The sequence below is a fragment of the Oryza sativa genome, chromosome 8, assembly GCF_034140825.1.
Source record: "Oryza sativa Japonica Group chromosome 8, ASM3414082v1".
In the NCBI taxonomy this organism is placed as follows: Eukaryota; Viridiplantae; Streptophyta; class Magnoliopsida; order Poales; family Poaceae; genus Oryza; species Oryza sativa.
In genome coordinates this window covers 23016413-23088501 of record NC_089042.1, presented here as the reverse complement: position 1 = coordinate 23088501, position 72089 = coordinate 23016413, and the positions used below count along the sequence as shown (strand labels likewise).

At 42.8% G+C, this 72089-nt stretch overlaps 4 protein-coding genes and 1 pseudogene across 5 annotated transcripts in view; 2 read left to right on the top strand and 3 right to left on the bottom strand.

Moving 5' to 3' along the window:
• Window positions 1-17680: 17680 nt before the first annotated feature.
• Window positions 17681-21603, top strand: LOC107275660 (uncharacterized). The gene is made up of 5 exons (XM_015793826.3): window positions 17681-18165; window positions 18307-18401; window positions 18514-18607; window positions 18953-19156; window positions 21092-21603. The coding sequence occupies exons 1-5, from the start codon at window positions 17877-17879 to the stop codon at window positions 21412-21414; spliced, it is 1005 nt and encodes a 334-aa protein (XP_015649312.2). The 5' UTR covers window positions 17681-17876; the 3' UTR covers window positions 21415-21603.
• Window positions 21604-40725: 19122 nt separating this feature from the next.
• Window positions 40726-44262, bottom strand: LOC4345789 (probable potassium transporter 4). The gene is made up of 5 exons (NM_001422593.1): window positions 44163-44262; window positions 43264-43486; window positions 42885-43178; window positions 42521-42781; window positions 40726-42431 (listed from the first exon to the last, which is right to left on the bottom strand). Exons 1-5 carry the CDS (start codon window positions 44223-44225, stop codon window positions 41179-41181), a joined length of 2094 nt encoding a protein of 697 aa, NP_001409522.1. The 5' UTR covers window positions 44226-44262; the 3' UTR covers window positions 40726-41178.
• Window positions 44263-56071: 11809 nt separating this feature from the next.
• On the bottom strand, window positions 56072-61618 carry LOC9272695 (DNA polymerase epsilon subunit B-like; annotated as a pseudogene).
• Window positions 61619-66115: 4497 nt separating this feature from the next.
• LOC4345787 (glutamate decarboxylase 1) lies at window positions 66116-70349 on the top strand. 2 transcript variants are annotated; one of them, XM_015794637.3, is made up of 7 exons: window positions 66116-66396; window positions 66803-67007; window positions 68216-68416; window positions 68509-68723; window positions 69019-69272; window positions 69357-69409; window positions 69651-70349. In XM_015794637.3, exons 1-7 carry the CDS (start codon window positions 66299-66301, stop codon window positions 70128-70130), a joined length of 1506 nt encoding a protein of 501 aa, XP_015650123.1. In that variant the 5' UTR covers window positions 66116-66298; the 3' UTR covers window positions 70131-70349. The 2 variants fall into 2 exon arrangements, with proteins under 2 accessions (XP_015650123.1, XP_015650124.1); XM_015794638.3 differs by having other exon boundaries at window positions 66381-66701.
• Window positions 70350-71328: 979 nt separating this feature from the next.
• LOC4345786 (cytochrome P450 76M5-like) overlaps window positions 71329-72089 on the bottom strand; it is a 1693-nt gene continuing 932 nt past the window's right edge. The window contains exon 1 of the mRNA XM_015794639.3: window positions 71329-72089. This exon is cut by the window's right edge and continues 932 nt beyond it. Within this exon, the coding sequence (XP_015650125.1) occupies window positions 71496-72089 (594 nt within the window). The 3' untranslated portion in view covers window positions 71329-71495.

The window sequence follows — 72089 nt, the reverse complement described above, 5'->3', positions numbered from 1 at the left end:
GAAGGGAGAGAGACTAGATCATGATAAGGTGATTACTTGATGGAAAGTGAGACCGACAAGAATGATCTCCTCCAGCAGCCGAGTTTTCTTCACGATGTGCGCGTACTAAGTCAAGGACCACAAGAATTATACAAAAGTTTTAGCTGGGCTAGATCACTCCAGCCTTTTCTCCCTTTGACAGCTCACAAGAACAAAGGATAATGCAGAAACACAATAGAGACACATGGATCATCAGGGTTCAAGTTTGTGTCGATGAGTTGGCCTGGAAAGTTGGGAGATCTCCCTCATGAAAAAGGAACTTCTAGGGGCCTGTAAGGACATTATTACAAGCCACGAGGATTTGAATCCTAACACCCTGAAATTGGCCGTTTGCTCCCACGCTAGGATGTCTGCGAACTAATTGATTAATACATAATTAAATTAAAAGTTTTTCATTTTCCACCGCTGTCTTTAACTCCCTCGTCTTTACCTCCCTCTAATCTCTGGCAATACTCTCCCCCTCAAATTAACCCCCTCATAAAGTCCCTCCCCAACCAGTGGTGGGACTTGACTGAAAATTAATTAGAGTGGGTGAAAAACAATTGCTAGTATATACTCCCTCTATTCTAAATTGATCTACATATAGTTTTTTTGAGGTTATTCCTAAATGATCTTCATATTTGTGTTCATTTATTGAGTCTATTCGTTATTTGTGCATTGGAGTAAATGGACATTGATGCATGCATCCATGTACACAAGTATTTATAACCCACATGCAATATCTTGATTTGCTATTGGTTAGAAAATATTGGGGATGGTGCATGCATTGAGTTTGTTGCTAGAGTAAATATAGTATGAAAGAGTTATTAGCTTTCTTGGTCTTGGTGTACCTATGAAATATGTAGATCAATTTAGAATTGATGGAGTACTACACATGACCAACACATATAAGGTGCATGTCTAATAGCTTAATCACTAAAATAACCAACAATCACTGTAGCTATGTAACAGGATTGCTTAATTGCTAGGGGAAACCATGACCCACATCCATATATCCTATTTAGTTGTAACCGAAACCTTGACATATGGATTATATATACCACATCATCTTAAAAAATAGTAACTTTGGATCTTTCTTATACTTGATCTCAACTATATTTGTTTTATATATTTATAATTCACTTGCTGTAGTTATTGCTATAAATATCAATGTTCATTGAATCATGTCATCAAGAAAAATAATAGCCATTAGATCCTTCACATTCTTAATACATAACCATTCATGTGAGATGTACAATTGCAATTCTATATTAACTACTATACAGCTCAAAATATACATTGTCCTTTTAGGCATTATAAGTATAAAGTTTACAAATTATTTTCTTTCAATTTTCTTTGAAGTATTTCTAAATTTCCGCTGCAACATACGGAGTATCCACTAGTCCCCCTGACCGCCCCAGTTCTCTTCCAATGTAAATCAGTGTCCCCTTTATAATCTCCAGATTACAATGTAGATCCCCTCTATTAATGTCGATGCAGTAGTAACCATTGACATGTGGCACCAGCAATACTGCAGATAATCCACGTATTGCAAGCGAGTGTGAGAGTTATCATGTTACCATAGTGGTAGAGCCAAACACAATTAAGCTCAGACAACAAAGAGTATTTCTTAATTAGTCGTTAGCAACATCATAAACTGATCCCTCGTAATAAATAGAAAATCTTATTAAGAAATTGTGTGTGTTGTATCGTGTCGTGTGGCAGCAGCGGACCTATAGTGGTTCATATGGGTACAGTTGTACCCCAAAATGCATGTTTTAAAAACAACATGTGAATGAATAGGGCATTAAAAATTTCTATTAGTTGGATCAAAACAAACACTATCTTAAGCCCAAAATCATATTCTCTAAGGACATCAGCAATGTATCCTTCCCAAGTAGTAAATAAGGTGGGACCAACCAAAAGCAGGTAATTGTTATTCAAGATCTCACAATGTATAGGAGGTAATAAGATAGGTCCCACATGTATATAAAAATCTAAAAGTATACGGTAGTATGGATAGAGAAGAAAGATTCAATACATAGCTGAGAGAATCAATGATTTTTTATTCCTTACTAGCAGGTCATAGCGCTATTGCTTGGTATTTGTTGCTTACTACCTCCACAATGTTTACTACCTGGTATTAAGGCTGTATTTATTGCTTACTACCTAGTTTTTGAGCACATTATGGATGCCCTAAGGGCATTAAAATTTTCTTAGCTATTTTGATTTTTTTTTACAGATGACTTTTGTTTTTACTCCTAAAAAAAATATCGCTTAGTTTTGCTAGTAAGAAGCCTTTTTTCTATTGTACGATGCTCTAGTAACTTCTAATAACTCTTGTACCCCATCAGCGAAAATGTCGTGTCGTGCAGATGAAGTGAAAGTGGAGAGATTGCTCAGGATCAGCCCAGAAGTTCGTTAGAGGCCATTGCTGAAGTTGCATTGTACTGCTAAGGTGCAAATTTTAACGGGAAATGATTGCATATACATGCCGTGAGATCATTGCGTACGTCTGGTTGTGTTTAGTTTAGCGCAAAGTTTGAATTTTAGTTGAAATTGGAGATGATGTGACTGAAAAGTTGTGTGTATGACAGGTTGATGTGATGAAAAAGTACTGAAGTTTGGATCCAAACTTTGGATCTAAACACAGCCTCTGTCTCATTCCGAGAAAGAGCTAGGCAAAATATCAAAATCTCCATGTGTCGGTCGCATGTGAAACGGAGTAAAAACAGAGCAGGTCAGCAGGAGAACGATATATGGAGACATCAATGCATATGTAGTACGAAATGCCTACAGTTACCTGCATGTGGTTCAGTATAAGATTAGTTATTGGTCAATGATACACCGGGCATGAAAAGATAGGAAAGGATAACATAGTTTTGATCAAAAGGAGCTGCGCAGAGTGTTGTTACTCATGATTTAACTTAATTTCTCAGTTGCGAGATGACATTTATTTTTCAAACCAAGTTAGTACATCCTAGTATACCATCACAAAAGGAATGCTACTTAAACGAAAAAAATATGATATGCAAAATACATTTTTTTTGATTTATTATGTATGTACGAGATATGAATAAATCATAAAAAAATTATAAAATCAAACAAGTATTGATAAGAGGTGATCAAGGGATCAAACTTAATTATTTAACGCTCTAACTTGAGAATGACAAAGGAGCTATAAATAAACTCTTACTAGAATAAATTTGGAACGTTAAAAATCATTATTTTTTTACTCACTAAAGACGTACACTTATCACTTTAAACCCACACAATACATCATATCTTCATCATGAGCACCTTTAAAATTTAAAGATCGGGATATAACAAAATTTACGAAGTCACCACGCATAGCTGTTGACGAATACCTCACCCATTGCTAAAAGACATTTCATATATATATATATATATATATATATATATATATATATATATATATATATATATATATATATATATATATATATATATATATATATATATATATATAATCATTTTTAGAATGGAATAAGTACTTTCAAATAAGCTTCGATGCATAGCTCTATACAAGATGGATCGTGGAGGAAATTCAGCTGGTAAAGCTGAGATCGATCGGCGTATACTGGGCTGCTGAATCGAGCCGCTTTATTCCGGTATCGACAAACCCCTGCCTGCTTTCAATTCCTCGTATACACCGTAAACACTGTAGCGCACGTATGCATGTGCCATGTGGCTGTGCACAGTGCGCGACACATCCCCACTAGTGGCTCGTGAAATCGCCTCTGCGCGTACGCGCCCGACGTCCCGACCCAAGTCTGACCCCCGCACCGTATCACCCCCGTCGTACGTGGTCCGTGCGCACAGAACCAAGCAAAACGACCAAGCAAAACGTAGCAGCAGCGCGACGCTCTTGCTACGGCCTACGGCTACGGACTGCAGCATCGCGCACAGGCTGACACCTGAATACTTACAGAGCCGTGCCCGCTAACACCAACACCCACGGACCACGATGGCCGTCTCGAGCCGGCAGGCACGCCGGTCGAACCAATTACCAACGCGAAAATCTGCTGCCGCGCGCCGCCTGCTGTGCACGGCAAAGCACATCAGCCACGTACGCCAAGGCAAGCAAAGCCGTGCGTGCGTACAAACCCGGCAGGGGACAAGTAAGCAAGCAGGGCAGCGGCTTCTGCACACGCTATAGCGCGACGACACGGCCAGATTTTGGCCGAATTCCTCGTCACAGGCCGCGCATATAGCGTACGACGACACATCGGCACCCCCGCGCGCGCGTCGTCGTCCGCCACTGCCGCGCGCCCTGTGCACCGCTGACTCTTCCGTCTTCGCGGCGCTGTACTGTGTGCCGGTCGACCGATCGCATGCACGCGCCACGGGCGGGCCGCGGCGTCGATCGATCGGGCGCCGATAGAGTCCCCTCACAATCACCGCGTCGCGTCGCGCCGCGCCGCTGGCTGGCGTGGTGTATAGTACGGGGGGTGGCGTGCCGTGTTTGCAGATCGAGACGGGTTGGTTGATAGGGCCAATTCGGTCGTACACGGCCGGTACACGGTACACTACTAAATTACTAATCGGTCGATCACCTGAAGAGTCGGACGGCCTCGTGACCGCACGGTTTGGATCCCAAACGTTGTTCGGATGCTTGCTAGTACTACAGTACGTGAGAGGCAGACTGTTTGAGGGACGACAGTACGAACGAGCGATTTAAATTGCTGGCTCCCACCAGTGCTGTCCACATATATACTAACTGACCAATCGGTATAATTTTGCGAGAGTGAATACGTAGTACAACAAACAAGAAAATATCGCACCTTGTCAGGAATTATTGTTTTCCTTTTTTGGGTTACTGACGTATGCTATCCCACTCAGTCCAGGTGCATAGCTAAAATAATTATGTTTTGAAACGGATGCAGTATCAGATACTCTCTTACCGTGTAGTAAAGATTAAAATTTAGAAGAAGAAAAAAATTTGGTCGTCTTATCGATCAAATTTTGTATATTAAATTGCTTGAATTTTCCTCCCTAGTATATAATTGGTCGAAAATGCTTCCACTCTCGTGCATTAGAATCAATATCCCAGAAATAATTATGTTGTGTAGAAAATTTGAATTCTAAAAATAATTATATTTAGGAACAGAGAGAATAGAACATAAATATTCTTTCTAGTAATCACTGTTCGGATAATTCGGATAATAAAGTTGTGTAGGTTAGGATCAATTAATTAATTGGTGTTCTTTTTCTAAAAAAATAATAATCAATTAGTGACTTTCCTAGTTTCCTTTTTTGGAGAGTCTTTTTTAAAGGAAGATACTTTTTTAGGAAAATTGGTAGTGTTGGTCATTGCTAACTGCTAAGGAGGATCCGAGAAATTTTGATTTGAAATAATTAAATATGACTATTGAATACTACCTCCATTTTAAAAAATAAGAAACTTTTTAGACTTGGATATAGTATAAGAAAGTAAATTGAATTAAATGGAGAACAAAGAAGTTTTGATTGATCGAGAGGATGAAATATGTGGAGAAATTAAATGAGCTAGGAAAGTATTTTATTGGTTTAGAAGAGATGTAGGTAGAAAAGTTGCTATACTTGGACATATTTTGAAGAAAAAAGTTAATTTTGTTCCCAGACTATTTTGTTGGATCATTTAACCCCTCCTAAACTATTCTTTCGCTTCTCATTTGTGATGAGCCAGGCGCTTGGACACAGTCACACAGTTGGACCACACAACAAAGCCGTTCGTACGCGTCAGACATGCGTGCATGATGATGTGTGCTAAAATTGTTTGGTTACCCGTTCTCAATACACTGTAGTGCATCCCGTCGTAAGTGTCAGTTTGTCATCATGTTCCAAAATCCAATTGCTTCCGGTTTCAAATAGATAGAGACAGCAGAGGGTGCTGGATCTCGTGGCCCAGGTGCCATATCCATCTTCCATTTGGTATTGTATCGACTAGCCTTTCTGAGAGGAAGAATCAACAGGTCACTTACATAGGAAAATGCTGTGTCTGTGTGTGTGTATACATATATATATATATATATATGTATATATATGTATATATATATATATACACATATATATATATATATGTATATATATATACATATATATATATATATATATGTATATATATGCATATATATGCATGGGCCTCTTCTAAATAAGAACGAAACAAAGTAAAGCACAATTATGTATATTAATTATTAGTCCATTATTGCAAAATTAAAGAGTGTAGCTTTTGGAAATGGACATGAACAATCTGATATCTGCTCTATCCAACTTTCAAGATGCAGAAAGATGTGACGTCGTACAAATGTGCATTGCATTTAACATGGTTAAAGTAACCAGCTCCTGTTCGATGCACCCTTTTTGACATATATATTTTAGGTTCAACTTCAGCCAAAAAAAAATCCCATCTCTTATCTGTAGTACAAGGAACCTTTGCTCAACAAGAATACAGATGGTCCTCCAAAACATGCTTTCAGTTTGCCTTCACATTCACAATAACAAATTAAGAGATAGTTAGAGTTTATTTTTAGTATCCCACATATATCTTACAATAAGATGTATATATTAGTAATAAATTGTGAGATAATAAGTTGGAATAACAATAACCATATAACTATCTTTTAATTATCTGGATATATTTAATTCTGACGCATATACTGGATTAAATTCTATTATCTAAAAAGCTACTCCATCCAATTTATAAAAACTTGCCATTTTGGATAAAAATGGTATCTTTACAACTTTGATTATGAATAACTAACTTATAAAATATTTACTTTAGAAACATGAAGACCATATAATATAGATTTATGTTAAAACGTACTTACATAATATCATATATTTTGTGGATATTTATTATATACTAAAAGTTCATTAAACTTTCTATGGATGCTCTAAAGTTGCCACGTACATGGCACTCCTATAAATGCTCCTAGATCATCACGTGGTACTGTCTAATCTCATCGTCGATTTTCAGTTAAATTGGTTAACCCAATATTTTAGACCAATGTATACTGTGGGCCGGAAAAAAATAACATAAGTACTCCATATGTACTCCCTCCATACTCGTAAAGGAAGTCGTTTAGGATAATGTTTAAGTCAAACTTTAGGAATATAAATCATGAATAACTCTGAAGTTGTTGAGTTTGAAAATGTAAAAATTATATAAATAGATTTGTCTTGAAAAATATTTTTAAAAAAGTATACATATATCACTTTTCAATAAATATTTTTATAGAAATAAGAAGTCAAAGTTGTGTTTTGGAGACCGTGTCACTATCCAAAACGACTTCCTTTATAAGTACAGAGGGAGTACGTACCTACAACCGAAGAAAAAACAATGAAGCTTACCTACTGTTCACCGGGGAAAAAAAAGAAAAATCTACGTACGATCTTACGATAAAAGTGATAAAGTAAAAAAACACATATGTATGTGGTGCCATTGAAAAAACGATGGTATATTGTGTGTACTATTTAAAAATAAATTATATTACTCTAGAAATTTACGTAAATACACTCAATTAAACTAGATCTTCTACATGATAAATTTAAAATATGCAATCAGTATCTTTAAACATTCTATATTTAAATTATTTCTAAAATTATATATGATCCAGTTATATTATTTTAATTAGATGAACTATTGATGTCAAGCTTCCTAAATGCATCAAACATATTAGGTCGACATAATTATTGTTATCACAATATTTTAAATAAATTTACATCATATTTATGGTGTCAAATATCACTGGATGACTATACAATGCTAATTTAAATATACATATATAAAATAAATGAAAACATCGATCACAATTTAGTTATGTTTTTAAGTAGATCTAATTTAATTTAATATGTTTGAGATTTTGTTTTTTTTAATTTTTAGAACTATTTCATTGGTATTTGAGAAGTGGGCAACATAAATACTTCGTAGATGTGAAAAAAAAATATGAAAAATATTTCAAACCAACGATCTTGCTATAATACAACCCCTAAATCAATCACGAGATTTATGGCCATATATGTATGTTTTCTCTTTGCCAAATAGTTATGGCAACAAATGAACAATGAAGAAACATACGCAATAGATATATTTTCTTATTGTTGAGAAATTCCATCATCCCATGCATAATTTGATGGATGCATGTCATACACCCTATTGACGTGACTATTAGTATACTTCAACAAATTAGTTATTGTAAATAAGTTTGGAAAAATATATGTATTCTCCAAATTAATTAGTAAAGGTGTCTAATGTGGTTATGAACAATAGGTGTTGAAAAAAAGCAGACTAAATTATAGATATTTGTCAAAATGTAACCAATAATATGGTACTCCGGAGATTATCATGATAGTATTTTAAAAAATTATTTTATCCGGGTTAAAAAAATCGCATATATTGGAAATATATTTGAACCAACTCCATTATTCCATTATTGTTTCTTTATCGTGACACATTTTTCTCATAAATTTAAGGTTGTACGGTTTCAAGTAATACATATCCCAAACCAGATATTGACAAAAACATATTTAAAATAGAGTGAAAGATCTGTTTTAATCATCCACATGTAAACATTCGTAAAAAAATTTCTAGCAAAATTAAATAAGATACACATACATATGTGCGGGTTACCTTTCTAGTTCTTATACATATTGTGACAAAAAAATTAGTCGTTAAAGTTGTCCTCGAGAAATCATGCCCTTGTTAAAATGACAAATATTTATTAACTGGAGAAAGCGGGTCTCTTAATGAGTAGTTTGGTGATTCCTTTGTGTGTTTCACGTTATTAGATGGGTTTTCTTCCCATAAAAGTGAGACCGAAACTAGTGTAGGAGGTTTCTTGGATCCTACCATTAGGTTGGCTAATCACTTCCAGCTTCTAGGTTAGATGCATGCAGATTAGATTATAATGTTGGGGGGCAGCACTACACTTTACTAAAGGGCATTAATTAAGTGAGAGCAGTTGAGCACCAATTAGTTAGCTTGTTAAGTAGTACTACATGCCATGTGATCGAGCAACACATAGCCATAGGATGGCAAGTATCTCTCCTCACAAGATAAATTAGCGGACATTACGTTTATAAACTAATAGTACTGTTTTGGACTTTCTTTTTCACTGAAGAACTTGAAATGGCACACACCGTGTAGTCATGAATCAAAGCTAAAAAAAATCAAACCGATGCGTCAAAGGACGGGGGTTTACACATGAGGGTTTTGTTTTTGAATTTCTCCAAACACTAAAAGATGGTTTAGCTGCTGATGTTTATAGTTCCTACCTGATCATCTCGATCAATTCTATAATCTTTCTTAATAGAGAAATTTTACAATTATTGAGAATGTACCAGTATATATGAACTTTTACAATAAAAATTTTAAGGTACCAAAATTTATACTAGAAGATATCATAACTTTCGATACAAAAGATTGTACAAATACCCATTACCTAATTGAATAAACATCGCAAAGTGGTCAGTTACACAATTATTAAGTTGGGCCATCTAGTAATGAAAATGTTAGCAGATAAATAAAAGAGTACTCGAGTCAAAAGGGTATGGATGCCATGGTGTTGGGGGAGGCTAATGGGCGATCGATCGCCAGGCGATCGGTTTACCCCCCCTCCCCCTATACTCCTCCCTCTTCTCCCCCTTCCTCCTCCCCTTCTCTTTCTACTACAGTACACCACACAATTTTTTTTTAAAAAATAAAAGTTACAAAAATTTATGTATAAAAATACTATATAAAAAAATTTGAATTCAAATTCAAATTTGAATCGGGTATGTAAACTTTTGGCTTATAAACTTTGGTTTGAATTCAAATTCAAATTTGAATCGGGTATGTAAACTTTTGGCTTATAAACTTTGGTCTATAAACTTGTAACGTCCCGCCTCTCCCAGGCCGGGCCCGTTTACATCTGATAGCTTTTATAGGTCATAGACTGCCCTCACAGACCAACACAAGTCTTTTCTGCACACTTTGTCCTCACTCGTCGGCTTCCGGAAAAGAAGTTGCAACTTATTGATATGAGTATTCTAGTAATCCTATTAAGCCCTAGGCCGGGATGTCACAAAACTTTAGGTGTATAAACTTTAGATGTATAGAAATACTATATATAGAAAATATTTGAATTCAAATTCAAATTTGAATCAGATATAATTCAAATTCAAATTTGAATCGGGTATGTATACTTTTGACTTATAAACTTTGGATCTATAAACTTTAGGTGCATAAACTTTAGATGTATAGAAATACTATATATAGAAAATATTTGAATTCAAATTCAAATTTGAAACAGGTATATAAACTTTTGACTTATAAACTTTAGGTCTATAAACTTTAGATGTATAGAAATACTATATATAAAAAAATATTTGAATTCAAATTCAAATTTGAATCGGATATATAAACTTTTGGTCTCTAAACTTTAGATCTGTAAACTTGAGGTGTATAAACTTTAGGTGTATAAATTTACTAAAATAGGAAAGTAATATGGTGCCAAAAAAGGAAACCAGGTGGAGGAGTGGAGGGAGGGGGGGGCCTAATGGGCGATCGATCGCCTAGCGATTGGTCCCCCCCCCCCCCGCTCCTATAGGCACTCCTCCCACTTCTCCCCTTCCTCATCCCCTTCTTCTCTTCCTATTATAGTACACCAAAAAAAATTTAAAAAATAAAAAGTTAGAAAAAATTATGTATAAAAATTTGAATTCAAATTCAAATTTAAATCGGGTATGTAAACTTTTGACTTATAAACTTTGGATCTATAAACTTTAGGTGTATAAACTTTAGATCTATAGAAATACTATATATAGAAAATATTTGAATTATTTGAATTCAAATTCAAATTTGAATCGGGTATATAAACTTTAGTTCTATAAACTTTAGATGTATAGAAATACTATATATGAAAAATATTTGAATTCAAATTCAAATTTGAATCGGATATATAAACTTTAGGTCTATAAACTTTAGGTGTATAAACTTTAGATGTATAGAAATACTATATATAAAAAAATATTTGAATTCAAATTCAAATTTGAATCGGATATATAAACTTTTGACTTATAAACTTTTGGTCTCTAAACTTTAGATGTGTAAACTTGAGGTGTATAAACTTTGGTGCATAAATTTACTAAAATAAGAAAGTAATATGGTGCCAAAAAAAGAAACCAGGTGGAGGGAGGAGGAGGAGGGGGGGATTGATCGCCTCGCTCGCCCATTAGCATTTCCGGAGATTGAGAGGGGGGAGGGGGGAGGGGGAGGGGATCGACCACTGCCTCATCCTAGGGCGATCCATCGCCGAACAACATTTCGGATGGTATTGTGTTGTCATTCGATGGTAGAAAGTGGAACGTGACACGGAGATTTTTACTGCTGCCTGCATGTTTTCAGCCCATTTCATAAATTGGTCCAGAAAAGCTTTGGTGGGTTGTAGCGGCCTTTTCTTCTTCCAAACGATGCAGGCTTTCCACTGAGTTGTTAAGCGGGCCTGAGACTTTTCCCTATATCTTTTGGGGCGATTCTACTTACACTTTAACTGCGCAGCAAGGCCTGAGACGCTTGACAGGTTTAGATGGGCCTCATTTACGATCATTTACGTGGGTGGGCCAGAAAATGAGGTCCACTTATACAAGGCCTCAGAGCAAGGTCAAAAGCAGCGCCGGCCGTTGGCTCCAATTCTCTCCACGTCACTTGTCATCAAACTAAAAGCCAAAAGGTACAATAACTAGGCTCCAGTACGTTTAATAACTTTTTCACATATATACTATTTTATTCTTCATCTCTCCTATTCTCTCTCTCCCTTTACCTTTCTTCTACTCGTGACCATCTTTCCCATCCCAGCTGAGGATAGGGGTGGACAAAAAAGCTCGAAACTCGTGGCTCGGATCGGCTCGTAGCAAGCTCGGATCGGATCGATTCGAACTCGTAGTCTTAATGAGTCGAGTCGAGCTAGCCTTTTAGCTCGTGAGCTTAACGAGCTAACTCGCGAGCTACTCGTTTAGCTCGTTAATATAAAATATCACCATATCTTCATGAACTTAGTGTTTCTTGACTAGTGCTTAGTCTTTTAATTACATCAAAACTATTCATATTTAGTGACTATTATATTAGTTAGTGTTTATTATTATGTTAATACATAATAAAATGCTAAATTTGAAATTATTAATATGGTATTAATAAGATATAGCTCATTAACGAGCCTAACGAGCTTAACGAGCCAGCTCGCGAGCCGAGCCGAGCTAGCCTTTTAACTTGTTAACATTAACGACCCGAGCCAAGCTGGCTCGTTATCTAGCCCTAGCTGAGGAACTTGGTTTGCTTGCTATGGTTTTTTCAGTGGAGAGAGAAGTGCCAATTCAAGCTGCCAACTGCGGAAGGCCAAGAAAATGGGTGTGGCATGAGGTGGAGTCGCTCAACGAGGCCAAGCTTGGCTCGAACTCGCCTCCATCGATCGATGGTGGGTTGAAGGAGCTTGGCATTCAAACCATCAAACTCTACTTCTTGTTGGGTGAGCTCGCTAGGCTTAGGCGCAGCCATCCCTGAGTGTGACGGCCAACCCCTAGCAGCGAGCTCCACGGGATGTGGCGAAGGAGCACGGTAGCTAGGAGCCGGTGAGCAAGCACTACGACGAATCCATCAGTTTCTGCTTTTCTGGTTCCCTTCCTTCTTCTTGCTGTCGACTGGCCTTCACCATGGCTGCTCTCAATGCCAGCGGGCCCACTTTTCTTGGTGTGCGCGTGTAGCCCGGTGACAATATAGTCGCCCGCTTTTCTTCTCTTTCATCCCTTCTCGCTGCCAGCTCACTATCCGAGCTTATGTGGTCTTCTTGTCGCTGACGTGCAGATACCTATTGTACCTGCTCTCATAGAGAGAAATGGACCAAAAGGGAAATCCTCTAATATGAGTGGACATCATGAGGTGATGTAGAACCATGCCAATGGCTACCACAATGTAGGATAGCTTGAGGGGATCCTCCGACGTTGTCACTAACAATTGTGTCTATTATCGGTAGACCCACATGTTAACTAGTAACACGTTACTCTAATGTTAGAGGTTCCTGATTTAAGAATTGGTTTCATGTACAGCTAGATCCACATCATTAATTAAGATATTATAGTGCTTCGTTTATTACGTGGGTTTTAATTTTGGTTGGTTCTGTTTCACTTATTTTGTCGCTTATTTAAACCCTTTATCACCGTCGCTTTCACCGTCGTCGCCACAGTCAACTTTCAGGCATTCTTTGATATACGCTATAAATTTCCTTAATCTTGTTAGAATAGAGCTAGTTACAATGAAAATGCTATGGAATTTTTTATTCAATTGGAGGATTGAGCCTACTACTGCTCAATAGTTGCCTCTCCCGCTTGGTCAACATCTTCTACGGTACGTCGGCTTCATGCAACACCGTTGCTCTACTTGTTACCTTTGTGCCATCATCAACTTCCAATTTTTTTTCATACATAACAGAAGTGCAAAGGAGGTTTACTAGGGAAGTACCTCATCGAAGGCAGACACTCAAACGAGAAGACAACAGAAGCCCGTAAAACATAATATCACAGATCAGCTGGTACGAAATTTCTTAATCCCTAAACTTTATATTTGGGTAGCTTCTGTTCACATGGCAAATGCATTCCCTTTGAGGCCCTGTTTAGAACACAAAATTTCACAAGCAATATTTCACTTGAATTAATTAAATTTCCATGAGAATCGAGGAAAATTCATTCATTCCAATTTACAAACAGGGCTTGAAGTTTTATGATATAGAATATTAATTAGAACACTAGTTGACCTCTAGCATACTGTTGTTGGGTTTATGCTTCAGCTTTTCATAAAAGCAGCTAGGGGAGAGAATTTAGCGATCTAAATAAATTTTTATTAAGAAAAAACGGTACAAGAAAAAGGTGTAAGGGTGGGGTGGTAAAAGAATCAAATACTAAAACATTGATGAAGTTTTAATTTCTTAACTGTTGCTTGGAATTCATTTTCCCGGCCCATTCCCTCTACCTTTGTGTTTCTCCACATATTCGTTACGTGAGTCATCTCCGCTAATAATCTCCTCATTTCTCGCCACCACATCTCTAAGAGGAAGGTTCAAGTTTGTGAGTTAGGAATACTACCTCCGGTCATTAATATATGACTTTTAAAACAACCTGTTTTTTCCTGAATACACCAATTAAAGGATTAAAGAATTCCCTGCCTTTTTATATCAAAAAATATCATATATGAATGACGTGAGATAAACAATATTATAAACGCCATATATTAATGGCTGGAGGGAGTAATTCAATTTTATATGAAAAGGAACGATTCATAATTGCAAGATTTCTTGGAGCTAGACAATTTGGTCCAAATTTCACTTTGCTTCAGGTTAAGGGCCTATTTGAATCACAAAAATAAAAATACGGAGAAATACGAAAACCATAGGATTCTGACATGAATGCAAGTTTAAAATAGAGAATTACAAAACACATGCAAAACATAGGAATGATTGTTTGATTGGGCCGCAGGAAAAACATTTGAATTTGAGGAGATATAAAGACTCAAAGGATTCTTTTCATGAGGTTGTACCTTATATTAAATTTCCTCCAAAACTTATATGAGAAGAGAGATTCCATAGGAATTTTATAGGATTTCATATCATTCATTACTTTGATTTCAACGACTGTATATAGGAAAAATTCTTATAAGAAAGAAATTCTCTAAAATTTCTGTGAATTTTCTTTGAATCAAGGGGAGTTAGTATGCTATAATAAAATATGTTAGTTATGACTGAATTGGAGGGCAGCTAGCTATCAAGCTATGCACAGCACAAACATAATTTGGCCATACCTTGTCTAATTATCATTTGGGTTTGGGTACATGTTAAACTACAAGCCATAAACAATATCCCTAACGACATGAAACTGTAACTAGAAGTAGAAACATCAAGCTAGTTTGTGCATGTGTGATGGAAGCATGGTTCACAATTCCGACAAAAACCGGTCGAATTCAGCGAAATTTCTATGTTTCAACACGGCTTGGAATTAAGTTTTAATTGAAATTTTGAAGGTTAAACAGTAGATTTGATCGAATTTAATCAAAATTTATCGAAAACCATGATACAGATAGGGCTCAAAATTTAATGATCAACCGGTAATGTAAACCCTGGATGGAAGATATATCTCTACCTGGTTCGAAATTGCGCCATGATGGCGAAGGGCAGACACATGCTACTGCGTGGATTTTCGTGGACCTAAGATTGCATTGACCAAATACAAAGCGATTAAAGTTCACTCGCAGTAAAACACGGCAGCTAGCATGCCGTAGCCTTGTTTTTCAGACACTTCTTTTCACGTTACGAATTCAAGCTATAGCAGTAGCAGGCAGGCATTGCTCAAGGTATTGTGTGGGTCCATTCTGCAATACATGCTGCAATACGAATGCAGAATTGCCTACTGAAAAGAAAGAAAAGAAAAACTAACAGTTTTTTTTTCTGTATCGTTAGTACTGCTCCTTTTGTGTGCCCTGCACTGCAATGGATGCAGCAGGCTTTCAGTAATAATGCAGCAGGGAAACGCCATGATAGTCTCCAAGAATTAATACTGTAGCTAGCTTTAGTTTATACTCCATTTAATTAAGATTATCGGAATGGGTTTTGATGTAGTTCTGGTGAGTGGTATTTATACGAGACAGTTCATTTTGGACGGAAGACAGAGCACGTATTGTCTTGTTGTTTGTCTATATGTCCATTGAAATGATTATTTTTGACCTATCCACGAATATGACTGCATCCATGATGACATGGAAAACTTTGTGTCCCCCCTTGGCCCTTGACAAATGGCTTTTGGAGACTGGTTGGCTTGGCTCTGGGCCAAACACTAGAGTGGTCAAGCTTGAATTTTGTCTTGAAGCTGTTCTCCTTACATTTGTCTCACCTTGCTACATCATCCATCCATGGGATGGATGTCATAACTTGATTTCCCAGCACGAAAAAAATTTGTAGAATAGGTAGAATTCTGTTTTGGGTTGGTCATATCCTAAATCAAACTTATTCAAATTTAACGTAGTAACATCTACAATACCAAAATAATTTTATTAAATCCACCATTAAATATATTTTTATAATGTATTTATTTGATGTTAAAAATATTTTTAATAAATTTAGTCAAATTTAATGAAGATTGGCTTAAGAAAAAAAACAAAACAACTCATATTCTAAAACAAAGGTGATATTAGAAAGTGCTAGTTATTTTGTGATTGTGCACAGTACAGTTACCTCGTACACGTGGCCACCGTAATTGATGCTAGATCATATAAAGAGAGTTTTTGATCTGTCTCCGCACCCATTCAGTTTTAGGTTTCACTGAGTTATAATAAGTTATCTTTCCCGATTTGCGCAAACCTCATCCGAACTTTGTTGCTAGTTACTGTAGTTGCCGTTGCGCTGCAGGCAGGCCTGCAGCCATAGCCAGCTCTACCATGCAGATTAAAAAAAAACAGCTCTACTTTGCAGTGCCATAGACATTGCCAGCAATAACATTTGTGTTGTGGGTGTCCTTATAGGAAATCATGTTTTTTGTTTTTTTAATAAATTCATGTGAAATCTCCCGATATTAGTTGAAGTCTAGTATGATTTTAATTTTATATTATATTTTCTACACAAAGTTATGCATTTTGTTAAGTCAAAATATGAAATTTGGTTCAATTAATAGTGGGTTGTACGCACTTTTTTTACCGGGGGGGGGGGGGGGGGGGGGCTGGCGGAATTGAAATGGGCGGTCGGGTCCAGTCATCCAAAACGGAAGCAATGGGAGGGAGAAGTAGAAGGCGAGAGAATGTGTGTGTGTTGGTGCAAGAGAGGGGCAACACAACCATGGGCTTAATCACCGCCATTCACACCAAGGCACAAAGCTATTCATGTTATGGGTACGTTTGGAGGAGCTAATTGCAGCTGTTGCTTCTCAAAAATAAAAATGAAAAACTACCCCCAAACAACAATCCATATTTTTATTCAAATTCTGAGAAGCTGTAGTTATAGAATCTAGAAAATGAGCTGACTTATCTTATCCAGGCTCTCACCAATCAGATTACCACAAATTGCTTCTTAAAATCTAAAATTCTTCAAAGAGACCCTATATATGCTCTACTCCCTCTCTTTCATATTTTAAACTTCTTTGACTTTTTTAGTTAAACTTCTTTTAAGTTGAGCAAATTTATAGAAAATATTTTACAGGCCTAACCATTTAAAAAAAGGAAATAATTTATTCCAACAAAAAAAATTATCTATATTATTTTATTTTATTAGACCAAATGCTACTATGACCCAGCTTATATTTATTTATTGATTGAAAGCTGGAAAAATTTCCAGATTTTGATTGAAAGTTACTTTAAATCCTGATTAGAAGTCAATCAAGCCCCACATGAGATGTGCTCAATTTTCTTAAGGTTTCTTTTCCTTGGTATGTGTCGAAACAAAACGGAATAACACAGAAAGCACTTCTCTCCTTTCCATCAATTGTACGCAAAATCAAAAGCAAAAAAAAAAAAGGGGCAGACTTAGACTAGCAATGCTGCAATGGATCGAGGGACGATACACAAAAGAAACGAGGGAAAAGGCAGAAATGTCATCAAACAGAACGAACCACGAGAAAGAGCCACACCCTCACACACTCCACTCCACTCCTAGCTTACCCTTTTGCATGCTTTCCCCCTGCCTCGTTGCCTCCTCTGACTTTGCAAAATTTTTTCCAAGCTTTATTTTCCTCGTTCCCTGACGAAAAACTGTTGCACGCAGCAGCTTGACATTGCCGTACTGCATCCTCGCAGAGCACACAACACACTCTACACAACCTTTTTTCTCAAAAGCCCTTCTATTTAAGCACGCATGCCATGCCACCCGCACTCTCTGGAGCTCCACTGCTGCTGGCTGCTGCTGCGTGCCATGGACATGGAGACAGCGCAAGAAAGAGAGACGCGCGCATGGCGGTGGCCTTTGGACACCATGGCCTGTGGCCTGGGCGACACTGGCCGCTTCCTGTTCGAATGGGTTCCACAGCTTAGGTGCTTTGGTCTGGGAGTAGTGGGAGTCGGCGCCGCCGGTGATCCTATTCCTCATGGTCATGGTCACACCCCCCATGGCCGTGAGCTCGAGCTCGAGCTCTTCTTCCCCAAGTGTAGGTTCTTGCACACACTGCATTGCACATGCAGACACAATTCTGCATGCCCTTTTTTCGATTGTTTCTTCTGTTCTCTTTGAAATCAGCCTGTGTTCATGGAGGTAATTCTCGTGGTCGTTAATTGGTTGGCTCATGCAGGTATGGAGTCGCCTGCTTCGGAAGCGGTGGTGACGGGTTTACCGGCGCATCAGGATACCATGGTGATGTACGACGAGTTTGATGAACTGCTCCAGGTGAGTTCAAGCTTCAATTGTGTCAGAATTACATGCAGTTCTTGCTCTGAGAGCTTATGTCTGATGCTTGCTTCCTTTGTTTTTCTCGTTTCACTCTGATAAATCTCTTCAGAGTTTCCGGGACGGGAATGAGGAGCAGCAGCTCGTAGGCTTCGATTCCAGCTGCTTTCTGAACGAGAAGAACAGTGACGTTACCTGTTTCCTAGGTACAGGATCTGTACATTACTCTGAGTTGGTTTAGCTTACTTCACACTCTTTTAGCAATAATTAGTCCTGTATCTTCCATTTATTCCATAGTAGTGGTACGATTCCAAATAACTAAGACAAACTTATAAATGATTGTTAAGTACGGTTCTCGTGAAATTTATGCCTGGGCCTACCCAAGATTAGTGCTACATTGCTGCCCTAACACATCATTTTGTGTATCATGTGTGCAGTGTATGTACTGCTTGTTAAGTAAAGAACATCATTTTCGGAGTACATGTTTAGATGTTACACAGATTTTAACCTGTTAAAAACCAGCATAGTGATTAATCAGTGGGTTTCTGCAGACTATGATGGTGACGATCTTCCTCTGGCTCTGAGCTCTGTCTCACCAATGGAGCCCCTTGATAACACCGTGGGGCAGCCTCAAGCAGAGCTTGAGCACCCTCCCAGCTCTGCCTCCTCCCACGGCAACGTGGGCCCACATGCCAGTGACACTGGCGCCAGCGCCGACAAAGACTGTTCGTCCAAGCGTCCAGCTACACCAGAAGGTATGACCTACAGTACCCTTTTTCATTTCTTGAAATTTTTTATCAAATTTTTGTGACTAAATCATCTATTATATAGTTAAAAGTAATAGAAAAAGTAGTCTCCACGTTCGCTCTCACGGCTTAGAAATTCTCACATTAATCGAAAGAAAATAAGAGAAAAAACAAAACACCAAGTGTATTAGGATTAGGTCATGCAAACGGACAAATAGAAAAAAAAAACAAAGGATGTTATAATGATAGTGTGTAATAATGATTCTTTGGAATCCGTATGAGAGAACCAAACACAATCATATTCTGCATGCCCATATCATGGTAATTGAGTTATCCGTTTTTGAATTGTACACAATACATGTCATCTCAATAAATACATGTCCTAGAAAAACATAAATAACAAAAATAATCACATGATTTTCTCGCCGCAAATTAGCACGCCAGTAATCTTTTTACTACAATCCACTTCATCAGCAGATTAACAAACATAAATCTTTTGTTGCAATCCGCTTCATCAACTAGCAGACCGAAAATTCTTGCTTTGATACACATAGAAATCCAATTTAAAAATAACTAAAATTCAAAATTAAGAAATTATTAGTAACCAGCACTCATATCGGTATATACAACAAAATATTGATATTATATACCAATAAAACTTACAAATAAAAAAATCAGAATTTTAAAAATAAATATTAGAAGAGGTGTCTAGAGTCCTAAAAAATAAAATTTAGAAATAACTGAAATTCGTAATTTAAAAATATGAAATATTGAAACAAGGGTTTATATTCCATATAGGAATAAAATTTATAAATAACGAAAATTCAAAAACTTTTAAAAGTTAATGTTGGTATAGGAGTCGAGAGTCCACATAGAAATCCAATTTTTGAAATAACTAAAATTCAAAATTAATAAATAATCAGTAACCAGCACGCATATCAGTATATACAATAAAATATTGATATTATATACCAATAAAACTTACAAATAACAACAATTCAGAATTTTAAAAATAAATATTAGAAGAGGTGTCTAGAGTCCATATAAAAATAAAATTTAGAAATAACTGAAATTCGTAATTTAAAAATATGAAATATTAAAACAAGGGTTTATATTCCATATAGGAATAAAATTTATAAATAAAGGAAATTAAAAATTTTAAAAAAGTGAATATTGGTTTAGGAGTCGAGAGTCCATATAGAAATCCAATTTTCGAAATAACTAAAATTCAAAATTAAGAAATAATTAGTAACCAACACGTATATCGGTATATACAATGCAATATTGATATCATATAGCAATACAACTTACAAATAACAAATATTCGGACTAAAAAAAGAAATATTAGAAGAGGAGTCTTGAGTCCATATAAAAATGCAATTTAGAAATAACTTAAATTCAAAATTTAAAAATAAGAAATATTGAAAGAAGGGTTTAGATTTCATATTGGAATAAAATTTATAAATAGCGGAATTTCAAAATTAAAAAATAAGAAATTTTGGTAGAGGAGTCGAGTACATATAGAAATACAATTTAAAAATAAAAAAATAATAATTAATAACTAGCACCTATATACAATAAAATAAGAATACCATGCATTGTTTAGTTTGGTCAAGTTAGTAAATAATTTAAAATTATGTTATCATTTTATTACATTTTAATAATAAAATGTAAAAAATATATATAATCTTACGTGAGAAAAATATATCGGTCCTAGGCGCGCAATCTGCGCGGGCCACCATGCTAGTTACTTGCTCTATTCCAAAAAATAAAGTAGTATGATTAGATGAGACACATCTTAGTACTAAATCTAGACAGTTTTTCTCTTCAGATTTATAGTAATATGATATATCACATTCAATTATAATATATTATATTTTGAGACGGATGGAGTATTAAAAATTATGATCACGATGACGACACCATGATGCTGCAATCTCGCAGGGAATGAGACGGCGAGCAGCAAGAGGAGCAGGACGACGGCGGCGCCGCCGCCGCTCTCCGGTGCCGGGACATCGGTGGTGTACCCGTTCGCCGTGGTGAAGCCCAGCGGGCTGGACGGCGGCGCGACGCTCGCCGACATCAACGCGCGGATCCTCACGAGGCCGCCCAGGCCGGTCAGGCACCCGGTGGGGGAGTTCGCGTGCGCCCCGCGCGCGGCGGCCGGCGGCGACCGGCCGGCGCCGTCGGGCAAAACGGTCGCCGGTTTCACGAGGCTGCACACCGCCGGGAGTGGCACGATAACCATCATAAGGACGAAGGGCTAGTGATCGTCTGATCGAGCCGTACGTCAAATACGATTCGATCTCTTGGATGATAATCTTGATGTAAATTGATTAGCAAGTGACTAATTGTACTGGGGAATAAAATGTCGAATGATTGACTGAATGTGCTGAATCTGGATCTGGAAGGAGGAACATGATATTGGATTATCAGAGTCTTCGCATAAGTAAGTAAACAAACAAACAAATGGAAAGATTGAACAAACTGTTGCAGATTTTTCTGTTCAGAAGATTGAATTGATCATACTACAGAGAAATCTTTGGATGCTACTAGCAGTACTAGTATAGTAGCTACAGGATGCAAAGCACTTAATGAGAAGAATAGTGCGAGGTTATAATTGCACGGTAGTACCTGTAGACAGACGGTAGGAGTAGCTGCTGCTGTACTGGCTGAAAATACCTGAAAGTTAAGGCAATCAGCAGATCAGCTTTGCCTTTATCCGGAGTTGGTGGCCCGCCGGATTTTAGCTCCATGGAAAACTGCAAAATTCTCTTTTCGTAGCTGCTTCGTACTTACAGAAATACTACAGATTGGATACACCGTTCTAATGGGATAGATGACTTCAGCATGAAACCTAAATATCAGATCAATATCTATGGGATATCATGTCTATTACCGGAGGTAGCAGACCCGGTACCTATGGTACAATACTGACGTTAGCATAATACTAGATCTGATCTACAGGGTAGCATGTACGGTATCGGAGGTACCATATCCGGTACCATGCTGACGTTAGTGTGCTACTAAGATACCAGATCTGGTACCTACAGGGTATTATATCTAGTATGGGAGATACCAGATTCGAGGTTATCATGACGTTAGCATAATGTCTACGAACTGCGGGTATCATTTTTGATACCGAGGTACTAGATCCAGTACCTATATGGTGCGTACGATATGATTTCGTGCTAACGTCAACATACATTAGCTATTCCGGTACAACGGAATATCATTACGTAGTATCCCTAAAATCTTTACTTACGTGTCCCTAGCAACTTAAAAGTCAATACTGAAAAAAAAACTACGTTAAAAAAGCATCAAAATCAACTTCAAAATCAGGCTTCAAAATCAGGCTGTGTTTAGTTTCACACCAAAATTGAAAGTTTGAAGAAATTGGAGCGATGTGACGGAAAAGCTGAAAATTTATATGTAGGAAGTTTCGATGTAACGGAAAAGTTGTAAGTTTGAAGAAAAAAGTTAGAATATAAACAAGGCCTCAGTTTTAAAATTTAAATTTTTGCAGCAGCTTATAGGCCATTGGACAAGCACCCTTAATCTGATATTTGTTTTAGCATGACCTTTATAGTTTCAAATACTCAGACTGGGTTCGGTTGTTTAGGTTGTAAACTAATCCCTCGCGTATGTGAAATGGAGCAACTCATTAGTACATGATTGATTAAGTATTATTTATTTTGTAAAAGAGTTGATTAATACAATTTTTTAGAACAATTTTACTATAGAAGATTTTTGTAAAAACAAATGCATTGTTTAGCTTTGAAAAACACTAGGTCATAGAGAATCGGAGGAGTGAGAAAAGAAAGCAGCCTTTAACTCATCAGTTGATCAGTTCGCTGATTTTCTCTTCTAAAAATAAAAAAAAGAAAAGTTACTACCGTCAGTAATTACCAAATTCCAGGCCTGCCCGAGCCATAAGGGCATCAGGCCCACGGCCCACGAACTCCCAGAGCCCTTCTCTCGGCTCTCGCCTTCCGGCCTCCATCCTCCAGAGACCGCGGCCGCCGCCGCCGCTCGCCCACCGCTGCACCGCCGCTTCCCTCCAAGAGTCCAAGGCTTCGGCCACCGCCGAATTGAACCACCGCCACCCAGATCCACCGCCCTCCGGTCCTGCACAGCCGCCCGCGACGAGACGAGCCACCGGCGCCATCTTCTCTGTATGTAGGTATTACCAATTCCCCCCTCAAAACATGTACTTCCTCCGTTTCAAAATGTTTGACACCGTTGACTTTTTAAGTACGTGTTTGAACATTCGTCTTATTCAAAAAATTTAAGTAATTATTTATTCTTTTCGTATCATTTGATTCATTGTTAAATATACTTTCATGTACACATATAGTTTTACATATTTCACAAATTTTTTTAATAAGACGAACGGTCAAACACGTACTAAAAAGTCAACGGTGTCAAACATTTTGAAACGGAGGGAGTATTTGCGTGGTGACGCCGTGACGGGTGCTCTGCTCGTGCAAGAATCTCGGTGCGTATGGATATGGTCAATGGCTACGATTAGTACAGGTAGTATATTATATACATGCCATATTCCATCTAGGGATGGCAATTGTGCCCGTTTGCCCGTTTACCCGTGGGTAAAAACTCTATTAGGGCTCCTTTGGCAGCCCGGGATCCCGGTGGGATCCCAACCCATTCCCTGGGAGAAAGGCCCGCGGGGGAAATTGCCACGGGGTTTATTTCATGTCCATTTGGAAGCCCATGAGGCAGGGATTTTTCGGCCCAATCCGCGGGGAAACCCTAGGGAAAGGACCCCGACATCCGGAGGTCGGGAATATTTCCTCTCGCGTGATCCTCCGCCGCTTCTCTCTCGCGCAAGAGCGGGCGACGCCACCGCGGGACTCCTCGTCCGGCGAGAAGGGTAAGCCCTTCTCCTCTCCCCCCCTCCTCCTACTAGGGTTCCCGCTCTCCTCCTCGTCTAGGGTTTCCGCCTCCTCTAGCTCTCCGGTCTCAGCACTCGCATCGCAGGCACCGAAGGGCGGGTGGTGCCACGGCAGCCTGGGCAACGACGACGAGGCGACGCGCCGGCAGCGCGGGCGCACAGCGGGGGACAGGGGGAAGATCCAAGGCGGCGCGACGCACCGGCTTGGTGTATATATGGTTGTTTCTTGATTTGGTTTGTTTCTTAATTTTCTAACCATGTTGAGCCCGATCTGTTCGCGTGCAAAGAATTCTTGCTCCGGTAGTTTCTTCTCCGCTGTAAGCTTGGTTCCGTGTTGTCCCGGTAGATTTATGTTGTTCTTGAGCGTTGAATCGGTGGAGGGATGGATACACGCAGGTGCTAGGGTTCAAGATGATGTTCTTGGTTTTAGTTTTTAGTCATGTGTTCACATGATCTCCACTCCCCAAATCCCAGATCCAGTTTTTAGTCTGTCACTAGTAGTATGTCTAATGGCCCTGCAATTTAATTTGAAAGCTCTGCTTAATGTATACTTGATTGCTTCATGTATACTTGATTGCTTTGGCCCATTGCAATGTAAATACCTAGCTGCAGTGTTGTGTTTTATAACGCTCCTTGAGTTTTTATGAAACTGTAGTAGCATGAGGCTTTAATCTGTCTGATCAGTTTGCACCTAAACAGCAGCTGTGTTCTATGATATCTCCTACTAGGCTGTGTTCTGTATCTCTCCTTGAGTTTTTATGTTGTGGTCTGAAGACTGACCAACCACTGAAAATGTAATTTTTATTATTGCCCAAATGACAGGGTTGATGTCTAGTAACGCATCCTCCTGTTAACTTTTCCATACTTGGCATTTTTATTTGCATATTATGTGAAACTTGCATACTCGTGGATTTACTTTGCACTTGTACAGCTGCAGCAAGAGAGCCTAGGAGAAAGCCAGGAAAAATATATACCATGAAACACATTATGATTTTAAAATAGGATCATGCCTTCATTAGTTTAACTAAGGAAGAGATTTTCAGTTTTCCTCTGCCATGCTAATTAAGATTGTTTGATGTTGCAAAACCGACATGCTATGATTTTGTTGTGTTCAAGAATATGACTCTGTTATGTCTTCTTGCTGACATTAATGTTATAACCTAGAGAAACCATGAGCATCTTTTCATCTTGATGCATTTACTTTGTAGTTTCTTGTGCAGGGCACTCGTCTAGATTGATTTGGACTCTAGAAATTCCTAGCAATAACAATTTTGGTTGTTTAGATGAACTCTGAAGTCTGATCTGTTATGTGCAAATTTCATGTGGTCATTGTTGTACTCATCAAAACCTTTTTTTTTCAAGAAAGAACAAAGGAATGTTCTAAAACATGTTTATTTTGATAATATAGAGTGGGTAGATGTATGCTTAAATTGTTATATTTCTGCAGCTTTCTGCACCAAAGGAAGCAGCAGTTAAGTTTCATGGATCCTGTAAAAGCGTCACCAGTCACAAGGATACAATTTTCTGTTGGGTTGTTTTGGGGGCCAGTCTGATTGTAGTGCAGTTGTGTAATGGAAATAATTTTTTTTCACGATATACCACTTTGCAGATTGAAGAGTTGTAGTTCTAAGAATTCTTGTATTTTCATAAGAAGCATTGTCATTTGAATTATCTATGTGGATTGTATTGGTTGAGATAAACTTGGTCGAATGTTGTCGATGTTTAATACCAATTTGACTTTTGCTGAATTTACTACATTCTTCAATTAAATGTACCATCATGATGCTAGTATATTGGTTTATATTATTTTTAATGATACTTTCCATATTTTTAATGACATTAATATATTTTTTGCAATTTTTATGGACTTCCCGTAGGCCTTTTTCAATTTATCTGTCATTTTTTGTAATTTTATCTTTTTTTCCTGATTTTTTTAGTTTTCTATGATTTTTTTTAGTTTTGTTGTTGAACACTGTTTAGCAGTTTGCCTCTCTAAATCCCCATTCCTCCATCAACCCCCTCCCCCTACTCCCAAATGGTAGCAGGAAAAATTCCCCTAACAGGAGTGATTCCCCTAGAGGTGGAGGGGGATCAGTTGGTGCCGGGGAAAATCCCTGTATGGAACTATTTCCCGGGGGTTTCCTCCCCCTGCATCCAAAGGAGCCTTTAGGGTTGGGTTTGTTCTCTATTTTATACCCATGGGTATCTTATTGGGTCAAAAGCTATACCCGATGGGTAAATGGGTATGGGTATGGGTAATCACTACCCATGCCCGCTTTGCCCGTTTACCCGCGAAGTCTAACTTACATGTAGGCGATGAGCAAAATCCACTAGAATACATAAGCCACGTTCTTTGTTTTCTACGGTTTCCCTTTTATTTTCCTTATTATTTCTCTTCCCCTTACTCTATCGCCGCGAGAGGAGAGACACCACACCGAGGCGGAGAATATTTGATGTTTTAAGTTCGATTCAAACTTAGAAGCTTGTAGACTTTTTGTTCCACTGCTTTTGTTGTGGCGAGTAAACGGGCAAGCCCGCGGGCACAAGGTGCCCGCGGGCAATGGGCATGGGCAACTACCCTTACCCGTCATGTAGTAATGGGTATACCCACGGGCACAAATAATCTCATGGGCACGGGTATGGGTAGGCACTACCCGTGCCCGTCGCGCCTGATTACCATCCCTAAATTTTCCATCACAGGTACATTAAACTTTGTAGGAGTATTAACAGTCGTAACAACCCAAAATACTACATGCCAGAGTGCTTGCTAGGCCCAATTTATCCTATTAAATCTCAAAGGCCCATAATAAGTGTTAAGGATAATAATACCACCTCAGGATTTAAGCGAGGAATATCTCAACCTAAATAGGGAGTTATTGGAGGCTCCCTGTTGACTGGTTGAGGTGGGGGTCAGGAAAGCCACACGCGCGCGCGCGTGCGCGCCGGGCCGGGCCGAGGGCGTGGGCGTGGGCGTGGGCGAGGCGTGGCTGGCGGGCGGGCGTCACGTCACGTCGCTACTCTTTTGCAACCACGAACCCACGTTCCCACGACTGCCTCCGCAACAGCGCATCCACGATCCCACGTTTCCACGACTGCCTCCGCAATAGCGCGTCCACGATCCCACGTTCCCACGACTGCCTCTCTCCTGATAGATAAGGAGGCCGCGAGTCCAGTCTGAACGATCCGCTTGCTTCTTTCCCGGGTGTTAGTTCCTCCTCCTCCGCGCCTGTGCTGCTCTCGCTTCTGATCGCTTGCGCGCACGAGAGATCGGAAGAAGCAGGGCCTCCGGAACCACACCTTCGCCTGAGATCTGCACCGGGTAGGCGGGTGAACAGGTTTTTTGGGAGTGCTTCCCGCACGACTGCTCGTCCTCGCCATGTCTGCGCCTGGAGCCGGAGCTGCCGCCGGTGCCGCTGCTGCTGCTGGAGGAGATGGCGCGCCTGGAGCCGGAGTCGGAGGTGGTGCGCCAGGAGCTGGAGCCAGTGCCGCGAACAACAACACCAACGGAGGCAATTCTGCCTCACAATCCAGCGGAGGGCCATTCTCGGGGTATATCCTTCTCCTGTTCCTGCTGTTAGCGCTCTACTGCTTTGTTCCTGTTCCTGATATTTATGATGCCTTTAGCATGCTACTGTGTTACTGCTATGTTCTTGTTCCTGATATTCATGATGCGCATGATAGTATGCTACTGGTTATGTTACATGTTTTCACTAGATCACCCTACACTGTTCATGCCATGATTATTGTCTTAACATTTTGGATTAAAATATACCAATTTATGACCATATTTCCAACAATCCAAAAACCTGATAGGTCATTTTCGGTAGTTGGCTTTGCTGCTGCACTGAAACCACATGCTTTTGATGGTTCTAACTATAAGAGATAGAAAGCACGTGCACTATTGTGGTTGACAGCGATGCAGTGCTTCTATTTTTCATGGGGCAAACGAAGTGAACCACCTCTTTCTCCTGAGGAAGAGGCTAAGTTCGAGGCTTCGGATTGCTTGTTCCGTGTAGCATTGATCAGTGTACTCGCTGACAACATAGTGGACGTGTACATGCACATGCCTTCCGGGAAGGACATGTGGGATGCACTTGAGGCCAAGTTCGGAGTTTCTGATGCCGGCAATGAGCTGTATGTCATGGAGCAGTTCTATGACTACAAGATGGTCGATGACCGTTCTGTAGTAGAACAAGCTCATGAGATTCAGATGCTGGCTAAGGAACTTGAGAACAACAACTGTGAGTTGCCGGACAAGTTTGTGGCGGGTGGCATTATTGCCAAATTGCCACCTTCTTGGTCGGACTTTGCCACTTCTCTAAAGCATAAGAGACAAGAGTTCAGTGTTTCTGATCTCATTAGCTCTTTGGGTGTTGAGGAGAAGGCGAGGGCGAAGGACGTCCGGGGCAAAAAGGTTGAGGGAGGTTCTAGTGCCAATATGGTACAGAAGAAGAACCCTCATGCATCCCACAACAACAAGAAAGTCAAGCCTGATGTCAAACCTAAGGTTGCAACTAACTTTAAGAAGAAAGGCAAGGGAAAGGCAAAGGGAGACTGCTTTGTGTGTGGCAAGTCTAGGCATTGGGCCAAGGACTATCCTGAGCACAAAGACAGGAAGTCTGCCAACATGGTCATTAGCGAGGGCGGAGGAACATCGGGGTACGGTAAAATATTACCTATAGTTCTCTCTGTTTTTCACTCACCTGATTGGTGGGTGGACACTGGTGCTAATATTCATGTATGTGCTGACATTTCTCTGTTTTCTTCTTATCAGGTCGGGAGAGGTTCCTCCTTGTTGATGGGAAACGGGTCGCTTGCGGCTGTTCATGGTGATGGTACGGTCGATCTGAAGTTTACTTCGGGAAAGACCGTGCAGCTGAAGAACGTGCAGCATGTCCCTTCAATAAAGAAGAATCTAGTTAGTGGCTCTCTATTGTGTAGAGAAGGTTTTAGACTTGTGTTTGAGTCCAATAAATGTGTCGTATCTAAATATGGGACTTTTGTTGGAAAAGGTTATGACAGCGGAGGCTTGTTCCGCTTTTCTTTGAATGACATGTGTAATAATCATAATGTTGTGAACCATATTAGCGAGAATGATGAGTCTAATGTGTGGCATTCACGACTCTGTCATGTGAATTTCGGTTGTATGACGCGCTTAGCTAACATGAGTTTAATTCCAAAATTCACTTTGGTCAAAGGTTCCAAGTGCCATACTTGTGTTCAATCGAAACAACTTCGCAAGCCTCACAAGGCATCTGATGCGAGGAATTTGGCACCTCTAGAACTTGTTCGTTCCGATTTGTGCGAAATTAACGGCGTGTTGACTAAAGGGGGAAAGAAATATTTCATGACACTGATAGATGATTGCACTAGAATTTGCTATGTGTATCTATTGAAAACAAAGGATGAAGCATTGCATTACTTTAAGATCTATAAAGCTGAGGTAGAAAACCAACTTGAAAGGAGAATCAAACGGTTGAGGTCTGATAGAGGTGGGGAGTATTTTTCCAACGAGTTTGCATCCTTTTGCGAAGAGTTTGGAATTATTCATGAGAGGACGCCTCCCTATTCACCCCAATCAAATGGGGTGGCCGAAAGAAAGAACCGTACTCTAACTGAGATGGTGAATGCCATGTTAGACACTGCGGGGCTTTCGAATGAATGGTGGGGTGAGGCAGTTTTAACTGCGTGTCATGTCCTAAATAAAATTCCAATGAAGCATAAGGAAGTAACACCATTCGAGAAATGGGAAAGGAAGAAATTAAATCTCTCATACCTACGAACATGGGGCTGTTTGGCCAAGGTAAATGTACCTATAGCCAAAAAGTGGAAACTTGGAACAAATACTGTTGATTGTGTGTTCCTTGGTTATGCTATTCACAGTGTGGGTTATAGATTCTTAATAGTAAACTCTGGAGTACCAGACATGCATGTTGGTACGATTTTTGAGTCCAGAGATGCTACATTCTTTGAGAATGAATTTCCCATGAAACATATACCTAGCACCTCTAGTCAAGAAACTGTCATGCCCCATGAGCACTTTGCACCGATAGAACACAATGATCAAACGCCTGAGGAAAATCCTGAGGAGGACAACATTGTAGATACTCGTAAGAGTAAGAGACAAATGGTTGCAAAATCCTTTGGAGATGACTACATTGTATACGTCGTGGATGACACCCCAAGAACCATAGAAGAGGCATATTCATCTCCTGACGCTGACTACTGGAAGGAAGCAGTACGCAGTGAAATGGACTCGATTATGTTTAATGGTACTTGGGAAGTCGTTGAGCGTCCATATGGGTGCAAGCCCGTAGGATGCAAATGGGTTTTTAAGAAAAAGCTTAGGCCTGATGGTACAATTGAAAAGTACAAGGCAAGCCTTGTGGCCAAGGGTTATACCCAAAAGGAAGGCGAGGACTTCTTTGACACATACTCACCAGTTGCTCGCTTGACCACGATTCGAGTACTACTTGCTCTGGCAGCCTCTCATGGTCTTCTCGTCCATCAGATGGACGTTAAGACAGCTTTCCTAAATGGAGAGCTGGAGGAGGAGATCTATATGGATCAACCAGACGGGTATGTACTAGAAGGTTAGGAGGGAATGGTGTGTAAACTGTTGAAATCCTTGTATGGCCTCAAGCAAGCACCTAAGCAATGGCATGAGAAGTTTGACACCACGCTTACATCTGCAGGCTTTGTTGTGAACGAAGCTGACAAATGTGTGTACTATCGCTATGGTGGGGGAGAAGGAGTGATCTTGTGCTTATATGTCGATGACATATTGATTTTTGGGACCAACCTTAATGTGATTGAGGAGGTAAAGGACTATCTGTCCAAGAGTTTTGAAATGAAGGATTTGGGAGAGGCTGATGTTATTCTTAACATCAAACTACAAAGAGGAGATGAGGCTGGGATTACACTTGTGCAATCCCACTATGTGGATAAGGTTTTGAGTCGCTTTGGATATAGTGACTGCAAGCCAGCTCCTACTCCTTATGATCCCAGCGTGCTATTAAGGAAAAATCGAAGAATAGCAAGGGATCAACTGAGATACTCTCAAATCATTGGTTCATTGATGTACTTGGCTAGTGCAACGAGGCCTAACATCTCATTTGCTGTAAGCAAGCTGAGCCGGTTTGTCTCAAATCCAGGAGATGATCATTGGCAGGCTCTGGAAAGAGTAATGCGCTATCTAAAGGGCACTATGAGCTATGGAATTCACTATACCGGGTATCCAAAAGACTAGAAGGGGATAGTGACTCAAACTGGATATCTGATGCTGATGAGATAAAAGCCACAAGTGTATATGTGTTCACACTTGGAGGTGGCGCTGTTTCCTAGAAGTCTTGCAAGCAGACCATCTTAACGAGGTCAACAATGGAAGCAGAACTTACAGCACTAGATACTGCGACAGTTGAGGCCGAGTGGCTTTGTGAACTCCTGATGGATTTGCCGGTGGTTGAAAAACCAGTGCCAGCTATCCTAATGAACTGTGATAATCAAACAGTGATTATTAAAGTGAACAGTTTAAAGGACAACATGAAGTCATCTAGGCATATCAAGAGAAGACTGAAATCTGTCAGAAAGCAGAAAAACTTCGGAGTGATAGCATTGGACTATGTCCAAACGGCTAGAAATCTGGTAGATCAGTTTACCAAGGGGCTACCACGTAATGTGATAGACAGTGCATCGAGGGAATTGGGCTTGATACCCACCTAAGGTTGCACAATAGTGGAAACCTGTCCATTGTGATCGGAGATCCCGTGAATTTGGATGGCGAAACAAACTATTGTGTGACTGAGAGAAGAGACCCTTGAAAAGGGCTCATTTTCATGATGTACTTCTCTTCTTTCCTGCATGGTAGGATGGCTCATACCTTAATATGATCTGAGTGGCTTTTCCAAGCAGAGATGTTGACCTGCAGAACATCTCAGAAGGAACACACCTATATGAGTTCGACTACTAGTCACAGTCTATGAGGTTTGGGCGATCTCTAGATACTCATGAAAGGCCTGAAGTTTGACTTATATGCTCCAAACAGATGGGATGCGAACGGCAGCCCAGTACCAGTCAATGTTCTGAGTGAAACCTGATCACACAAAACTGACAATTCAAGGCATAGTCCATTGTTCAGTTGTGGTCTGATGTAGCACATTTCCTAGGAGGAAGTTCAACTTAACAGTCTCCACCAAAACCCTGGTATATCAAACAGGCACAACCTTGAGAACATTTCTTATGAGCCTTGAAATTTGGTGGGGATTGTTAGAATAATTGGGCTAGGCCCAATTTATCCTATTAAATCTCAAAGGCCCATAATAAGTGTTAAGGATAATAATACCACCTCAGGATTTAAGGGAGGAATATCTCAACCTAAATAGGGAGTTATTGGAGGCTCCCTGTTGACTGGTTGAGGTGGGGGTCGGAAAGCCACACGCGCGCGCCGGGCCAGGCCGAGGGCGTGGGCGTGGGCGTGGTGTGGCGGGCGGGCGTCACGTCACGTCGCTACTCTTTTGCAACCACGAACCCACGTTCCCACGACTGCCTCCGCAACAGCGCATCCACGATCCCACGTTTCCACGACTGCCTCCGCAACAGCGCGTCCACGATCCCACGTTCCCACGATTGCCTCTCTCCTGATAGATAAGGAGGCCGCGAGTCCGATCTGAACGATCCGCTTGCTTCTTTCCCGGGTGTTAGTTCCTCCTCCTCCGCGCCTGTGCTGCTCTCGCCTCCTCGCTTCTGATCTCTTGCGTGGACGAGAGATCGGAAGGAGCAGGGCCTCCGGAACCACACCTTCACCTGAGATCTGCACCGGGTAGGCGGGTGAACAGGTTTTTGGGGAGTGCTTCCCGCACGACTGCTCGTCCTCGCCATGTCTGCGCCTGGAGCCGGAGCTGCCGCCGGCGCCGCTGCTGCTACTGGAGGAGATGGCGCACCTGGAGCCGGAGCCGGAGGTGGTGCGCCAGGAGCTGGAGCCGGTGCCGCGAACAACAACACCAACGGAGGCAACTTTGCCTCACAATCCAGCGGAGGGCCATTCTCGGGGTATATCCTTCTCTTGTTCCTGTTGTTAGCGCTCTACTGCTTTGTTCCTGTTCCTGATATTCATGATGCCTTTAGCATGCTACTGTGTTATTGCTATGTTCTTGTTCCTGATATTTATGATGCGCATGATAGTATGCTACTGGTTATGTTACATGTTTTTACTAGATCACCCTACACTGTTTATGCCATGATTATTGTCTTAACATTTTGGATTAAAATATACCGATTTATGATCATATTTCCAACAAGTGCCACACCAAACTAATTGTCGAAACATGATTTCGGCAATAATAAAACGGGGTAGCGCACGAGACCTAAAAGTGGATGGATGTGGAGACAAAGGATTTAGACAGGTTCGGGCCCTCTCAATGAGAGGTAATACCCTACTCCTGTTTGGGGATTTGAATCCGCCGGGTGTATTATAGATCTGACGATCAGGTTGTCTCATGCCCCCTAGAGGGCCTCCTGCCCACCTTATATAGGGTGGGGGGCAGGATTACAAGATAGAAACCTTAACCAATACGGTATCGGTTTCCTAAATCTACTTTACAATATTATCAAACCAGGACTTTAGGCTGTTCCGTAATATATAAGGAAACGTAATACCCGAGTCATGATCTATTACATATTCTATAGATATAAGTTATCCCCTATGACTGGTCGGATAACCATGCCGTATGGGTATGGGGTACCCATAATATCCACAGTAGCCCCTGAGACCTTCGCAGTCGAAAAGATAATCTTCTCTCGAACCAGATTACTCCAAAGCCGAGTGCTTCAATCATCTTTGTCATGGTCTCCCGAGTACTTTTACCAAATCTGAAGACTGTGGAGGGCTGGAAAATAAAGTCAGGTGCACCGACTAGATGCACCTAATAGGTGTAGCCCCCGACAATGTGGTTAATTGAACAAACCAAGCATATAGTCAAGGAATAAATAATCCAACCAACCGAGTGGTTTTGATAATCGTAATCAACCAAGTGACTTGATATCAATATATAGCATATGCGGTGTGAATCCTCCAAATAACATGATCCGAGTGATATACCAACTGCTTTGTAAAATATGATGAGTGATATAGCAAAATAGCTATAAAGAAGCTTGTATATTGTGAATAAAGAAATTTCCAAAGTATTGGGCATACGCCATGCGCACACTGCTTTAACAGATGTGCTTAAGTCCCTAGAAGACACATGGTTTCACCACACCTGGAAATATATGGCATATGTGGTGTAAAATCTGAGTAAATAAACTCATAAAGGATTTACCAACCGCCTAGAAAATGACCACAATATATAATCAGCCTAAGCCATAACATTGGTCAATAAAAATGCACACTTACGTGGCGAAAAGCAATGATATTGTATCTAATCAATTGCTTAAAAACCCAAACAGCACCTTGACTTATATATAAAAAAGTCAGCGGGACAGCTATATAAAGCTTTACTGTTTGACACCTTTTAAGATGCATTGTACCAACTCCTAAAAAGTTAAGTAACTGCGGTATAAAAGGATTTTAAGGTATTGGGCACTTGATCACGCGCACTTTGGCCTAAGCAAAAAGTGCCTAAGTCCCTAAAAGAACGTGACAGGCCACACCTGAAAATATGGGCTGCAGACATATTAGGCCTAGGCCAAAAAATATGCCTTCGACACCCTTTAAAGGATGACGCATGTAACATGCTCCCGAGTAATAAATCTTCTGGGTAATATAGACCAAGTGTAGCTCATATGAATAGCTTCTGATCTGAATGATTATCCCTTATGGGATACTCCAAAATAAATATAATAATTGAATCCCGACTGGCGCAAGTATTCGGTTGATAGCCCTTACGGGGAATAATAATTGGTCCAGTCTTTGAGCATAGAAAATAGACTCATGACTATGAATCCATGTGGAATGTATCCGGAACAAGTCCAAATTGGAGATATAATCCTCACGCTTGAGCTGATGAGCCCCTGAGCATATAGCTTGTCCTTCTGTCATAGTCAAAATTGTCTATTGGCAATAGCTGACGCAGTCGGCATGGAGATGAAATGACCAACATGAAGACGAAATTGCTCATCAGAAGTAACGGAAGATGTCAGTGGTAGTAAAGATGCCACCAATCAAATGTAATGAAGTTGCATAACCATGGAAGCGAAGAAACCAGTCGGCAACAGTCAGGTCAGCTAGCAGTGAAGATGTAGGCGCCCAACAACAACGAAAGATCAGTCGGTGGTGACAAAAGCAAACCGACGATGAAGACGTAGACGCGCATCAACGGTGATGGCGAAATCCACCAATCATGAAGATGAAGAAAATAATCGGCGGCGACAAACGCATCCGACGGTAATGATGATTAGCGGCAACAGAGATAGCCGACTATGATGACGAAGTTTCCCATCAACGGCAGCAGAGTAGGCTATGTTGATGAGGCTTGACAAGATGTTGATGAAGATGACGATGTCGGTGATCCAGTCAATAGCGATGTAGCAGCCGATGATAACGATGAGATCCTCTATCGGCAGTTGCGTAGTAGGCCAACCGTGAAGACAAATAATTGGAGGAGAGTTGATGTTGTTGCCCAACTCGTCTAAACCGAAATATTTGAAGTTGTTGAAGTAGAATGTCTGTTCCGAAGCAAAGATGAAGATAATGACTCCTGGAGTTGACTCATTGGCTGATTAATTGATTTCTTCAGCTTGACATAAAATTTGTCAAATTTTGAGCCTTATATTTGTGTAGCCCCCGACTCTTTGGTTAGTTGGGAAACAACTGAACATAGAGTCGAGAATTATAGCTTCTTGTCGTCGAGTAGTCATTGCTTGATTGAAGATATGTGTTGAAGGTGTCCAAGTAGAAATCCTGAATATTGGAGAGTCACTTGTTGTAGTAAAATATCATGGCATTGCATGCCGAGATGTCGAGGTTCACAAAGACGTCGTGGTTGGTGAAGTAGTAAAACTTGCGAAGTAGCAGCAATAGAGTTTGCCAGTGCCGAAGATAATAAAGATGAAGTCGCTCCACTATGATGACAAAGTTGCATCGCCGTGATGAAGTGAACATGAGTCGGCGGCAACAGAAGCAAACTGGTAGCGAAGACGCGCAGTTGTGAAGATAAAAGCACTAGTCGGCGGCGGCATAACCAGTCGGCAACGGAAGACGATGATGTCCATCAGTAGTGGTAGCTGTATAAACCAGACGTAGAGGTGAGGGCACTAGTCAGCAGCAGACGAGACGACCGGCGGTGAAGAAGATAAGGCCAATCAACACTGGCAGAATCATGCAGCCATGGAAGTGAAGAAACCAGTCGGCAGCCATGGCAAACGTAGGCAGCTTGTGTTGAAGATACTGATGCCTATTAGTAGTGACAGCGATGTAGCCAGCCGTGAAGAAGATAGCATCAGTTGGCGTTATAACAGGCCAGCCGTGCAGGCGGTGACACCAGTCAGCGGCGGATGCGGCGACCGGTCGGTGAAGACGTAGACGCCCAACAACGGCAGCATAATAAGTCAGCCGTGCAGGCGGAAACACCAGTCGGCGGCGGTCGAGGCAGCCGGTCGGTGAAGACGTAGACGCCCAACAACGGCGGCATAATAAGTCAGCCGTGCAGGCGGAAACACCAGTCGGCGGCGGTCGAGGCAGCCGGTCGGTGAAGACGTAGACGCCCAACAACGGCGGCATAATAAGTCAGCCGTGCAGGCGGAAACACCAGTCGGCGGCGGCGAAGGCAAGCCGGTCGGTGAAGACGTAAACGCCCAACAACGGCGGCATAAAGGCCAGCCGTGCAGGCGGAAACACCAGTCGGCGGCGGCGAAGGCAAGCCGGTCGGTGAAGACGTAGACGCCCAACAACGGCAGCATAATAGGCCAGCCGTGCAGGCGGAAACACCAGTCGGCGGCGGACGAGGCGGCCGGTCGGTGAAGACGTAGACGCCCAACAACGGCGGCATAAAGGCCAGCCGTGCAGGCAGAAACACCAGTCGGCGGCGGCAAAGGCAAGCCGGTCGGTGAAGACGTAGACACCCAACAACGGCGGCATAAAGGCCAGCCGTGCAGGCGGAAGCACCAGTCGGCGGCGGCGAAGGCAAGCCGGTCGGTGAAGACGTAGACGCCCAACAACGGCAGCATAATAGGCCAGCCGTGCAGGCGGAAACACCAGTCGGCGGCGGACGAGGCGGCCGGTCGGTGAAGACGTAGACGCCCAACAACGGCGGCATAAAGGCCAGCCGTGCAGGCAGAAACACCAGTCGGCGGCGGCAAAGGCAAGCCGGTCGGTGAAGACGTAGACACCCAACAACGGCGGCATAAAGGCCAGCCGTGCAGGCGGAAACACCAGTCGGCGGCGGCGAAGGCAAGCCGGTCGGTGAAGACGTAGACGCCCAACAACGGCGGCATAAAGGCCAGCCGTGCAGGCGGAAACACCAGTCGGCGGCGGCGAAGGCAAGCCGGTCGGTGAAGACGTAGACGCCCAACAACGGCGGCATAATAAGCCAGCCGTGCAGGCGGAAACACCAGTCGGCGGCGGTCGAGGCGAGCCGGTGGTGGTGTTCTGACTGATCCATTCCTGGAGCGTAAGAGATAAGCTTAAAGCCATGAATCCCTTTTATGCATATCTGGATCTGGATCCTGCAGAACAAACATATAGGATGAGTAGTATCTGATATAAATATAATACTCGAGAAAAAATCAAGTATTTTAAAATATTTATAAATATGTATTTCTCCTCTTGTCAATTTTGATTTCCCCGAGCAGATGACTCTGTACGTTTAAACACTCTGTCCGACTAGTCATAGCCCCCAAGCATCGGGAGTCGGCCTAGGCATTTCCCAAACATGCATATGAGTGACATGAGTTCGTCATTAATGGAACAAAGTTTCACGGATCAGAATTTACTACTCAGGTACTTTTGCAATTATTAAGAGCAGAAAATAAATTATATTATCTCTATGCTTTTGATTTCTTCCGAGTAATACTTAGCACCTTGCGTTACTCGGTCCATCCAACGAGCCCCCGGGTGTTAGGAATCGGCCCAAAGGCAACCATCCATTGGCAAACCAAACGGAAAGCATAGGAAGATAGAACTCCATAACTCGATAGGTACTTTTGTACTCAGATTATGTCGCAAGCAATCAAGATAAATATTATAAAAAATATGATATAACATCTGTAGCCCCCGACTCACTACTCAATGGAAGACCAATTGGTGTAGTGAGGATGTAGACATCCAACAACGGCGGCATAATAGGCCAGCCGTGTAGGCGGAGGCACCAATCGGCGGCGACGGAGGCAGGCCGGCGGTGAAGATGACGATGCCCATCAACGGTGGTGTGACCAACCGACCGTATAGGCGGGGACACCACTCGGCGGCGACGGAGGCAGGCCGGCGGTGAAGTCGTAGACGCCCAACAGCGGCGGCATAATAGGCCAGCCGTGTAGGCGGAGGCACCACTCGGCGGCGACGGAGGCAGGCCGGCGGTGAAGTCGTAGACGCCCAACAGCGGCGGCATAATAGGCCAGCCGTGTAGGCGGAGGCACCACTCGGCGGCGACGGAGGCGGGCCGGCGGTGAAGTCGTAGACGCCCAACAGCAGCGGCATAATAGGCCAGCCGTGTAGGCGGAGGCACCACTCGGCGGCGACGGAGGCAGGCCGGCGGTGAAGTCGTAGACGCCCAACAGCGGCGGCATAATAGGTCAGCCGTGTAGGCGGAGGCACCACTCGGCGGCGACGGAGGCAGGCCGGCGGTGTAGATGACGATGCCCATCAACGGTGGTGTGACCAACCGACCGTATAGGCGGGGACACCAGTCGGCGGCGACGGAGGCAGGCCGGCGGTGTAGATGACGATGCCCATCAACGGTGGTGTGACCAACCGACCGTATAGGCGGGGACACCAGTCGGCGGCGACGGAGGCAGGCCGGTGGTGAAGTCGTAGACGCCCAACAGCGGCGGCATAATAGGCCAGCCGTGTAGGCGGAGGCACCAATCGGCGGCGACGGAGGCAGGCCGGCGGTGAAGTCGTAGACGCCCAACAGCGGCGGCATAATAGGCCAGCCGTGTAGGCGGAGGCACCAATCGGCGGCGACGGAGGCGGGCCGGCGGTGAAGTCGTAGACGCCCAACAGCGGCGACATAATAGGCCAGCCGTGTAGGCGGAGGCACCACTCGGCGGCGACGGAGGCGGGCCGGCGGTGAAGTCGTAGACGCCCAACAGCAGCGGCATAATAGGCCAGCCGTGTAGGCGGAGGCACCACTCGGCGGCGACGGAGGCAGGCCGGCGGTGAAGTCGTAGACGCCCAACAGCGGCGGCATAATAGGCCAGCCGTGTAGGCGGAGGCACCACTCGGCGGCGACGGAGGCAGGCCGGCGGTGTAGATGACGATGCCCATCAACGGTGGTGTGACCAACCGACCGTATAGGCGGGGACACCAGTCGGCGGCGACGGAGGCAGGCCGGCGGTGTAGATGACGATGCCCATCAACGGTGGTGTGACCAACCGACCGTATAGGCGGGGACACCAGTCGGCGGCGACGGAGGCAGGCCGGTGGTGAAGTCGTAGACGCCCAACAGCGGCGGCATAATAGGCCAGCCGTGTAGGCGGAGGCACCAATCGGCGGCGACGGAGGCAGGCCGGCGGTGAAGTCGTAGACGCCCAACAGCGGCGGCATAATAGGCCAGCCGTGTAGGCGGAGGCACCACTCGGCGGCGACGGAGGCAGGCCGGCGGTGAAGTCGTAGACGCCCAACAGCGGCGGCATAATAGGCCAGCCGTGTAGGCGGAGGCACCAATCGGCGGCGACGGAGGCAGGCCGGCGGTGAAGTCGTAGACGCCCAACAGCGGCGGCATAATAGGCCAGCCGTGTAGGCGGAGGCACCACTCGGCGGCGACGGAGGCAGGCCGGCGGTGAAGTCGTAGACGCCCAACAGCGGCGGCATAATAGGCCAGCCGTGTAGGCGGAGGCACCAATCGGCGGCGACGGAGGCAGGCCGGCGGTGAAGTCGTAGACGCCCAACAGCGGCGGCATAATAGGCCAGCCGTGTAGGCGGAAACACCAGTCGGCGGCGGCGAAGGCCAGCCGGTCGGTGAAGACATGGACGCCCATGAACGGTGGTGTGACCGACCAACCGTATAGGCGATGACACCAGTCGGCGGCGACGGAGGCAGGCCGGCGGTGAAGTCGTTGTTGCTATCAGCAATGGCGGTGGCGAGGACAAGCCGGCGGAGTGGACTCGCGGCCGATCGACCGGAAAGCTGAGACGCCTCGAGTCCATGACCAGCATCAATCGCCTCAATAGTGCCGCGTAGTTATATGCGAACAACAACAAAAAATAGCAAGAAATTAATCTGAGATTAAAAATCAATATGATAAATAATGATAAAAATCAGATTGAGTTTCCCCCTGACTGATTTGGATCAAGTCAGAGAAGAGGAGCTTGAAGAAGTGGTCGACGGAAAGGAAGTGAAAACTCCCAAAGCGAAAGCGAAGTCGGCGACTCATGAAATTGATTCCATCGCGCTCGTTGATAGGAAACTCGACGCAACCCCTACCTGGCGCGCCAACTGTCGAAACATGATTTCGGCAATAATAAAACGGGGTAGCGCACGAGACCTAAAAGTGGATGGATGTGGAGACAAAGGATTTAGACAGGTTCGGGCCCTCTCAATGAGAGGTAATACCCTACTCCTGTTTGGGGATTTGAATCCGCCGGGTGTATTATAGATCTGACGATCAGGTTGTCTCATGCCCCCTAGAGGGCCTCCTGCCCACCTTATATAGGGTGGGGGGCAGGATTACAAGATAGAAACCTTAACCAATACGGTATCGGTTTCCTAAATCTACTTTACAATATTATCAAACCAGGACTTTAGGCTGTTCCGTAATATATAAGGAAACGTAATACCCGAGTCATGATCTATTACATATTCTATAGATATAAGTTATCCCCTATGACTGGTCGGATAACCATGCCGTATGGGTATGGGGTACCCATAATATCCACACTAATAATAGGGGTTATACTGCTAATGGTAATTAATGGCCACGTACGTACGTACGGATTCGTGGGGCGCGTGCGTGGCGTTCGGCGCCGTTAGGCCTTGTAGAGCATGCCGATCTCGACGCGCTGCTGCAGCGGGATCCCGAGCGCCGGCAGCGCGGAGCGGCACGCGCCGTGCAGCAACTCGTAGAACCCGAGCAGCACCCGGTCGAACAGCCTCGTGTCCTTCCCGACGTGGAACCTCATCTTCCCCCTCACGTGCACCACCCCGGCCGCCCTCGCCGCCTCCACCCGCTCCCCCTCCTCCTCCCCGTCGACGACCCGCTCCCGCAGCGCCCCCACCACCTGCCCGGCGATGTCGTCCTCCTCGAAGTCGATCGCGTCGGCGTACCCGTACTGGATCGTGCAGCCGTACACCCCCGCTGGCCCCAGCCGGCGCACGGCCTGCACCCTGTCCTTGCCGTCCACCTTCGCCACCAGCAGGTACCGGAGCGTGAGGAACACGGTCACCTCGTGCAGCGACCGCATGTTCCTGATGTAGTGCGCGAGCACCGGGGTGAGCCACCCGCCGTCCTGCCTGTTGCTGTAGAAGAAGCAGAGGCCCGGGACGCGGCGCAAGCCGGGGCCGGACAGCAGCTCGCCGAGCCGCTCCAGCGTCACCTTGTTCGCCGCCTCGTACTCCGTCTTCCGCTGCCGGCCGTAGTACCACCCGAACATGACCGCCGCCAGCGCCACCGACACCGCGAACGGCACCCACCCTCCGCGGAGGATCTTGGTGCACACGGCGCTCACGTATGTGGCCTCGAGGAGCAGGAACGGCACTAAGTAGAGCGCCACCAGCACGACGTGGGTGCCCCAGATGATGAGCATCACCAGCGTGAGCAGGATGGTGGTGATGAGCATCACGAGGATCACCACCACCCCGAACGCGTTGCCGATGTCCTTGCCGTCGCCGAAGCCGAGGATGACGCCCACGCACAGCAGCATCAGCATGTAGTTGGTCTCCGGCGAGTACACCTCCCCTTCCTTGTCCTTGGACGTGTGCACCACCTTCACCCGCGGGAAGTAGTCCAGCACCACCGACTGCTTGATGACGGAGAAGGTGGCCGAGATCAGCGACTGGCTCGCCACGATCGCCGCCAGCGTCGCGATGATGAACATCGGCCAGTACACCGGCCGCGGCACGAACTTGTAGAACCCGTCGCTGAAGTCGTCGACGTTGTTGATCAGGTACGCCGTCTGCCCGGCGTACGTCAGCACCAGCGAAGGGTATATGCTCGACATGAACGCGATCTGGATGGACCTCTTGCTGAAGTGACCAAGATCCGCGAACATCGCCTCGGCACCTGCATCCACGCATCGCCATATATCTCAAAACAAAATCAAATTCAGTGAGACGTTTCGACATGATCAGACAAGAACATGTACTACGTGCCTGTGATGCAGAGGACGGTGCCGCCGAGTAGCTGCCAGCCTCTGGTCTGGTTCGTCATGAAGAATCTGACGATGTAATGCGGCGACATGGCTTTGAAGATGCCAGGGTAGTAGCGCCAGATGCTGTACACGCCGATGACCGGGGTGGCGAACGTCCACGCCGCCATGATCGGCGAGAACATGAAGCTCACCTTCGACGTGCCGTACTTCTGCAGCAAGAACAGCCCAACGAGAATCGCGGCCGACAGGCCCTCCACAGCAGCTGCACGACAATTGTTTTTTATCAGAAAACAACATCGGTATATGATTTATCACATTGATCACTGATCAGATATGTTATGTTCTGCAAAGTCAGTGTGCCTTACGTTTACTGACGGATGGGAACGGGCCTCTGAGTCCATCAATCGCTGACAAGACTGAGATTGCAGGAGTGAGGATGCCATCGCCGATGAGCATGCACATGCCTAGGATGGCTGTGAGCAGCAGCAGCCTCCTGGCGATTATGCTGCTTTCGATGAACCTTCTCAGTCTTCCAGGCCTTCCAGCTACGACAGGCTGATTCGAGATCAGGTTCTCTTCTTCAGTGTAGATCTTCTTGGATGGAAGGATCCCAATGTTTGCGTGCTGACAGAGCAGAGAATACATGGCAAATGTGCCACCTGCAAAACACACAGTGATCATATCAAGTTAGAAATTGTAGCTACAGATTGTTCACCAATTGAACATTGGGGCATTTGATCCAACCTTCGCCGTGGTCGTCAGCGTTGAGAGCGATGCATATGTACTTGACTACGCCAATGAGAGTGAGGGTCCAGAACATGATGCTGTATATTCCCAGGTAGTCTTCTTCAGTAGGATTCGTCAAATTCATGGATGGGTAGACGTAGAGTGGTGAGGTAACAAGGCCACCGAAAACAACACCAAGAGTCTTGTAAGCCAGGATCAGATCTTGGCTGATCCCCTTCTTCTGCAACAATAACAGCAGGGTAAATAATGTAGAAAATAGAATCAAACATTTGTATCTTTGTGAATGCAAGGTTTACTAATGTCAGCACCAGATTACATGTGCTTTCATCAAGCACAGATCAACAAACTCACTTAACTACACATCAGCATAATCATTCATTCATACATAATATACACTTTGTTAGCCAATGTCCAAAACTTTTTTTCAGAAGAAACTAGGGGAGAACAGCAAACAGTATCAACCACTCAACCAATACATCCCTACATGGTTAATTTTACTGATTTTTACTGTCCACAACCCAAATATTCTGGTAGCCACATTCATGTCTCGAGAATAGGCTTAGCTCTCTTATTTTGGTTCTTTAGTTGTAAACCTTATTTATCCTAATACAAAAATACACTGTTCCTTTTGCGTATTTTTTTTATAAAAAAAATGAAACCCAAACATTTGGGAACCAGCACTCCTGCTCTTACCAATCATCTACCTTCCTGAGTTCCTTCTTGAAGTTAGTTTAACAGTGGTTAACCCCATCATGAAGTTAATTAGCAGTGGTTAACCAAGGATTTGTATCCAATCTAGGTATTACGTAGGAGATGATCTGATCATGAAGATAGTGATGAACAAGTACGACTGATGAGATGTAATGATAGCGCTACGGTTAATCACTCTCACTTACATCTTTGTTTTTCTGTCCGGCTTCAACATCCATGGAGACTGTCACCGTGTGAGATGAAGACATTGCAAGTTGGAGAAGGGAGGTTGAAACTTGAGTGCATGAATAGCAAGAGATCGAGGTGCCTTACTTATAGATGGGTGGCCGGATGGACGTGGAAAACAACATTAGTGCATTGCTTTAGTTCGCATCTTGAATTCACAGAAGTTCTCTGTGGCTGATATTAATTTTCTTGTGTTATTTTCAACCATGAGATTAGAATCCAAGGAGACATATGCTTACCATTTTTTTCTCTCTTGGGATGAATTGTTCCTTAATTAAGAAATTTTAGCTTGGTTTTTCAATAATGAAGATATCACAATGGAACTTCTGCCTCTATATCTATGATAACATAACCATCATCATATCAAATTAAAGTACAACGAAATAAAAGAAAGAAGGAACAAAAGTGGCACAAGCCCCATTTGAAACAAATATATATATATATATATATATATATATATATATATATATATATATATATATATATATATATATATATATATATATATATATATATATATATATATATATATATATATATATATATATATATATATATATATATATATCCCGGCTAGATTAAGAACAGGTACTAAAGATGCTTTAGTACCGGTTCTAAAAATCTAACTCCTACTAAAAATGCATTTTTAGCACCGGTTGGTACTAAGAAATTTTTAGTACCAGCTGACAGTACTAAAAATGTCTTCAGAATTAGTTCAAAAAGAAAGCATGTTTATTCAAGTTAGATATGTTTAGTATGTGAGATGGTAACGCGTGTGACGGCTGAGGTAAGAGTTCTTGAGTTTGAATCCCACATAGTTTTTTGATTTAGTATGCATTTTAGTATTTTTTTTCAACTGGTATTAAAGATCGTGATCTTTAGTCTCAGTTTACTGGTCTCGATTACTATAACTGGTACTTCAAGGGTTTTTAAACGGTATTAAAGATCGTTTCTCCTGCGGTATTTAGTGTAGTAAATCCCAGAGATATACTTTCACCATTCTAAAATATATGAAACTTTAGATACGTACCGTTCGGATGATAGATAGCTATATTTTGGATAGAGGGAGTATAACCCCCCAAAAAGGGAAATCTATGGTAGAGCAGTATCAAAATACTTCTAGATAAAATCAATACAAATATAAAAGTTTGCTCCATACCCTTAAGTTGAGTTACAAGTTTAAGGCATCATAGCGCAATTTTACATGATCAGTGGATCTTTTTGATTTGCGATTACTATGCTTACGACCAATATACACACACCATGCATAAGCTCCTGCAAAAGCGCTTTCTTTTGGGAATCCAAGAGGACGCATTCAAGAGATGGAAACCCAATAATAAGTCGATGAATCTCAGTAACTTCTATTGAGTGTGCACTGACGTGTGTTATAGGCATCGGGATTTGGGTGCTTTCGTTCTACCAGTTCTCTTAGATTTTGGGTGGAACATTAAAAAAGCAAGCTTAGGAAATGATTAATTGAGTATTAATTATTAAAAACTTGAAAAAAATCTTTTGATATTTTTAAAATCTACATAGAAAACTTTTACACGGAACATATCATTTAGCTGTGCTCACGTTAAATGAGGAAATTTTTTAGCCCAAGCATGTGGGTAGAGTCCCATGACTACAAAGACAACATCTCTAGTGGATAAGAAATTTTTAGACGTCTTACAAGTAGAATAGCTGAAATACATGCTAGTGACAAGAGTTCCTATTCCAAAGAGAGAGGGACTGCGTACACAACGACGGAGACATGCATGATCACTAGCAAAATTAACTCCATTTGCGATACGACCTGCCTCTTCTTTTTCCCAAAAGCTGTACGACAAATGGTCTTGTCATGTCTCGAGTATACGCATCTTGTGCTTTTAGTTCACGAAATGCAGAGGACACGAGGATGCTGCAACGGAATCAAATGCTAGTGGATCAGTGGGGATAGTAGTAGTTCACAGGAAAGAACCTCCGATCATGTAGGTTTTGATGCAAACGGAACAGAAACTTCTGCCTTCCATTTCATACATGGTCGCTCTCACCTACTCCCTCCGTCCCATAGAAAACCAATCTAGTACTGGATGTGATACATCCTCGTACTATTAATCTAAATATACCTCTATCCAGATTTATTGTACTAGAATATGTTACATCTAATTCTAGATTCGTTTTTTTTTTTTTGGACGGAGGGAGCAAGGTATATAGCATGCAATGCTTCCTAGAATGTGTTTGAGGGAAGCTGGGACAAGCTGGGATTCTCTGTTCTCTAATCATGAGTCATGACAAGGTTAATTAATTTTTGGCACGAAGGTTTGGTAATATTACGGTTTACTTTGTAGTCACCAACATAGAAATGACTGGGCTGTGTTCATGGGGGCATCTAGCATTCTTATGAACACACCCTTTTGTCTAGAGAGAACAGAGTGGGAGGAGTAGAGGAGAGAAAAGCCAAAGGAGAGCTCACAAATTAAAATGTGAGCATAATCCAACTATCCAAGAGGCCTCCCATGCATTTCCATCTAGTTGATGAGGTGGATATAGTCAAGTCCACCTCATGTTTGAGTTACGCTAACTGATCGGTTACTAAGCAAAACCAACAAAAACAAGACAATTTTTCACCAAAAAAATATTTTTTTTATTATATCAGGCGGTTTCGGTTACTAGTTCATATGATATTTTATAATTGAAAACATGTTTTTACAATAAAATTACTATAACACGGTATACCGTTGGAATGTAATAGTTTACAATCGTATCATGCATGATACTGTTATACCAGGTGTGGTGCCATAGGTATTAGATCTAGCATCTATGTGTATCATGTCTGGTATGGTGGCGGTTTCAGTTACTAGTTCATTTGATATTTTATAATTGAAAACATGCTTTTACAATCAGAAATACTATGGCATGGTATACCGATGGAATGGAATAATTTACCAACCTCATCTTTCGCTTATGCTTATACATATAAGCCAAAATTTGAATTTTTCAACCTTAATTTGGAGTAGATTTTGCGTTTTTTTTATCATAGTTTATTTTTCAGCCTTTGCTTTTAGATCGCTAAGAACATGTATAGAAAAAATTTTATTTACATATTATTTTTCATTTGTAAATATGTCGTTTGGCTTATTCTGTCAATAAGCCAAATGATGGAGTCCTATAATCGTATCATGTCTAGTATTGTTGTACCAAGTATGGTGCCATATGGGCATCATACCTACTACCTCCGTTTCACAGTGTAAGACTTTCTAGTATTGCCCACATACATATAGATGTTAATGAATCTAAACGCATACATATGTCTAGATTCATTAACACCTAAATAAATGTGGGCAATGCTACAAAGTCTTACATTATAAAACGGAGGAAGTAGTACCTAAGGTTCGTTGAACCAATGGAATATGGTTCTCTAGTTCCCCTTCTTTTACAGTTTGGGTACACGGTTACTACATCATGACCGTATTTATAGTCGTGGGTTCAAAGGTCCAGTGGGTGAGGAACCGGGGATGGTAGCACCCCGAGTCTCTAAGCACTACTAGCTAGATAGATCAGGTCAGTCAAGCAGGTGAAAGTGTAAGCCTTGTTCATTATCTAGATTGGAATCGGATTAGTGATGTCAGATAGCAAATTCAATATTTCATCATTCTTGTCATGAACAAGCGTGCTTCAGCTACTCTCCAGTCTCATATACTGTAGGTGAAATAGATAGGGCACCTGAACTGAATGTATGATAGATGAGGTAATTAAGATGGGATGAGCACTCGAGGTGTGTGCTTAATTCATGTGTGATATATGAAACCACCAGATGCACTTGCCATGGACCGGTACATATATATGGTGGGTTTAATTAATTGGTGGCATCTCGATCTACCGATTCTCTTGTAACTGCTTTGTTTTGATTCGATCCCCTAAAAGCTCAGATATGCATGCAAAAGTGACATTTGTGCCTTCTGTTCAGCAGAAAGATTTTACAGGGACAAACTTGCTATCGAAGCTTTTCTGAAGCTTTTTTGAGAAGAACCTTGACCAATGACTCACAGGAAGAGTGCCATCCTGATATATCAAGCATTCATCCTTCTCAAATGGTAATGTTTGCATCTATCCCTTCTGGAGCTGGGTTTCCTAGTAGTCTAATGAGTGGATTTTTATTTTTGTTGGAACCGGAAGATATGTACTTCTAGTCGGACAAACATTCGAATTTGATTTACATCTAAGCATTATTGGCACGGTTAGAAAATGGCCATAGACTACTCTCGGCTCTCGTAACTCGCGACGCGGAGGGCCGCCTCAACCATACCATTATCCCCCCTTCCCCCGCTTCCGTCTCTAGCTGAGCTTGTGACAAGGGGAAGGGGACCAATCCCCCTCCTTTGTCATCTTCAGCAGCGCCAACAACAAGTGGAAAGGGGACATATCTCTCATCCTCTAGTAAGTTTTAGGATTTCTTCCAAATAAAGTTTTTATCGGTAGATTAGGTTTGTCTTTTAGGATGTCTATGGAGCTAGGATTGTATTTTATTTTTCTTTTCCTATCTATTTGTTGATGTCCCTGTTTCATGGGGTCATCGATGAAGAGCTAGGAAGACGTGTGTTGCATGTTGCCGATAATTCGATCGGTGGCTCTAGCTTTAGGGTTCAGGCCGCCGATTTTTGTTACTAATACTGGCTTTCAGATTTGTGAAAAGATTGAAGATAGTGGCCAATACATGTTTATATACTTTTGCACGTGCCGAAGTTGGTCAGCTTTGTGGTTGCACTCGTCTACTCATGTCTCTTGCAACGTTGTTTGTATCACATAGGAAAAAATACTAATCTCCTTAAAAATTAGGTACAGTAACAACTCACCATGTCACTATGGCCTAGTGTGGCTCTCCTGGATTCACATTATCTAAAAAAAATGGCTCTTCTGGATTCTTGCAGAAAATAATCTTTAGATTAAATTAAAGTGGCTTAATCTTTGATCCAAGATATGAATAAAAATGTTCGCCTTAATAACTTTAATCTACAGATAACTCCAACTCTAAGAAATTTTAGAGCTAGGAGAATCCAAGTAAAAATTTGGAGATAAAAAAACTGTCCTAAGAGCATCACCAAGATATTGACAATAATCAATTCCCAAAACAATATTTTTTGGAGCTCCTAAACTGAATATAGAAAGTGTCACACCCCAATCTGGCACCGCCGTATAATGGCACCTGATAGGAGCGTGTCATAGGAAAAACGGCGCGAACCGCTTCCTACGAAACCGCGATCACAGTACCAGTCCTAGAACATAGCGCTGGTACCCACGGTGACAAATATGAATCATTGCAATCCTTAAAATAAATAGAGGACTTATTTACCTTAACTTAGGTTGCAGCTCAGAACAGCCCGAGATTGCAACCGACGACGCGGACGAGGAAACACCAACAACAGCGGCAGCAGCGGAACCAACGGACTAACACCCAACACCACAGGCGACGGCTGGGAACCAGGACGAAACCCTAACCTTCACTTTACTTCATCTTCAACTTCCGGGCGGAGGAACTATATATATATTTATATAGAGCAAGGGTGAGTACTTTCGTACTCAGCAAGTCACGGGAATTTAGGTGTTTGATGCAAGCTTGGAAGAGAGGCAAGGTTGTTTTTGCAAATCTTTTGTTTTGAAATCATTTTGAAATCACTAAGTGATTTATTTCTTTCTAAGTTTGGGCCGAAAAGAGACTTGTGTCTCGATTCGACTTTAAGAGATGTTTTTCAACAGCTCATTTGGTAATGTACCGTCCTCCCGGGTCAGATCATTACTTCTCGGCTCCCAGAGCCATTCCACTTGATTAATCGGCTCCCAGAGCCTTTTCATTTTCTCGGACTCCCAGAGTCCAGCTGCCCAGCAGCACAACATTCCGCTTCCACTCGGGAAGCCTAGTCTATGATGTCCGTAGACATCCCGAATCACACAGATTCGTTTCTTGACCACTCAGGTCATCCATCTGCCACATAGGCTGATTCTGGTAATGATTCCCACACCACAACAACTTTTCTCAAAGCACAGGCAAACAAATCTACGCTACAGGAAACACCTCACATCCGCCCATGACCATGGGCACGGCTGTTCGAACAGTTAGTTAACCTCTGCAGAGGGGGTACACTTTACCCACACGACATTACTAACCCGGATCACCCAGCCCGTGAGATCAGCCACGTCGGGAGACCTTAAGGCTTTCATGACAAGGCATTTCGAAAGCCGACACAGGTTCACCATATGCCAACGAGAGGGGTCCCAGACCAACACCAGATTAGGTCCCAGACCATACTATGCCAGGAAGCCCGAGGGTTCTCCCCGACACCACCCCGTTGAATCCACATGTCTCTTGGCATCATGGCTCCCCCGATTAGCTAATTACTCAGCCAGGGGCATCCCATTGCACCCGTGTGGTCGTACTTGTTATATGCTCGGATGAATTTCCCATAGGAATCGGTCCTTATATGCGAATACGGGACAGTGCCACACAGGCACAACCCCCGCATCGCGAGTTTTCACAATCCATTTTATTTTCAAACACACCGACGCCACATGTCGGGTTTTCAAGGCTTCTCAAACCCATTTCCCAAGTTTTCGACAAACAACGGTGTATGTGGGATATTTGGTATACGCGCTCAGAGAGCACAGATACTGAGGTACCACAAAGGTGGAACGACAAGGAAATCAGGGTAGTACAACCTACAGGAATTAGTGCGACTACTAGGTAGGTCCGTCGGTTTGGCACGCATACCGAGGCCAAGCAAGTTGAGTGTGTGATTCTAATAATGCAAGTTGCAAACAAAATAATAATGATTTTCCAATTATAGGAGCAATTGGTCAAAGGGTGACTTGCCTTGCTCAAGGTCTTCATGAAGCTTCACGAATCTTCGAGAAAACCCGCGATCGACGAAAATCCGGTAACCGCAACTATACGCAAACAATCGAAAACCTAAACAAAAGACCAAAAGAAGGATCCTATTTAGACTAATTAGTAGTGCCATTAAATAGATCTTAATTTTATGGAAATACTGGAAGTGGAACGGAGTCAATCGGACGAGCGGTCGAGGAGATATGAATTTTGGAAGTTTAATTGGAATTTCTAGAAGACGAGAGATGGTCTATGGAATTTATAGAAATAATATTCTCAAGAATATTATTGAATTTCACTGACAAGCAGGACCAAGGGAAAATGATTCATAGAATTTTGGAATAAGGAATTGATTTGTGGAAAAATCCCTTTTTGGAAGGGAAATCAAGGAGGGATGTATATTAGACTTGGGCCGAGCGAAGAGGGCGCGGCCCAGGGCATTTGCGGCGCGGCCGAGGCAAGCGGGCCGGCGCGCGGGAGGGAGGTGGCCCAAGGCCGAGCGAGGCGCGGCCTACGCGACGCAAGCCGGTGGACGCGGTCCACCGTGCCGGGCGCAAGGTGGGACCCACAAGGCGGCGACACAGCTCACGCGGGCCAGGTGCACGCAAGGCGGCGCGATGGATTGGAGGACCGGGAGACCTTTGACCGGTCTCCGCGGGGCCGGGCGGCTGAGGTGGCATCCACGTGGACGCCACGTCGGATGGGGAAGGGAGAGGAGGCCGGGAATGGCAACGGACGGCCGGCGGCGAGCGACGCAATCCGGCGAACGGCGGTGGGAGAGAGAGAGAGGTGGACACCGGCGGATAGAGGAGGTCAAGGGGAAACAATTCAACGGAGCGGATTAGCCGGGGAAGGAACGACGGCTGCTGGCGGCGGCGACCAATCTCGCCGGCACGCCGACGTGGCCGCGCGCGAAAAGAGCGAAGGGCGCGCGGGCTCGGGCTTAGCCGAACCGGTATGGTGTTGCGACGTGCACGCGGTGACGCGGGACCCGATGGTCGCCGCGTTCGAACTCGCGGAGGCGCTATGCGGCGGCGGAAGGGGCAGCATGGCGCGGGAGCGGGTTGGGAGGCCGACGACTGGGGCGGCAGCCTGGGAAGGTTCAAGGGGACACGGGGAGGGTCGCGGCGCAAGGAATCGGCGAGAGAAGGGCCGACGGCGGCAGATTGCGGCGGCGGCCATCGCCGGCGGGGAAAAGGGGAAAACTCGCTGGGGCAACGGGAGTCCAATTCACCGGGGAAGGAGCTTCTACACGGCTCCGGGAACTCGTTTCAAGCAACGGGCGGCGACGAGCTAGCCTAGGGGGTCATGGCGACGGCGAGGTGGACGCGACGGCGGGGCGGCGCGGCGAAAAGGGGGAGAGAGGAGGGGAGCGGCCAAGGCGACGTCCGGGGAGGCTGCTAGGGACGCGGGGAGGGTGATGGCGACGGGATTCGGCGCGGGACCGACCGGCGGTAGCGCGCGACTGCGCACGGCGGCCGCGGAAGCAGAGCATCGGCGTGACGAACGCACAAACTACCATGTCCCAGTGCTGTTTAGGAGTCGCTAGAGGATGTAGACGAGAGGACTTGGACCGGGAGCTCACCGACGAGCGGGAACGGCGTCGGCGGACGGATGGCGTCGCGGCGAGGCAGACGCGACGGCGGGGCGGCGCGGTACCGAGGGGGCGCGGCCGGGGAAGAAGGGAGGGAGAGGTGGCGATGGGGCAGCCCGGTGGCGGTCCAGCGATGTCTCGGTCGTGGCGGCGGCGGCCAGCGACGAGGAGGCGACGGCACTCCGTTCCCAGGAGCACGGTACCAAGGGGATAGATAAGGGCCGCGGGGTTGGGCTTTTATAGGAAGATGGTGCTCGGCTAGCGCTCATAGGCGGTGCGGCAGTTTCGTGGGCGGTGCGGAAGCGGCGACAGCGTGGATGTGTTGGGCGGCGAAGGCGGTAGATCGGACGGCGAAAAATCGGGTCACGAGAGCGGGAGGAGCAATTTGGCGCGGTCAAGGTGGGAGCGGCGTGCTGGCATGGTTGTGGTGGAGGCATGGGCGCGGCAGAGCGACATCGGCGACTCTGCCTCCTAGCACAAGGGGACAAGGGGAAGAGAGAGGGAAAGGGTGGAGGAGGGCGGTGGAAAGGGGAGCTTGCCTTTACCAATTTGGGAGGAAGAGGGAAGGAGAGGGGGGTCTCTGCCTCCGGGATTTGGAAGCACGAGCGCAGGATGGCGGGACCGGGTGGCAGCGCGGGCACAGGCGGTGCCAGGGCTTGACGCATCGGCGACCGGGCGGTCGGCCACGCGCGAGCGCGCACGGGAACGAGCAAAGGCGGTGAAGGTTTGGATGGTGGCGGCGGGATTTCAAAGGCGGTGGCGGAAATTGAATCATGGTGATGGCGCATAGCGCGGCGAGAGGAGAGAGAGAAAGGAAATAGAGAGAGCGAGGAAGGAGAGAGAAAGAAGAGAGGTGTTGCCTCTCTCTCCCGGCGCGTGCAGCGCGCGTGCGGGGAGGAGGAGGAGCGGCCGAGAGGAGAGAACCGGGCTGAGAGGAGATGGGCCGAAGGAGGGAATCGGCCCACAAAAATCCGAGGGACGCAAAATAGACTTTGACAGAGAGATTGAATTTGGAGAGAATTGGGGCTTGGAAATGGAATTTGGATATCTTTGGAGTCGGGCGAATATTTGGCAAGGTTTTGAGATTTGGAATTTGAATTTCGAATTTGATTACTTGGACTCAGGGAAACAGGGAGGAGTCAACAACGGGATTCAAAAAGGGAATTTGATATTTCTAGGACGGGGACAATTATTTGGCGGGGATTCAAAAAGATGCGATTCACCTTTGGGATAGTTGAATCGGAATTGGGATCTTGAGGTGGGGGATTTTGTTGGCGACGAGAGAGAACAACAATGGAGATTTGAATTGAGATCCACGGCACGACTTAGACTCTCACACAAAGAACGAAATTTTCACATATAGGATTTTGCCGAACTAGTTTTTAACGCCTCACGAAAAGCGGAGCGTTACAGAAAGTGGGAAAAATAATATTTCCAAGAGATAGCTAAAATTGATTTCGTATAATGAAAAGTGGGCTCTCCCTTTAAGAGTATTACCAAGAGATTGACAATAATCAATTCCCAAAACTATGTTTTTTGGAGTTCCTAAACTGAATATAGGAAGTAAGAAAAATAATATTTTCAAGAGATAGATTAAAATTGATTTCCTATAATAAAAGGTGGGTCTCCCTCTAACTACCAACAGAAAAAAAAATAGTTTTTCTGCTCCTCCCCTATGCACGCACCGCGCCAGGCCAGCTCCTCCTTCATCTCGCGAAATTTCTCTGTGCGCACTCGAGAGAGCGATTGGGAAAAAAAATCGCTTCCTTAAAGTGAAGGATAAGATATCTGGAGTTGGGACCTGAATTATTAGGAGACAGGTTAGGGATTCTGTTGGATGCGATTTTTTTTATCAAAATTTCTTAAATCTTAGGATAGGGAATATAAAGTAAGCTGTTGTTCATGCTAAGTAGGCCTACGTATCTAATTTGAGCTGGTGTTTGGGGTTTGGGTACTCACCAGTCACACCGATCAGCCAGGTTTGAGTAATCTTTGACTTGGGTCCCTATGAGGACATATTCGGTGAAAATGAGCTAAGTGTTAAAAACTTCATGAAAATCATACCTAAAAGTTTCGTAAATTCATGAAAAAAATACTAGAGATAGGTGTAGATATAAAATACATTCTCACCAAATCTCAACTCCAAACTCAAGTTAGTTTATGAGAAACAAAAAAGACAAATTTCAGGTGAATAGTGTCCTGTTACTATTCACCTGAAATTTGTCTTTTTTGTTACTCCTAAACGAAGTTGAGTTTGAACTTGAGATTTGGTAAGAATGTATTTCATATCTACACCTATCTCTAGTATTTTTTTCATCATTATATAACTCTACTATCTGTGTTTAATAATTCTGAACTTCTATAATTTGATCATACCAAATTATCCGTTTATGTATTATTTGCCCTACTTTGAAAACCTAGTGGCGGAGCCAGACCATCTATGCTCCACCACTGCATTCTTCACTCTAGATTACTTTAGAAAAGGTTGTCAAAGCAGAAAGAAGAAGCTATTCACTACCTGGGCTTAGCAACATCGTTGAGTCCACCATGGAGTAAACATACGTAATAATTCCTTGATAGTTTTTTAATTATACAACACAACATAAATAAATCAATAAAATTAAAGAGAGTATGATTGGGCCCAACGCATTGCGCCGACATGGTGGGTTCTCAACCCTTTAGTCCCATCTTCGCCTTATCCTTTTAGATCATTTTCCCCGTCTGATTATTTTGATTCAGACCACTCCATTTCCAATTGAAACTTCCAACTGGAAGAAAACATATTTTGTTTGCTTTCGCCAATGTGATTGACACCTGACAGATCTTGTTCTAAGCAGTCGACCGAATCGACAGAAAACAAATGAAAGCACTAACAAATGAAAGCACTAGCACAACAATTTTCCTATTGGTATGAAATTCGCATGGCACTATATATATAATATATATGTAACCGGCATCAATTTTTCCACGTACATTAGATTGTGAACACACATGCTAACATTTGGGTTGGTGTGATATTGTTGTTTAGTGGTGGAATAAAGCCACGGCAAGAACATCAAAGAGATGTATAAAAAATTAATGAGATACCCTTCCTGATTTTTTGGGGAATGTTCTATGCACCCTACTAAGCCCTCTATATACTCATATTTTAGAGGATTTGAATTGAACAGATCGAATAGATCGTTCTGGTCACATATAGAGAATAGCATATCTATTGACAAGAGCCAATACAAACGGAGAAAAAAAAGGATGGATGCCTGTTCGCTGTAATGGAAGTTGTAGGGGAAATGACCATACATTAGATGCAAAGTTACTGTAAAAGAGGATTCGGCAATTCAGATGAGCTGAAGTCAAGCCATGTCTAACCACATAAATCCCCAGAAATTATAGGTATAGTAAAAGAAGCCATCACATTCACTCTTGAAAATAAGAAATATATTGGATTTAGTCCCATATGGCCATATCGAACAAACCAAGAAATATATTGGTTTGTACATTTATTGCAGATCTAGTGAGATCTGGTGTTTCTGGCGTCCCACTATCTTGCACGACTGCAAAGGTCCCAAAGCAAAAGGACATTGGGGATACCAAGTTGGACTTCAGCATCGACAACCACAACCAAAAGATGAAGTTCTCTTCCAATTCTTCAAGGTCTCAATGAGTTCGAATGTAATCAGAAAACCAACTCAGGTTCGTGTTGATCTTCGTGGTTGACGTTGAGATGTCAGTTCATCAAAATGTTCCACAAAGCAGGGCGTGCAGAATTCTGTAGAGCTCACATGTAACTCAGCCATATTAATTCTGCAGTATTATTCATGTTTCAGTATAATAAAACGAAAACTTCCACAATTGGGAGATCCAATCTTTGGAGGAACAAAAAAAATGGCACTTTTGTTACCTTTGTTTACAACAATTTAAGCCTAGATATTTCAAAGTGCCTGAACCCCATTTTGTGACTTAAGCATAGGACAGCAAAATATTCTGCTATGCTAAGTACAATGCCATTAGAGGGGTCCTTGTTAAGAAACCACTACCATGATGCCATCTATGAGGACAAACGAAATGTCATCATCAGTTTGCCTAAGAGAAGCACCAACCACAACGTCATGCATATTATGTCATCTCAAATTAGCTTGCATGAAAATGAACTCCACCTTAAATAGTTAAATATCAGCCTGATGTATGTGGCGATAACCGATAGGGAGTTAACTGAAGATTTGGAGAATGGTAGTTTGGATGATACAGGTTACCAAATTGGCGAGCTTCATTTTGATCTCTCCTCTTTAGTATTAACTTTCTAATGCAGAAAGCTCAACCTCCTTAGTGCAAGGACGGTAAGCTGCAAAGCTGCTGTCGTTAGCAAAAGAACCAGGATTGAAGCAAGTTATTCCTGCGTATTTGAAGGCCTTCTGCTCGCTCTTGTCACCAAGTACTATCTGAAGAAGTTTTTCAGGAGAAAAATGAGCAAAGAACCTTCAAAACTTTTCTTGATAGTGGTGAATTGTAATAGTTATACAACAAAAGGTAATTATGCATGCACGGTCAAGCAATTAGATGAGTACAACAGCAGATTCATCATAACAAAATTTAGAGCACATTTCAAGGTCCTGAATAATCTTATTGTCCTAAATGGCATACCGTGTGAGGAGTAGGGTAGAGCCGAAGGCAATGATCATAGTTCCATATGATAGGCTGAACTGTAAGAGGCAATGGGCAAAGATGACTCTGATGGGTGATGGTTGCTACCAGCTGAAAAGAAATTGATTTGTTAATTTCTTAAACAATATATATATGTGCTTATTGAAATAACAAAAAGGAGGGTTGTTTAACATACATGCTCAAAAGGGTCACTTGTTTCTTCTGTTGTTGGGGGAATTAGACAAGACCGCCGCATTCTATATAGGAGGTCTTGCTGGAAAAACACAATTTCTTGTGTATAAAACTTCACCCTGGAAAATTACAGCTGTATAAAATTTCTTTATTGGAGATAGAATATACGATAATTGCAATCTGCAAAGTTAGTGCTGTGTTAATCATGACAACTCAAAAAGGGTTAATGCGTAGTTCAGACAGGATTTTCTGTGCCAATAGGTCACTTTATGGTAGTGTCAGTGGATAGTCGAGTATATGAAGCTTTTTACAAGATTTGACTGAAATGTCAGTGGAATCACTAAAGATGAATCAGATAAGGTCAGAAAAAATATGATAAAATAGGGAAGATAATGCTTAATACAAAAACAAAAGGTAGAATGTGTGCATCATGCATTATGTCACCGACCAAAAATCTGTTAATACACATCAATAGACTAGTACGGATATGGTGATTAAGCCTCTTCAAATCGTCATGAAGCTAGCACCACTGTGCACCATGATCATGGTATTGTGTGGATAGCTCTCAGAAAAATGAGAAGGTTAGTTTTGTGAGTCATCAAAATAACTACAGGTTACCAACAGCTTATAGTCTGAATCACGCCAGGCTATGGATGATAACCTGACCATAAAATGTGGACTCATGGTGAAATAATTGGGTGTTAAGTATTACAATCTAACATATACATCAAAAGAAACAGCATCATGCTTTCAGTTCCAATAAAAAGAAACCAGCATTTTTTATCCTCCTTCCTTGAGAAAAGGGAAATAGCACCATCACGCATGATGCATTCTTGTTCAAGGGCTTACATTTGACATTTCTAAATTTGGACATATAGTAGTTTTAAAAAGAGTGTTTTGATGGTGCCCATAGCATCATAAAACCTCAGGCACCATGTAAAAATGCAGATAATGACATGATCACACCAGACAGTATTTTAATGTCAAACCTGCAGGGGTTGCTTACGAATATTGCATTTGGGATGTGCTTCTGCAGTTCCTCAGTTAGATATTTTGGAAGTGTACACCTTGGGAGGGCTTTAGAAGGGCCTGAAATGTGTTCTCAAGTCAGAGAAATAGCACATCATAGAGAAACAAAGAAACGTACCATTCTAGTTATCTGAGATACAGATTGACATTATTTACAATTAACTAGTTCATTTCTAACCAACCATATCACAGCATTCCTTAATTTAAATATAAAAGGAATGTCGATAATAGTAGAGCATAAAAAAGATTAGATCAACCCAGATTTAATTCATTAGTGACCAAACAAAACTGAGCTGGAGTAAATTTACATGTTGATATGAACAGTTGTCAGCTAAAAGCATATCAATGAGTTTTGGAGTACCTGCATCTTCAGGACCAGGAATGAATAAAAAACGACTATGTTCCTTTAACCTAGATCGAGCTGCAATCATCTCACCAAGCTTTCCAAACTGTAATCTACAAGAAGTCTCTTCAATTGGAAGGTGAAAACAAAATGCAAGCTTTTACTATCTCATAGAACATAAAAGTCAGACCTGAGTTCTTCAAATGAATTGAATGCCAGATTGCAAGGCCGGGAGCAGAAATTGCCCATTAAAACAAAGAGGGAAGGAACTGCTTCTACACTATCATAACCATCAAGAACAACACCTAATTTCTCCATGGTCTTCTCTACGAGATAACACATTTGAACATCCCGAGAGAAGAGCTCAATAATAACAGTTAATTTGTATTAGGGACTAGTACAAATGTAAATACCTCAGAACTGTCAAGCCAAACATCTGAAAGTATCACAAACATATCATTCATGGCCTTCTTCTCTAAGGTTGATAATCTTACCTGTTTGACATATCCATTCATAAATGATATCATAAAGATGATTTCGAAAATCAGATTACATAAAGAACAGAATCATTGAACTTACTGTTTCTTCAGCTGCTATGACACCTCCACCGAAGAAATCAAGCCCCATAAGCATCGAAAGTGATGCTTCCCTATCCTCTAAAGGAGGAAATCCACATGTATTTACCTGCAGATGAGAGGAATATGATTACATTGAACATAACAATACAAGGAAAGAGCTGAACACATTCTTGTGGACAACAATTACAGACCTGGAAAATGCCATTTGAAAGCAATTCCCCTTCTGCTAAAATTACGGTGTTTTCAACGAAGAAACCTGAGGTGATTTTGTGCTCTGTGCTAAGGAAAGAAGTGATACTATTCTGAGTAAGCAAGAAATTATGGATCAAATCAAGTTTTGGTGCCGAACGTGAATCCTGCATTTATGCTATGTTATTCAATATTATCACTCTAATTTGAGTGGATCTTAGGTGGCTGAAGAAACTGATATTGATATTCAATTTGCAGATTAATCATACTACGATATATAATAATGGGTTCTCAGGATATAGCATTTGATAAGTCAATTGGCACAGCTCCAGTAAGATCCTCCAAGTAGAATTGGCGTTCCTCCAACTGTGATATGACCCCCATAATCCATCTCCGACCAGTGCACCCAATTAGAGACTGTATAGAAGTTATCTACATGAAAACACTGTGTAAGTAGTCACATACAATACCTAAGAATATTTTGGAAAAACCATGACATGAAACAAAGAAATACCTCACAATTATCATCTTCGGTCATAACAGTGTCAAAAGCTGGCTTAGAAAAGTATTTGTCACGAGCAAGCCTCTAAAGCAGAACCTGATACCTATCCCTGTATAGGGCTGCTTTATCTCCAGCTTCTCCATGGATGAGTAATCTGCTGGTATGCCTAGATAATAGCATAAGTAGTAAAAGATTGTAGGTCCTTTAACCAATTATAGCTTATAATTCAGGATTGATTAGAAATAATGCAACACAGCTTTATGCTCATGCATTCTAGCATCAAGTGAATTTGTGTGTCCTAATAAGGGGGATCAATGGGAAGCACCATATTGTAGCGATGGGGTCATGGGTGCATGCCTCCAGGGTTCAAATCCTGATGCCCACAGTTAAACGGACATGTGTGTCCATAGTGCAGAGGCCAGAAGTTACTTCCATTATCTAAAAATAAGGGGAATCAATTATATGCCGCTGAAGTAAATATTGCTATCATTGTCTTATTTGCATGTAGATAGGTTTGGGCGACGTGTCAGCCATACAGTAGTAGCGAATTCTCAACTGCTACTCATTTTCACCTAAAATCAAGTCCTTTCATTTTCCACAACCCAATTGATACTTATGAAGAGGTCAAGAGGGTAACAGTCTAATCTAGTCAAGCACAAGATCATGAGTACCAACAAAAAATGTTCTGCATCTTAACAAGTTTTCTCTGACACAAGGAAATGTCTAATCTAATTATTCTTCGTTGAGTCATGGAAGATTTAGCACACTTAGTATCCAATTTTGCCAAAGTAGCAATTCTCTAAACCACAGCTCAACAGTAATAAGCGGGGAAGGAAATAGCAAAATTCTCAACTGCCCAGACGGAATTGCCCAGATCTACAAAGGGGAAGCGGCATCTACATACTCGTAGAAGACTTTCTTGATTGGATCGTAGTGGAACCGTGGCACGACGAACGAATCCACCACCCGCAGCGCCGAGCGCGCGCTGGTGGCCGCCGGAGACGCCGCATCGACCGCCTCCTCCGCCTCGACAAGCAGCGCCACCACGCGCCGGACCGCGTCCCGGTCAAGGATCGACGACTGCAGTGCCCGACGCGCACATTATAGCCATGAAACTACCAAATTAGAGAACAGCAGACCACGGCGCGCGTACCAAATGAGACTAGAGGGAGAGAGAAGTTACGCGGCTCCTTGTCGAGCTCGTCGAGGAGGAGGTCGAGGGCGTCGTCCTCGGCGTCGGGGAAGCGGGCCAGGAAGGCGGCGGCCTCCTCGAGGGCGTCCACCTTGAGGGTGAACCCGCGCAGCCGGAACTTGCGCTGCAGCTTCTTCCGCGTCGCCGCCGAGGGCGTCGCCATGGGAGGGAGAGGGGGGCGTTGGGGAATGGCTGTGGCGGGAAAGCCGGGTTGGGGTTTGGAAATTGGCGGGAGCCGCGGTGGCGGTGGCGGTCGCTCGGACGACGAGGGCTGGCGGCGGCTAGAGTCGTCTTCAGTTCTTCACCGTGTCGCCAACGGCCCAATAGCTGAAGAAACCCATCAACTGGTTTATGCGGCTGGGCCGTTGCGGGCTGCCCCGTCGACCCTATTTAACCCAAGCTGGCTGGGTTCGTTTCTAATTGTGGAGAATACTTCTCGGCATGCAAAACATAATTAGCTAATAAATATTAGCTTAAAACATTTATAAAAAATTACTCCCTCTGTTTCAGATTATAAGACGTTTTGATTTTGGTTAAAGTCATACTACTTTAAATTTAACTACGTTTATGCACAAATATAGTAATATTTATAATACCAAATTAGTTTCATTAAATCAATAATTGAATACATTTTTAAAATAAATTTGTGTTAAGTTGAAATTATTACTATTTTTTTATAAACTTAGTCAAACTTGAAGTAGTTTGATTTTGACCAAAGTCAAAACGTCTTATGATCTAAAACGGAGGGAGGGAGTAATATGATTTTAAAGCGGAGTTTAACAGTTTAAAAAAACGTACGCATGAAAAACGAATAATTTAGTAGGGGATTTTTTTTTAGAGACGAAGAGAGCATAACAAAGAACACACCGTAGACAATTTGTGGCCTTACTGATGTGGCGTGTGGCAGCCCAGCAGGTCTACCCAAGTTGTTTTAGCCTTCTTTGGAAATTGGAACGCACTAGATTTTTTTAATGACTTTCATGGGAATTAGATCAAACTCTCTGAAATTTGGTACTAAAATTTATGGGTCTGACGTTTTCTGGAAACAATGGATAATTAGGAGTTTGATTCAAGACACGTGAACAGGGAAATTGGCATTTGAATTCAATTTCTATCCATTTGGATTATTGTATAAATTTTGAAATGGAATCCATTTTCTTACACTCACGGTATCATTCAAATGAGGCTCTACTATAGGATTCGAGTTCTATAGAAAGAAAATATATTAAGAATTAACATCATTTATGATGTATTATCATTTCTACTATATATGTCCTAAAATAAAGTAATTACTGACCATATTTGGATATTAGGATGTAGGGTGTATATTCAATAAATGAGATGTATGATAAGGGTGTGATGGATGTCGTGATGTTCTTAGATATTTTCCTAGCAAATATGTTCATGGAGAGGGTGTGATGGATGTCATGACGTTCTTATATGTGCTTTCTTGGAAGAGATGATATGGAGAAGGTGTGTTGGATGTCATGATGTTCCAACTGTCCTACCTTTGTGATTGTCGCTGTCCTCTCTTCTTTCTCCAATGATCTCATAACTTTCCTTAGGCTGTGTTTAGATCCAAAGTTTGTATCCAAACTTCAGTCCTTTTTCATCACATCAACCTGTTATACACACACAATTTTTCAGTCATATCATCTCCAATTTCAACCAAAATCCAAACTTTACGCTGAACTAAACACAGCCTTAACAAAGGAGTTTATGGCTGTGACAACTGCTCCTTTCAAAAAAAACAACTCCTATAATTTAAAATTCATATTAAAATAAATCAACTTACACATTCTTACCCATCATCGATTCACAAACTGAGAAAATATATCCCTTCCATACCTGTTACCTAACCACCCATCAGTCCTAAGTTTCAACTAATAAGGAGCATTTTAGTCTTTTCCCTTCTATTCTTATTGTTGCCTTAGGATAGTACACAAAGACCTTATGTTTCTTAAGTTTATTGTCAATTTGTTCCTGTGAAAGTACATCTAGGTTTTCTAAATGGGTTCTTTTACTAATTGATGATAAAACGATTAAGGGCCTAATATATTTAAGAAGTGTAGCAATAGTTTCTTTGAGGAAATCAATAACGCATGGTAATCCATAAAAGGAAAACAAAAGTGCGGTATATGGACCAAAAATAGTTGAAATTCATTTTTAATTTTGAAATTTGAGTCTAGGTATGTCGTATTATCAAGGGGACACATGCAATGGATTTTGGTGTAATCTCAATGTTCAAAACAACCCTTGATCTTTAGATGACATACACCTACTAGAACATGAACATTGGGCTAAATGTTCTATGTTTTTGGAGCTTGGGGACCAAAAGTTTTAGGCGAGTGTTATTTGTTCCAAGACTAGTGCTACTGTAAGTTTTGTTTTTGAGACTAGATGTTCTACATAATACACTAGGTTTGGCAAGAGGCTTGATCCAAGGTTCTAGATAAGATACTCTGCCAAGCAAAAAGAGTTGACAGGAAGTTCTTGTCCCTATAGCTAAAACTTTTGGCTTTTAAATCAATCCATCTATGAGCAACGACTAGTTTTCTATGGGCTTGGGTATTTGACTCCCCATCCACCTGTTTTCAAGGGGCTGACTATTCCCAAAACTGAAACACACTTCATAGCTTTCAAGAGTTTCCCCTCCTCCGCGACCTTAGATCTAGTGAATCTTTTGAGTTGGATTGAGTTAGATTGAAAAGCAAGTGAGGTTCGAGATTCATCCTTGAGCACTTGAGATTGACACCAAGAGCATTCGTCCTCCTAGCCAAGCCAGCTATGCAGTATTGTCCGTGAACATTTGTCAATTGTGGAATATCTTATAAGTTTCTTAAGGTGCTACCTCGCCTCTACATCAAAAAGGGGTAAAAGAGTGAAAACCAGGTTTAACCTTCATGGTCACCAGGTGAGATTTAGGGATGAGAGAACTTGGCTCTTCGAAGTTTCTCGGGAAGATGTAAGACCCGTGGATCCAAACTTAAGTAAATAAATATGTTCTCCTCTTCCCCTTTACCTTTTTTTTTTTGTTCTTTGGCTCAATCTATGTTGTTTGAGGTTGAGATGGTTGGTGATCTTGTTTAGTGCTTGTGTATTTGCTTGTCACCTCTTAGTTCTCGTAGTTTAGTTTTTTGAGTTTGGGTGTGTTTTATCTCGTGTTGGTTTGTTTTCTCTATGCGTTGACCAAATTATTTGAGTTGAGACTAGAAGTTCTGGATTTGACCAAAAGTTTTGCTATGTACTAATCCCACTAGGTAGTAATTTCTAACCTGCCAGAGCTTTCGGAATTTCTTAAATCTATCACTGTAGTTAAATCTACGATATTGTCAATATCCCCTAAAGAAATCTTATCTACCTCCCGGTTTAATGCAATAGCTACCTGCATGGGATTTACAGGTTATTCCATAGATAAGGCTGCAGCCCAAATATGGATTTTAATCTCTCGGGTGGACATCCACCCGCTTCTTACATGTTAACTAAACGATTATAATTTTTTTTAAAAAAAATAACAAAATAAATTAATATATAATATATCACTCCACAAATATGCAAGTTCGAATTCGACTTTTATAAGTTGTATCAAAAAATAATAAATTAAATTGTAACTAGTATACACATATTCACAATTAAATTTATTATTTTTGTTACAACTTACAAAAGTTGAATTTGAATTTGTATTTTTGTGAAGTGATATATTACATATTAATCTATTTTATTAACAATAATTTAAATATTTTCATAACCATTTAGTTACTAATAACGGGTGCACATCTACTCGAGGGTAGTTTTTCACTACAGGTTGCTGCTTCATAAAGGATTGGCTACGTAATTATTCCTTCTGGGTGCAGCACTGTAGCATCATGGCAGCCGACTAGCTCCATAGCCACAGACAATCCGTTTTTACATCAGAGCAAAGCTGCCGACACATTGTTCCTGAGGCCACCGAAGGCAGCGATTGGCACCATTTACACCAACTACAGAGACAGCAAGATCGGCTACGGCTGTGTTCGTTTGGAGAACAAAGCGAGTGAGTTTATTTCATTTTCCACGCGCACGTTTCCGAACTACTAAACGGTGTGTTTTTTGCAAAAAATTTCTATAGGAAAGTTGCTTTAAAAAATCATATTAATCTATTTTTAAAGTTTAAAATAGTTAATACTTAATTAATCATACGTTAATGGCTCATCTCGTTTTACGTCTCATTCTTCTCAAACACACGACGTCGCCAAAAGCAGTGACATATATCTGCCTGATTGATTAATCGGATGGACGATCGATGGCGCCTGCCTTCTCGAACAAGCGGGCCGGGTGGCGATTCTCTTTGTAACCATCATATATTTTCCTCCAGAACTTTGATCGACTTGGCTACATCATCGCGAACTCCATATATAATAAAGCTCGCGAAAGCGAAACTGACATGCACCATCGGATCGATCGCGCCTGGGAATTCCTCCACTCGATAAAGGTGGTGCTGAATCTCCTGAGGATGAACACGAAGATAAAGATTGATTGTTCCACATGATTAATTAAGTTTTAATTATTATAAATTTAAAAAATAAATTAATCTTATATTTTAGAGTAACTTTCATTCACACGAAATATACCGTTTAGCAGTTTGAAGAGTGTGCCACGGATATACGAAATTTCATCACCTCTTATTGGAGAAACAAACGCAGCCCCGACACCGGGACAACTCGGAGCGCGGGCGCCTCGCCGTGCCGACGCGTGCCTCGCCAACGTGTCGCAACGCCTCACTAAACAAAGCGGCCACACCACCACACGGCATCCGAAGAAGCCCACGTCCCCGTCGCGCCCGGGCCCCGAGTTGTCTCCCACTCGCCACTCGCGGCGTCACACGCACACCTCACACCACCACCACCACCAGAAGCAGCGTCGCGAAGAACTCGATTCCCTCGTCCGCGTCCCGCGCGCGGCCGGCGTCGCTGTCCCGGTGAACCGCCCGCAACAGCGATGGTGGTGAGCGTGGCCGCGACCGACTCGGACACGGCCCAGCCGGTGCAGTACTCCACCTTCTTCGCCTCCCGCTACGTCCGCGACCCGCTCCCGCGGTTAGTACTTAGCACCACCACCACCACGTCGTTTCATCTCAGCAGACATCAGTTGTTGTCACTTCTAATCTTCCACTATTAGTAGTACGGTTGCCACACTGCTAGCCAATCCACTTCGATTGGTTCCACCGCGCCTACCGAGTTTCCCTTGCTAGGCAGTAGAGAGAGTCTGTGATCGAGAGAGAAGAGGATCGAGCAGCTAGCAAGCCGGCGGGCGCCATGGTGCTCTCGCACGCGAGCTCCGGCCGGGACGACGCCGTGCGCTGCACCTTCGCGACGCGCTACGCCTGCGAGACGCTGCCGCGGTGCTGGCTGCATGCTCCGATCTCTCGGTTGGGTTTTGGCCAATTTGGGCGCCGCGCGGGGCTGTGCTGATCGATCGATTGCTTCGTTGTTGAGTGTGCAGGTTCAGGATGCCGGAGCAGTCGATCCCGAGGGAGGCGGCGTACCAGATCATCAACGACGAGCTGATGCTGGACGGGAACCCGCGGCTGAACCTGGCGTCCTTCGTCACCACGTGGATGGAGCCCGAGTGCGACAAGCTCATCATGGACTCCGTTAACAAGAACTACGTCGACATGGACGAGTACCCTGTCACCACGGAGCTCCAGGTCGGAATTAAACCACATGGGATCTTTCTTCTATTTTGTTCTCCGGGCTGATAATACTTGCCCTTTTGGACAAGGGTGAAGTCAAACTTTAGAATCTTTGATTATAAATCATTTTTAAAATATTTGTCTTTTAAATATGGTGACTATTATGGTGACTATATGTATAGATTAGTCTTAAAAATTATTTTAATAAGATCATATATTTGCTAACAATTTTATACATATTATAATAAAAAATAATAGTTAAAGTTGTTTTTTTTGGAGACCGTGCCCTTGTCCAAAACGACAAGTATTATCAACCCGGAGGGAGAACATATATATGGGGGGAATCCTGTTTCAACACAAGTAATGTTACGTACTCCCGTTGTGAGATTTGCTTTGAGATTCGCGCACCAGCATAGTTGATTGAATTCCTCTGTTTAGTTCAGCTCTAGTCTTAAGGAATAATTAATTTTGTGGAACTAATTAGTACAGCTCTAGTACTCCACTTCGCAAGGATGGAAGGATAAGGATCCTAACACCTGTTATTTGGGCAGTTGATAGCTGATCATAATTAGGTTATGGACAAGTTATGACACATCATACTTTTTGATGTGATTGGACTTTTCTGGGTCCATAACCAACAATCCTGGACAGTTTTCAGCTTGTTGCTGATCACAACATTTTTACTGAATATGTTCTAGAAAGAACATTTTTGTTTACTGAATGTAGAAAAGGGGAAGTTTTACCATTCACCTTGTATTCAAAATGACTCCAACCATGCCAGCAGGGAATTGGAAATTCAGATTCATCTTTATGGAACTGCCATTTGATGTTAGAGAGTACTGCTACATACGGATAACAATGGCATTTTATCAAACCTTTGTTTTGTGAGATTTTTTTTTTGCTGTTCTTAAAGGGAAAGGGAGATACTAAGAGGTATCACATTTTTTGCTGTAATTTCTTTTTAAGTTGAAACTGAAACCACATTCAAATAAAGTTCTACTGCTCTCTTCTCACTGTACATTTGTATTATTTGGAAAGTTAACTTACTGGCTATTTATTGATTTTTACCAGGGCTTTTTTTTATCATGTTTCAGCTTTTTTTGTTAACACACAGTCTTGATTTAGTCATTTTTTAGTCAAGCTAATGACATATTCATTCAGAAAAAAAGAATAATAGCTACATCTAACTATTGTTTGCTGACTACTTGCATGTACTTTTGCAGAACCGTTGTGTGAATATGATAGCTCACCTGTTCAATGCACCAATCAAGGAGGATGAAACAGCTATTGGAGTTGGGACGGTGGGATCCTCAGAAGCAATTATGCTTGCAGGACTGGCATTCAAGAGGAAGTGGCAAAACAAACGGAAGGAACAGGGGAAGCCATGTGACAAACCCAACATTGTTACTGGTGCTAATGTTCAGGTATTTTTGTTTCATTGTCATGTGAAGTGTTTTTATCTTAGCCATTATAGTTATCTAAGAAAAAGGCCTGTGGTGATTCCCCGTGTTCCTAGGTTTGCTGGGAGAAATTTGCCAGATATTTTGAAGTAGAACTGAAGGAGGTTAAGCTCAGTGAAGGATACTATGTCATGGATCCTGTAAAGGCTGTTGAAATGGTGGATGAGAACACTATATGCGTTGCGGCCATCTTGGGCTCTACTCTCACTGGAGAGTTTGAGGATGTTAAGTTATTGAATAATCTCCTAACAGAAAAGAATAAGGAAACTGGGTATGCATTTTATCTGTTCTTTAGTCAATCAACTATCTGCGCAATGCAACAGCTAGCAATATGCATGCTTTAGGTTGTCTCTGGAGGTCGATCGGTATGACCAGGAAAACTGGTAACCTGTTGTGACCAGATTACTTAACTATTCTTTTGTCAATCCCTCATTACTTGTTTTTATGCTCAGCTGTGTGTGCCAAAAGAAAACAAAAATGTATACAAATTTTTTATTTGCAACTCATCTTACATAAATTGGCCACACTTCTTGCAAGGTAGTTAATCTGTTACACAAAACATGCAGGTGGGATGTGCCAATTCATGTTGATGCAGCAAGTGGAGGATTTATAGCACCTTTTCTATACCCTGAGCTTGAATGGGACTTCAGGCTACCACTGGTGAAGAGCATCAATGTCAGTGGGCACAAGTATGGCCTTGTGTATCCAGGTGTTGGTTGGGTCATTTGGCGAAGCAAAGAGGATTTGCCTGAAGAACTCATTTTCCATATAAACTATCTGGGGACAGACCAGCCGACGTTCACTCTGAACTTCTCCAAAGGTACATACATTTTCTTGTAGTTTCATCACCAAACTTTAATTCTTTTGTATTTCAACAAACCAAGTTCAAGGCAATATTGTGTAGGTTCCAGCCAGATAATCGCACAGTACTATCAACTAATACGCCTGGGATTCGAGGTACTTTACTTTTCTTCATATCCCTCATGGAAACTGCAGAACATTTTCTTTGCCGAGCCGGCGGCAAGGACCCGCTGCCAGTTTATTAAGATTGGGACAGGTTTTTGACAAGAACAACAAACATGGTTGTTGTGACTTCAGAAACCAGATAGTATCCACGCAGGCGCTCATATAAACGCTCTTCCTCACATAAAAAAGAGAGTTTCTGGCCATTTAGAACTATTTTGGTTTCTTTCTGCAGGGATACAAGAACATCATGCAGAATTGCATGGAGAACACAGCAATACTAAGGGAAGGCATAGAGGCGACTGGTCGATTCGAAATCCTCTCCAAGGAGGCCGGTGTGCCCTTGGTGGCGTTCTCGCTCAAGGACAGCGGCAGGTACACCGTGTTCGACATCTCCGAGCACCTGAGGAGGTTCGGCTGGATCGTGCCGGCGTACACCATGCCGGCCAACGCCGAGCACGTCGCCGTCCTCCGCGTCGTCATCAGGGAGGACTTCAGCCGGAGCCTCGCCGAGCGGCTCGTCTCGGACATCGTCAAGATCCTGCACGAGCTGGACGCCCATTCGGCCCAGGTGCTGAAGATCTCCAGCGCCATCGCGAAGCAGCAATCGGGCGACGATGGCGTGGTCACCAAGAAGAGCGTCCTGGAGACCGAGAGGGAGATCTTCGCGTACTGGAGGGACCAGGTGAAGAAGAAGCAGACCGGAATCTGCTAGTGTGGCTCTGTGAGAAATGCTTGAATAACGTGGCATGCTCGATTTGTGCATGGGATGGCCGGATCGGATGGGACTGACTGGCGGTGTACGGACATGGCTGCCCTTGTTCTTATGTTGAACTGTTGATGTAGAAAAATGTGTGGCCTTTGTATGGTTGTAAGCCATCTACGTACCATGGACTTCAGCTATTTGGTGGTTTGTTTTCAACTTTTCCATGTACACCTGGGGCTTGCCAATCTCCTTCCTCCTCTTTTTAATCTCTATAATTATGGGCAAAGTTTTATTATTATTTAGGACGAAATAACCAATCGATTCAACTTGACATACCATCTTTTAATAATAGAAATGGATTACATTTCCAGCTTCTATCATGAGACACAGAGCTATAAGTTTGTTAAAAAAAGGGTAAGATAAAAATAAATCAAAATGAGAAAAGACACACAGAGCCATAAGTTTGTTAAAAAAAGGGTAAGATAAAAATAAATCAAAATGAGAAAAGACACAGAGCCATAAGTTTGGCTAAAAAAGGGTAAGATAAAAATAAATTAAAATGAGAAAAAGGGTGATGGCACAGAGCCATAAGTTTATTAAAAAAAAAGGTAAGATCAAAGTGAGAAAAAGGGTGTATGGCTAAAAAAGGGTAAGATAAAAATAAATTAAAATGAGAAAAAGGGTGATGGCACAGAGCCATAAGTTTATTAAAAAAAAGGTAAGATCAAAGTGAGAAAAAGGGTGATGGGAAAAATCTCCGACTCCCCTTTAATATTGAGCATTAAACCACATACTTCCTCTATCCTAAAATATAAACAATTTTAGTATAGTGACAAGTCAAACATTTTAAACTTTAACTATTAATAGCAAAAATATAAAAAAAATCAACCATGTAAAAATGATATTACTAACAAAGTATTATAATACGCGACTCTTTTTATTTAAAACATTTTATTTTTATAGATATCGTTAGTCAAAGTAACATCTCGGAGACCGTGTCAGAGTCTAAAAACGCTTATATTTTAGTACGGAGGGAGTAGATTTTTTAGCTAGCAATTCTAATAAAACTATATCACCTATAGTGGAATAAGAGACCCTTAGCTACCGATTCAAATAATATAGCACCATTGCGTATAGCATCCTGCTACTCCTATGATAGCATCGTAGACTAAAAGTTGAACCAATAGGAAGATATGAAGATAATATGTATAGATTTAGATAATTATTTATCATTAAAATCTTTATCATTACGATAATGTTAAATTGAACAACTTACACCACTAGCTTCAATTATAATATCCAACTTGACATATGTGGGCCAAATGGAGAGACGTACGCGCCACAATTCACCATTGATGCAGTGAAAGAGAGCAACTAGCTGACCACAACGGGCACGGCCTTGAGAGGGATGGCACGGAAGTTGGCAATGGTAAACCTGTGGCGCATGTCCAACTCCTCGGCCGACACGCCGTCGGGGAGTCGCCACTCGAACGCGCGCAGCAGCGACGCCAGCATGAACGGCACGACACGTTCCGCCATCGGCAGGCCGGCGCACACCCTCCGGCCGGACCCGAACGGGATGAACTCGAACGTCTTCCCCCAGAAATCCACCTCGTCATCATCTCCCCGGCGGATGAACCGCTCCGGCATGAACTCCTCCGGCCTCTCCCACGCCGCCGGGTCGCGCATTATCGCCCACACGTTGAAGATCACCATCGAGCCCTTCGGCACGCAGTAGCCGCCGACCTCCACGCCGTCCTCCACCGCCCGGTGGGGCAACAGCAGCGGCGCTGCCGGGTGCAGCCGCATCGCCTCTTTCACGACCGCCTGGAGGTACGGCAGCCTCGCGATGTCGGGCTCGTCGACGGTTTTCTTGCCGCCGAGAGCGCCGTCCATCTCGGCGCGCACCTTGGCCATTTCGCTTGGGTTGCGGAGCAGCTCGGCCATCGCCCACTCCACCGTGGCCGT

What these genes read in the sequence shown, in the direction of transcription:
- LOC107275660 (XM_015793826.3), top strand. Translation starts at nt 17,877, where the DNA reads ATGCCATGCCACCCGCACTCTCTGGAGCTCCACTGCTGCTGGCTGCTG. An exon ending in CGAGCTCTTCTTCCCCAAGT is followed by an intron (nt 18,166 to 18,306) that starts GTAGGTTCTTGC and finishes TGGCTCATGCAG; the next exon opens with GTATGGAGTCGCCTGCTTCG. An exon ending in TGACGTTACCTGTTTCCTAG is followed by an intron (nt 18,608 to 18,952) that starts GTACAGGATCTG and finishes GGGTTTCTGCAG; the next exon opens with ACTATGATGGTGACGATCTT.
- LOC4345789 (NM_001422593.1), bottom strand. Translation starts at nt 44,225, where the DNA reads ATGTCTTCATCTCACACGGTGACAGTCTCCATGGATGTTGAAGCCGGA. An exon ending in GTTCCCATCCGTCAGTAAAC is followed by an intron (nt 42,782 to 42,884) that starts GTAAGGCACACT and finishes ATTGTCGTGCAG; the next exon opens with CTGCTGTGGAGGGCCTGTCG. An exon ending in CACCGTCCTCTGCATCACAG is followed by an intron (nt 42,432 to 42,520) that starts GCACGTAGTACA and finishes GCGTGGATGCAG; the next exon opens with GTGCCGAGGCGATGTTCGCG.
- LOC4345787 (XM_015794637.3), top strand. Translation starts at nt 66,299, where the DNA reads ATGGTGGTGAGCGTGGCCGCGACCGACTCGGACACGGCCCAGCCGGTG. An exon ending in GTCCGCGACCCGCTCCCGCG is followed by an intron (nt 66,397 to 66,802) that starts GTTAGTACTTAG and finishes TTGAGTGTGCAG; the next exon opens with GTTCAGGATGCCGGAGCAGT. An exon ending in TAATACGCCTGGGATTCGAG is followed by an intron (nt 69,410 to 69,650) that starts GTACTTTACTTT and finishes TTCTTTCTGCAG; the next exon opens with GGATACAAGAACATCATGCA.